Source organism: Arvicola amphibius, chromosome 2, assembly GCF_903992535.2.
Source record: "Arvicola amphibius chromosome 2, mArvAmp1.2, whole genome shotgun sequence".
NCBI lineage: Eukaryota > Metazoa > Chordata > Mammalia > Rodentia > Cricetidae > Arvicola > Arvicola amphibius.
In genome coordinates, this window is record NC_052048.2 from 177470503 (window position 1) to 177541996 (window position 71494).

The 71494-nt window shown below is 43.5% G+C and overlaps 1 protein-coding gene across 2 annotated transcripts; it reads left to right on the plus strand.

Annotated features, from left to right (window-relative positions):
* The first annotated feature begins 3743 nt into the window (after positions 1-3743).
* Positions 3744-56480, plus strand: Klhdc10 (kelch domain containing 10). Of its 2 annotated transcripts, XM_038319994.1 has the most exons (10): positions 3744-3975; positions 27977-28063; positions 41446-41667; positions 43751-43905; positions 46467-46615; positions 49159-49243; positions 49995-50061; positions 50652-50699; positions 52211-52350; positions 53264-56480. In XM_038319994.1, the coding sequence occupies exons 1-10, from the start codon at positions 3819-3821 to the stop codon at positions 53471-53473; spliced, it is 1320 nt and encodes a 439-aa protein (XP_038175922.1). In that variant the 5' UTR covers positions 3744-3818; the 3' UTR covers positions 53474-56480. The 2 variants fall into 2 exon arrangements, with proteins under 2 accessions (XP_038175922.1, XP_038175923.1); XM_038319995.2 differs by lacking the exon at positions 27977-28063 and having other exon boundaries at positions 3745-3975.
* Positions 56481-71494: the final 15014 nt, after the last annotated feature.

Below are 71494 nucleotides of genomic sequence, written 5' to 3' on the forward strand. Positions count from 1 at the left end.
CCCCTTGAGTGGCTGGAATTAAAGGTGTGTACTGCCATGTCCAGCCACTTTGTAATGTGTGCCTGTAGAGATGTCCGTGTGCCACAGATGTCCAGGGGGAACTGAACGACAGCCATCAGGAACTGCCTGATGTAGGTGCAATAACCACTCTTAACTGCTGAACCAAAGCTCTAGAAAGACATTTTTTAAAAATAAAAACTTAGTCCAGTTAGTGTACCCTGCAAGTGTGTGGGTGTGGGGCCCCACACTGGAGCATGGGTGACTAACAGTAGCCACACCCTTGAAAAAAAATGATAGTCTTCCAGCTGCGGTCAGTCGTCCCTAGTTCCTCAGCTGGACGGAGAGCTTGTGACCACTCCCCTCCTCCACATACCCATGCTGGAACGCTGATCAGCTTGCTCCCGTGCAGGCAACCATGGCCACTGTTAGTTCCAAGAGCAGCGAGCGGTGTTTCACAGTACTTCTTCCCATCTTTCCGTCCCTGCATCCTCTCTGCCGTTACCCACTGAGCCGTTCCTACCCTCACTGGCTCTTACTGTTTGTTTGTTTGTTCTTCTTCCCTTAAACCTATGACATAATCGTGTTGTGTTCTGAAGGTGCATTCTGTCATGTGATGCTAACAGTGGCTGGTGTTCGAGGGGACGACCTCTTAATTATTAAAGGTGGCAAAACGGTGGTATTCTACCATACCTTGTTTATATAGAATACTCCTGTAAAGAGACAATTTTTCAGCTGAGTGGTGGTGGTGCAAACCTTTAATCGGATCTCTGTGAATTCAAGGACAGCCTGGTCTATACAGCAAGTTCCAGGACAGCCAAGGCTAAGAAACCCTGCCTCAAAAAACAAAACAAAACAAAACAAAAAACCACACCACACAAAAAACACAACACACACACACAAAATCAAAAAAAAGAAAGAAAGAAAAAGAAAAAGAAAAGAAAATTTCTTTACAGTAGTATTGGATTATTCACTTGGCACAAATCTTTTTTTTTTTTTTTTCATAAAAAAGACCCATGTGTATGGGTCTTTTGTGTGCATGTATGTCTGTACACCTTATGTATGCATTGTGTCATGGAGGCTGGAAGAAGAAATTAGATTCAATGGGACTGGAGTTACAGATGTTTGTAAGCTGCCATGTAGGTACTGGGAATTAAATCCAACTCCTCTGGAAGAGCAACCAGTGCTCTTTTACTGCTGAGTTGTCTCTCCAGTGTGGTGGTACAATTCTTTGCAAAAATTAACACCAGAGCTGGCAAGATGGCTCAGAGGTTAAGAGTACTGGCTGCTTTTCCAGAGGTTCTGAGTTCAGTTCTTGGCAACCACATGAGGACTCACAACCATCTGTAGTGAGATCTGGTGCCCTCTTCTGGCAGGCAGGAATATGTGCAGACAGAACACTGTATACATAATAAATAAATAAGTAAATAAATAAATAAATATTTTTTTTTAAAGGAAAGGAAAGATGCCAGGTGGTGGTAGCGCACGTCTTTAATCCCAGCTCTCGGAAGGCAGAAACAGGCAGATCTCTGTGAGTAGGAGGCCAGCCTGGTCTACAGAATGGATTCCAGGACAGCCAGGGCTGTTACACAGAGAAACCCTGTCTTGAAATCCCCCCCTAAAAAAAGAAAAAAGGAGGTCGACAACTTAGCACTCCTTAATTTTGTTTTCATAGTTTAGAACCACAGACTTTGTTTTGTGGGGGATGGTTGAGGGAGTCTCATGTATCACAACCTGGCTTTAAACTCACTACACAGCCAAGGAACTTGAATTGATGAGCCTCTTGCTTCCATCAGTGAAGTGCTGGGCTGGAATTACAGGCAAGCACCATCACATTTGAGTTCTGTTTGGTCTTGCCCTTTCTTTTCTTTTTTTCTTTTCTTATTTAATGAAATTCTGTATGTCCAGGTGTTTCGCCTCATGTCTGTCTGTCTGTGCATCATTTGCATGTCTTGCACCCGGAGGAGGTCCAAAGAGAGTGTTTGGTTCTAGATTTGGAATTACAAAAGAATGTGAACTGCTATTTGGATACTAGGAATCTAACCCATGTCCTTTGGAAGACCAGCCAGTGCTATGCATTTATCCTTCTAGCCCCGTCCAGGTTTTTTTTTTTTTTTTTTTTTTTTTTTTTTTTTTTGAGACAGGAGTTTATTCAGCTAAGGTTGGCCTTGAACTTGCTATGTCTCTGAGGCTGGACTTGAACGCTTGATCTTCCTGCCACTGTTTCCTCAGTGCTGAGATTACAAGGGTACCACCATGCTAAGGTCCTTACCATGGTAAGGACCGCATCCAGGGCTTGGTGTCTGCTAGACAAGCACTTTAAGCAACCGAGCTATCTACATACCCTCGCCGCAGGTTTCCCTTTTCTTAAGATGTCAAATGTTTATATAAACTGCTTTGTAATGCATAATGGATAAAATGCTTCTTTTCCTACAGAAACCGGGTATGGGGATACAATAAATAGCACAAGGCTCGTGGTGAGATTTGCTCACTGGGATCAAAGGATGCTTCTCATTCCTTCACTTTCTCCTCCCCTACTCCCAATCCTTAAAAAAAAAAAAAAAAAAAAAAAAAAAAAAAAAAAAAAAAAATCTAACGTGTGAGGTTCTCCAGTATGAAACATCAAGGAGCGGCAGCAGTCCATCAGAGCAGATCTCAGAACCTTGAAAAGTTTTATTTCCCTTGAGAAATTTATATCCCTTTTCCTTATTTGGAAACAGCAGTGTGTTTCTGCATTTTCCCACGTCGCACTGCACCCTCCCCCCCCCCCCCCGCTCCTCCCCTCCCCCCGAAGTTCAAGCCACATTTTCTGTTCACTTTTGGAACAATGGGAATTTCTGAGATACACATTTGAATTTTTAAATCATATCGTCCGTTCCATTTGCTGTCATTTATTTAATTTTACATGTCTTTCGTTGTGTATTGTAAAAGGATAGAGGTTGGTTGTGTGGTCCCTCCCTCCCAGCAAAAACATTTACAAAGCCATCGGCCATCTATGAGACCGTCTTTTTCTTGGCCCAGCACACACAAGCCGTGTGTCATTTAAAGATCTTCACGGATGTATGTGGACGCGCCTGAAAGGTTTTCTCACCGGAGTTTTCATTTGTGTTTCTATGATTACTCTTAAGATTGAATGGTCATCGGTATTTGCTAACAAGGTTTAAAGCTATTTGCTCGGGCCGTGGCTTATATCGGGGAAGGGTCCTGCCAATGCCACTAAGAGACAAAAACAAATGATGAAACCCAGGAATATCTCATTTTTAGACTTCGTCTCTGACTCCGCCTCCCACCCCCACCCCGGTGAGCCCTTTGTGTGTGCCAACGATCCGCAGACAGGACCTCTGTCTTCAGAAGTGCAGACAGATGTACTGACACCAAAGACACACATTGTGTACATATGATACTTCTGAATACAGTGCTTATGGGACAGAGTTCTGGAGTAGCGACCATGCCCCGGGTAGCCGCCCTGTCTGGGAGTCTCTTCAGGCGTAGCCTTCCCACTCGGTTTTCGACTGGCTGGTCTGAGAACCCCGGAGAAGCGGGCAAGCTCCGGGAGGTCGATGCGCTCTATCATCGGCTGCTTTTGCCTCCCCCCTCCGCCCTCTTTTAGTTATAGCTATGGTTACCACGTCTCTCCCCGCCTCCCTTCACCTGCCAAGAAAGAGACTGCTCATTGGTTCTCCGTCACTAAGGTCGCCAGCCATTGGTTGCTGGCGAGTCCGGCGCTCCCCCGGCCCCTGTCTCCCTGGTCTCTTGAGGAGCCCGGGAAGGAGGCTCGGCTCGCGTTGCCGGGACCGGGCTGCGGCAATCGTTAACGGGCCATGTCGGCTGCCCAGGGCTGGGACCGAAATCGCCGGCGGGGAGGAGGCGCGGCCGGCGGGGCCGGCGGGGCTAGCGGGGCCGGCGCGGCCGGCGGGGGTCGGGGCACCGGCCAGCTCAACCGATTCGTGCAGCTCTCCGGACGGCCGCACCTGCCAGGTGAGTTGGGGCGGCTGCCGGCGTGAAGGTGGCGGCCGCCGGGCTCTGCTCCCCGAACACACAGCCGAGGACAGGGAGGCAGAGCGCCGGGAAGGTGGCGTTGAGGTCAGGAGGTGGACTGGAGCACGCCTGAAGAAAAGTCTCTGCTGTGTGGACAGCTCAGTGATGAGAGTTGTATTTTCCTCTCGAAGGAGAGGCCACTGTCTCTTTGACATTCCCAAATGTTTTGCTTGCCCGGTTCCTAATCTTTTCCCCTTCCGCAGTTTGATGTTGTGAAAGAAAAACATTGGTGTTTAGCTGTGGAAAATTATTTGGAAAAGAGTGCCAAATTAAGGAGAGGAGACAAGAGGAATGCTGGAGTGATTTTGTTTAAAAAAAAAATAAAGCCACCTAACTGTGTAAGAGTCGGGTATTTTGAAAAGGAATGAGCGTGTGAAAGTGTGTGTGTGTGTGTGTGTGTGCGCGCGCGCGCGCGTGCCCGCATGTGTGTGTCTCTGTGCGTGTGTGTATGTATGTGAATGTAAATGTTAACTGGGGAGTGTATGGGAAAGAAAACCAAAAAGATTAAGGGAAACGGTTGAATCATTAATATTTGGGGATGTTCAGAGACAGAATGGATAATGGTGTCTAGATTTCCGAAGGGGGAAAATGAAGATCAAGAATATAAAGAAAGAAATGATGCTGTGACCCCGGTGTCAGAACTGGAAATTGGAAAAATATACCTATTGCTATAATTCCATGTTTTGGTCTTTGAGTTCCCATGCCTTAAAAAGAAAAAGAAAAAGCCCAAAGTCAAAATATGTGTGTAAGCAGTTTTAAACGAATACATTTATAAATGAATTTTCAGTTTGTTAAAAGGAAGGTAGAAAATTAAATCCTGCACAGAATGCCAATCATTCTATTGGGCAGTTGTGTTTTCTTGCCATGAAGAGAACTGTCAGGAATGATGTATTAGACCTTCGCCATGTTTTTTTTGTGTTATGTGTGACTGGTGTTAAATTGATTGTATCAGTGATATATTTGTTTAGATCAGTTCTGAGAACCTGATCGCTTCTGAATTGTGTTTACTACTGTGTTCTTTTAGGCAGTTAAAAATCAGTTGATTAATTTGAAGATAACAAAGGGAATTTTGCTTACTCAATAAGATAATTACTAACATTTGTGATGTGGTTTTAATGTGTGCCAAAAATGTTCATGAATCTGTTTGTATGTGCTGCTAAAATAAGATTGAGACATTCGTAAATAGCCAGATATACAATTAATTGGATTTGAAATGACAATGTCAGACTGGGATCCTGAAATTACTAAATATGTGCTTTTTAAAAGAAAAAAGAAGAAACCGGAGACATCTTTTTTGTTATCTCCAGTTAACAACAGAACCATAGATTTTCGTGTGCTGCTAGCCTAGAAGATAAATCCCTTGGCAAGCACTATTCCCAGTTTGCCCTCTGCCACTGAAATCTTTAAGTCTTTGGTCATGGATTCATTATTATACCATGAACTTCATGTGGGCATTCTCAGGGTTCTGTAACCTGTTGGTGTAGTTCCTCACTGCTACCACATGAGGGTGGTGGAAGCCATGATTTCAAATAAGGGCCTGAAGTATGGTGCTATTTCTGCATTCCCTTAGCACACGAGGACAAGAGCAGCCATTTGTCCAGAGGTGAAGATAAAACGAGCTTAAACTGTGAAAACTGGAGAAGTGGAGTCGTCAGTCTTCATTCTGCTTCCTTCCTCCCTCCAGCTGGCACTCAGCTCCTCCTTCCTCCACAGGCATTCTCCATCTTTCCCTCGTTGTCAACACTGGAAAATTTCTGATCTCTTGATGATATATTTTGAAATTCTTTCATACTAATCTTTTGTTCTCCCAGGTATTACATATTAAATCTTTTAACTCTATTTTGAAATAATTTAAAAGGTTTTAAGTGGTAGGGAGGAATAGGAATGTATAGGTCTGTTTTATGGCTGACCCTGTAGGGCTAGCTACTTCTTTTCCCCATTTGATGTATTAGTCTCCCATCTCTTTTGACCTCTACTAGCTTCCACACACTGGAAGAGCCCTCTCTTCCTTTTAGCATCTCTGCCTTGTTCCCAGTCCCTCTGAAACAAAGCAGCATGACTTGGTGCTCTTTGTAGAACGCTTCCACTGTCTTTCAGAGATAGCATCGTTTGAAAACAATTTAAAGACAAGGTCTCACTATATATCTCGGCTGTTCTGGAACTTTCTGTGTAGACTAGGATGGCTTTGGACTCACAGAGATCCTCCAACCTCTACCTCCTGTGTGCTGGCATTAAAGGCATCCACTACTATGCCTGGCTTGGTGCTAGCATTTTTACCCATCTTATGGGAACCTGAAATCAGGGTGATCTCCTTAAGCTCCCCACCAGTTGTAATCAGCTACCTAGTCTTGTTTCTTTTGCTTCTGTGGTAACTGTCTTTCTGTCATTGTCCTTCAAGTTTACTGCAGCAGCTTCCTGAGTCGTCTTCCTCCTTCTGCTAGTACCTTCCATTCTTAGGGTACAAACTCTTTCATCACCTCTGCTTATAGCCTTTTTCTAGTTCTTTGTCCAGAACTGTCCATCCTTCTGCTTCAGCTTCTAGAGTAGCAGGATGCAGGCAGTGCCACTGTACCCAGTCTTCTGTTTCATTGTTTTCGTGTCCTAACCCTCCATTTTGTTCTCTGCCCTCTGCTCTTTTTCTCTCAGTACAGGAAGCCACTGTGCGTGTTCTCTCCCGCAGTAGCCTCTTATGCCCCAGTCTCTCAGTTAGCTTCTGTTTCATTGAATCTCAGTTGTATTTTTTCCCATAGAGGCCTTCTCTTACCTTCTCCTGGACCCTCTCCTAGTATTGTGCATTTCTCCTTAGGTATATATGCATTTCTCCTTAGGTATATAGTACATAGCATACCATATTCCTGTTTGTATACACACATACACACTCACGCACACATACACATATACCACAATGTAATGTCTTAACATTTTTTAAATGAAATTTAACTTCTTTATTTGTAAGATTTATTTATTATGTATGCAATGTTCCTTCTGCCTGTACACTTCCATGCCAGAAGAGGGCACCAGATCTCATTACAAATGTGGTTGCTGGGAATTGAACTAAGGCACCAGATCTCATTACAAATGTGGTTGCTGGGAATTGAACTCAAGACCTCTGGAAGAACAGCCAGTGTTCTTAACCTCTGAGCCATCTCTCCAGCCCCCAGTCTTAACATTTTTTAACTAAGAGCTGTAGAGAGAGCTCAGAGGTTAAGAGTATCAGTTGCTCTTTGAGAGATTCGGGGCTCGATTCCCAGCATCCACATAGTAACTGAAAACCAACCATCTTTAACTACAGTTCTAGTTTGTAGATGAAGCATTTAGAGATACAGCAAGGGGACTGTGAACAGAACACAAGTCAGTGTTATGTTTTAGCATGAGTTTAATGAAGTGTCTCTGTTAGCAGAGAAAGCAGTCAAACAGCATTGCTAACGTGGGGGCCAAGAGAGAAAGAAACACTTAACAGTTGCTAGTGCTGGGTCTAAAATAGTCCAGAAATCTTAATTTAAAGGTCTTAAATAAGAAATGTGGCTGGGTAGTGGCACACACTTTTAATCCTACGATTTGGGAGGCAGAGACAGGCTGATCTCTGTGATTCGAGGCCAGCTCTCTGAGATAGTAAGTTCCAGGACAGGCAAACCTACACAGAGAAACCCTGTCTCAAACAAACAAACAAACAAACAAACAAACAGAAATATGTAAGATTCAAATAGTAGAAATAGCATATGATAGCCACAGATGGTAGCACATGTCTGTGATCCCAGCCTCAGGAAGAAGCAGGAAGTCCTGGCCTCCTCCACTACAGAGCTGCATTTGAGTTGGAGGCCATCTTAAGCAACATAAAACCTGTCTCAAAAGCAAGAAAGCCAAACAAAACAACATTTATCAGAAGGCAAGTTTTCTGTCTTTGACCCTGCCTATTGGCTTCTCTCCCTCGTAACAAACAATGATGCATTTTCTTGGGATGTGTACCGTTTGCCTGGTCCGGGTGTGATGTATGTTTAAATATGCTAGATTGTAGTCTCTTACCGCAGTGACACAGTGAGATTCCCTGTTGTACGAGGGATTTTACATTTAGGATATTTATCTTGCAGGTTAATTCCAGAAGCACTGTTTAAACCTTGATAAACTGTCAAATCGCCCTTAACAGGGGAAGCGTCAGTTGGTGGCCTGCTGAGAGTGTTGGTGACTTCTTGATGTCTTCATAATAGGGTGCTTTATTAGGGCACAGCCCTCATTTTTCTAATGCTAGGGATGGAACTCATGGTTTGTGGGCAGTTTCCCTAGGCCAGAGATTGGGGTTTTTGTTTATTTGTTTTTGAGACTGGGTCTCTCTCACTCAGCACTGGCTGACCTGGAACTCCCTATGTAGACCAGTATAACCTTAAACTCAGAGACCTTCCTGCTTCTGCTTCCTGAGTGCTGGGACTAAAACCTTGTGCTTCCATGCCCTGCAAGCCTCCTGTGTTTTGAAAAAGGGTTTTATTATGTAGCCCAGGTTGGCCTGGAGTGTGTAGAAATCATCCTGCTTCTGCCTTTCAAATGCTAGGATTACAGGCATGTACCGTTATGCCTGGATCAACTTTTATTATTCTTATTTTTCAATGTGTATGAATGTTTTGCTTGCATGTATGTCTTGTGTACCATGAGTGTTCCGGGTGCCCTCAGAGGTCAGAAGACGACATCAGATACCCTGGAACTGGTATTACAGATGTTTGGTAGCTACCATGTGGGTGCTGAAAATTGAACCTGGTTCCTCAGGAAGAACAATGGGTGATGCTCTTAACTACTGAGTCATCTGTCTTTAGCACTAAACCACTTATTGCCAGCTTAATGGGAATATTTTCTTAAGCTTCTTTTCAGCAGATGAAAGAACCATATTTGTTTCATTTACTTACAGTCTCTGTATGGATTTTGCTCATTTTTCTTTTTGTTTCTTTTTTTTAAAGATTTATTTATTTGTTTATTATGTATACAACATTCTGCCTCCGTGTATGCCTGCGCGCCAGAAGAGGGCACCAGATCTCATTATAGATAGTTGTGAGCCACCATGTGGTTGCTGGGAATTGAACTCAGTACCTCTAGAAGAGCAACCAGTGCTCTTAACCACTGAGCCATCTCTCCAGCCCCCTTTTTTTGTGGGGGGGAGTTTCATGACAGGGTTTCTCTGTAGCTTTGGAGCCAGTCCTGGAACTTGCTCTTGTAGACCAGGCTGGCCTCGAACTCACAGAGATTTCGCCTGCTTCTGCCTCCCGAGTGCTGGGATTAAAGGCGTGCGCCACCACCGCTCAGCTCCTTATTTTTCCATAAACTATGAAATCAACTAATTCATACCCCCCAAATCTTATTTTGTGTTCTTGTTGAGTCAGGCTCTCACGTGTAACTGGTTGACTTTAACTTTACTATGAAGCTGAGGCTGGCTTTGAACTCGTGCTTTTTCTGCCTTCTTCCTGAGTACTAGGATTACAGATGTTCAGTACCATGCCTGATTTATTTCCTTTTTTTTTTTTTTTTTTTTTTTTGATATGAGAGTTTTACTATGTTGCCTAGGGTGATCTTGTTGCAAATTCTTGTGCTCAGGTGACCTTTTTGCTCAGCTCTTTGAGTCCTAGGTAATGGTGTGGGCTGGAGAGCTGCCTTGATGCTTCAGAGTGGGCACTACTTTTGTAGAGGACTGGTGTTCAGTTCCCAACACCACACAGTGGTGAACAGCTGCCCGCAACTCCAGCTTCAGGGGATTGGGCAGGTGTGTGTCCTCACACATGTATGTATAGACTTATGCACACGAGCTCCTGCACGTGCGTGCCTATATACACAACACACACACACACACACACACACACACACACCAAACAAATCCTTAAAAAATATGGGGCTGGAGAGACAGGGTCCTGGGTTCAATTCCCACCACCCACACGTCAGCTCACAACTGTCTGTAACTATAGTCCCATGGGCTCTGATGCCCTTTTGTGGTATGCAGACATACATACAGACAAAACACACACATAAATTAAATATTTAAAATAAATAAAAAAGAGATGGCTGTTATCTTTTAAGGGTAGATTGAGCTTCCTTCCTTCCTTCTTTCCTTTCCTTTCCTTTTTTTTTTTTCTTTGCTGTCCTGGATCTCACTCTGTAGACCAGACTGGCCTTGAATTCAGGTGTGCCTGCCTCTGCCTCCCAAGTGCTAGGATTAGAGGACGTTACATTCATTTCTTGTGCTCACATTTTCTGCCGCACTCCACCACGTTTGCCCAGTTTTATACGTGTATGAGCACGAGTGTGCCATGGCACCCAGCCAAGGGGAGAAGATGGCTTCAGACTTGGTGCTTTCCTTCCACCATGTATATTCCAGGGGTGGAACTTAGGTCCTCAGGCTTCAAGTGCCTTGAGTCAGCTAGGACCTTTTATGTCTCTTTTAAAAAGTTAGATATAGATACAGGAGAAAACATGTCTTACTTGAGCCCATTGCTTAACCCCTTTTTCCTTTTTTAAAAAAATATTTATTTTCTTAACTTATGAGTGTTCTGAGCTGGGTGGTGGTGGTGCATGTCTTTAGTCCCAGCATTCAGGAGGCAGAGGCACGGGGTCTTTGTGAGTTCCAGGCCAACCTGATCTACAAGGAGCTAGTTCCAGGACAGGCTCCAAAGCTAAATAGAAACCCTGTCTCGAAAAGCCAAAACAAACAAACATGAGTGTTCTATCTGCATGTACGCTAGCAAGCCAGAAGAGGGCATCACATCCCATTACAGATGGTTGTGAACCACCTTGTGGTTGCTGGGATTGAACTCAGGACCTCCGGAGGAGCAGTCATCTCCCTAGTTCATATTCCTTATTTTTATAAGATGTACTTAACTGTATTCATGTGGAACACATGCATACATGAAGATAAAACACACATGTACATAAAATAAAATAAAATAGGTTTTTGCTTATCTGAGTGTAGTCTATTTTACCTACGTGATCTCAGTTCTGTTGATTTTCTTGGTAATGACACAACTTTATTCTTTTTTTTTTTTTTTGGTTTTTCGAGACAGGGTTTCCCTGTAGTTTCTAGAGCCTGTCCTGGAACTAGCTATTGTAGACCAGGCTGGCCTCGAACTCAGAGATCCGCCTGCCTCTGCCTCCCGAGTGCTGGGATTAAAGGCGTGCGCCACCGCCGCCCGGCGCACAACTTTATTCTTTAGGGCTAAATAATACTCCAGTATATGTATGTGAGTGAGTTTGCAGGGCCTGTATGTATGAGGACTATCTTGATGTCATCCTCAGAACACTGTCCTCTCTTTGAGTTTCTTGTTGGCTGGAGCTCAAGTCAGCTACACTGTCTTGCTGTTGAGTCCCAGGTTACCTTGTGTCTTTGCCTCCCCAGCTCTAGGATTTACAAGCTACCAGCACACCTGACATTTTTACTTGGGTTCTAGATTGAATTCAGGTCCTCATGCTTGCCTTGCAAACGTTGGCCCGCTGAACTATCTCCTCAGCCCCTTCAGTCCTTGTTTTGGTTTTGGTTTTGTTTGTTTGTTTGTTTTTACTTTTGTTGTTATTGTTGTTGAGACAAGGTCTGTCTTGATGTGTAGGTCTGGCTGCCCTGGAACTTGCTATGTAGACCAGGCTGGTCTTGAACTCACAGAGATGCATCTGCCTCTGCCCCCTGAATGTTTTAAAGGCATGCACCTTTAAGGGTCTTATTGTGTAGACCTGGTTATCTCGAAACTCTCTACATAGATCAAATTGACCTAAAGGCATGAACTACCACCCCCTTCCCAAGACCGAGTTTCTCTGGCCTGGAACTCACAGAGATCCGCCTGTCTCTGCCTTCTGAGTGCTAGGATTAAAGATGTGCACCACCACTGCCTGGCTTGGTCTTTTATGATTTATGAAGCAAGTGTTCTTATCCACTGAGTCATCTCTCTGACTCTGACTTCACTTATTTATTTATTTGTGTGGGCACACAAATGCCGATGTGCACATGTAGAGGTCAAAGGACAACTCTTTGGGGAGTTAGTTCTCTTTCCACTACTTGGGTTCCAGGGATCAGACTCAGGTTGTCATGTTAGGCAGCAAACAAGCAACTTTACCAGCTGAGCCATCTCACCCCTATGTTTTATTTTCATTTTTCCCATATTAATTTACCAAACCATCTGTTGATAGGTACTTAGGTTGTTTGTAGCTTTTGACTGTTAAGCATAATGCTGCTATGTATATCTGTGTGCAGATGTCTGGATATGCCTTTCCCTTAGGTAAATGCCTGGAGTATAATTGTTGAATCATATAGTAACTCTGTGAAATATGTTTAGCCATTTGAGCAATTGCCAGACAGTTTTCAAAAGCAACTGGAATTTTACATTCCCACCAACGCTGTGTACATCTTCCCAAACACTTGTCATCTCACTGTTTTAATATGTTGAAGGAGAAGCTCATGTTCCTGTTTTTTAGACTAGGTCTTCATGTTGTTCTGGCTTGTCTCAGACTCCTGGGCTCCAGCAGCCTCACTAAGTAGCTGGGTTGTAGGTGTTGCACCTGCATACCTTCATGTGGTTTTTGATCTGTTTTTCCTTGATGCCTAACAATGCCTAACCCCCTTTTATGTGCTTGGTGACAATTGTGTCTGTTTCCCTGTAGGGAGTTGTATATCACATGCTTCATCTTGTTTTTAATTGAGTTGTCTTTTTATTGTTGTTTATAAGAGTTCCTTATATATTCTAGGTATAATTCCTTTGTTATTTGTGTGATTTAACATATGTGCATTTCCTCTCATTTTATGTTTTCTTGCAATAGTTGTATTGCTTGAAGTACAGTGGGGTTTTTTTTAATTTTGATAATGTCTAATTAGTTGCCCTTTTTCTTTTGTTGTTATTTGTTTTTGGTGTGCTCTGCAAGGATCCTTATGCTTTCTTCTGGTGTTCTGTGGTTTCGCCTTTGTCTCAGTGCTTGGTGGCAGGTCTTCCAAGCTCCTGTCCGGCCATCCCAGTGCCATTTGTTTCTAGCACTTTTCTTTCACTTTTGAATGGTCTTGTCACCCTTGTCAAAAATCAGTTGGCCGGGGTGAGGGGGGGTGGCGCACGCCTTTAATCCCAGCACTCGGGAGGCTGAGGCAGGCGGATCTCTGAGTTCAAGGCCAGCCTGGTCTACGAGAGCTAGTTCCAGGACAGGCTCTAGAAACTACAGGGAAACCTTGTCTTGAAAAAAAAAAAATCAGTTGGTGGCGAAGTGGGCTCATTCTGATATCTCCATTCTGTTCCATTGATCTGCCTGTCTTGTTCATATGCCAGCACCATACCACTTCATTTACTGGTGCTTTGAAATAAAGAATTATGAGTCTTCCTATTTTAGTCTTCTTTCAAAGGTTCATTTTGGCTATTCTGGGTCCCTTCCAGTTCCACAGACATTTGGGAATCAGTTTGTCTTTTAGCACAAAGCAATCAACTAAGATGGGTTAGTAGTTAAGAATACTCGCTGTGTAATCATGAAGAGCAGAGTTTAGATCCCAACACCCACACACTGAACCATGCCCCCTACACACATCCTTATCTCTGTTCTGACGGAGAAAAGGAGAATCCCTGTGCTTTGCCAATTTTTTAGCCCACTGAGGAAATGGAAGCCTTAGGTTGTTCTCTGACACACACAAATGTACACACACACAGAGAGACATAAAATACATGTAATTAAAGAAAAGCTATATTCTCTGTCATCTTCTATAGAGACCCAGATATTTCACGGCTCATAATAGAGTCTCATGTAACCGAGGCTAAAATCTCCCTCTGTAGCAGGATGATTTTGAACTTCTGACCTCGCCTCAACTTCACAAGTGACGGCATTGCAAGCACATTCCACCATGCCTGGCTTTTATGAAATGTGGATTGATTGTCAGTATTCATAGTTATTTTTGCAGGAAGATGAAACTCAAGGTTATTTTGTATTGAATAAATTATTATTATTATTTTGTTTTTGTTTTTCGAGACAGGGTTTATCTGTGTAGCTTTGGACCCTGTCCTGAAACTCGCTCTGTAGACCAGGCTGGCCTCAAACTCAAGGAGATCCACCTTCCTCTGCCTCCCAAGTGCTGGGATTAAGGCATGTGCCACCACCACCTTGCTCAGTCTTTTTTTTTCTAATCTACCTTATGTATCGAAGTAGAATTAATCTTGCTAAACCACAACTGTGTTTTTATTGCTTCCTAGATCATAGTTCTTCATTGACTTCCTGCCACATTTAGAATCCAGCCTGGACTTATGCTGTCTAAGATGTGATCATTAAATGAAGACGTAGGTAGTGAAATGAAAAGTATGATGAGCAGTAAGGAAATGAGATGGTCAAATAATTTGGAGTTGAATGATGCCTTTTCTTTGAGTTGCTTCCCTTTTTATCCACGTTAGCTTCTTGCCATATGGTTTCATCATCAACTGTCAACTCCGTTAGTTTGGATCAGATGTATAATTGATTAAATATGAACTATATATATCTTGGTGTCACATGAAACAAATTCTTTTAAAAATAGGCACACAAACCTCATGCAGGGCTATGGAGTTTCTAGTGTGCACTCTGAATTTGGTAATTTAAAAAGAAGCAAAATATATTTAGTTTTAAATACATATACTTTTTTTTGTTTTTGTTTTTGTTTTTCGAGACAGAGTTTCTCTGTGGCTTTGGAGCCTGTCCTGGAACTAGCTCTTATAGACCAAGCTGACCTTGAACTCACAGAGATCCGCCTGTCTCTGCCTCCCGAGTGCTGGGATTAAAGATGTGCGCCACCACTGCCCGGCCGTAAATACATATACATATTTAAACTACTCAGGAAAATAACTTCTTAAAGCTATATTTAGAAATTTAGGGATTTGAAACAGCCATGGTGGCGCACACCTTTAATTCCAGCACTTAGGAGGCACAGGCAAGTGGATCTCTGTGAGCTCAAGATCAGCCTGGTTTACATAGAGAGGTCCACATCAGCCAGAGAGACACATAGTAAGACCCTGTCAGGGGAAAAAAATAGGGGCCTAAATTATGATTTTAAGTGAAACGTATCTGCTCTTATAGGAAAAACACTTGAGTGCACGTGAAATGTTATGAAATGTCTTTTAATATTCTATTTTCTGGGAAAAGAATAGACTTACTTTCCTGAGATGGCCTCCAATTTGGTAGCTATCTAGGCAGACCTCTAACTCATGATCCTCCTGCCTCAGAGTCCTGTGTAACTTGGATTAGGGTTGTGCATAGTGTGCTATTCTTAAAAATCGGTAATTCTGGGTGTAGTTCTTCATACAGAAGTCATGCTAGGTATTATGCCTACTTTGGCCATATTCATGGTTCATACTTTTTCTTTTGAGACAGAATCTCATATAGTTCATGCTGTCATCGAATTCACTGTGTAGCTGAGAATGACCTTGAACTTCTGATTCTCCTCAGTTGTGTTAGTAACTTTTCTGTTGCTGTTCCTAGAGCCCATGGAAGTCAGAAGAGACTGTCAGATCCCTGAGAATTGGAGTTATGGATGGTTATGAGCCACATGGGTTCTGGGAACTGAACCTGGGTCCTCTGCAAGAGCAGCAATTGTTCTTAACTACTGAGCCATCTCTCCAGCCCCACCCATCCTTTTTTTTTTAAAACAGATTTTGCTGGAGATAAAAAGAATAGAGGTGACACTGAATTAAGAAATCAGGAGCTGAAGTTAGCTATAAAGTAGAGCGTTTGCTTAGTGTATGCAAGATCCTAGAACCAGAGTAACAAAATCAACCAAACAAAACCACCACCTCCAACAAAAAAGAAGCAAGCAAAATGGAGTTTGTAGCTGTATATATTTATTTTTATATTTCATTTTAGACATATTGTAGACAAATTTAGACTATAAATGAAGGCAGAGGTTTTGTTTTTAAATCTTCAAACACAGAAAACAACCTTATAAATTATAACAAAGGTTTTAGAATGAAATTTTTTTCTCTCCTTTGAAACATCATTGAATCATAAATGTTGAAGTTGAAAAGACCTTAGAAATCTTTGTTGTTGTTGTTTTGAGAGTGTTTCTCTGTGTAGTCCTGACTGTCCTAGAACTCACTCTATAGACCAGGCTGACCTCGAACTCAGAGATTCACCTGCTTCTGCCTCCCAAGTGCTGAGATTAAAGGCATACGCTACCACTGCCCAGCTAAGAATTACTTATTTTTATTTTATGTGTATGAATGTTTATTTGTCTGCATGTCTGTGCACCATATGCATGCAATGCCCACAAAGGCCAAAATTGGGCAATGGACCCCCCTCCCCCCACCGGAGCTGGAGTTACAGGTGGTTGTGAGCCATCATGTGGGAATTGAACCCAGGTCCTCTGCAAGAGCAACCAGTGCTCTCACCACTGAACCGTACTTCCAGCCCGAGTTTAATTTCCAGCATTACTGAGGGAAGGCTGGCAATCTGCTTTATTGTTTTTGTTTTTCTAGTCTAGTGTCTTGGTAACTGTTGCAGTGGGTGGTTATAAGGATCTTGAAATATTTGCAATTCTTCTAAGAATTGTATGATTTGGGGGCTTGCAAGACTATCCAGTATGCATGTTATATGAAGTATTTAAAGCTAATTCTTCCTATCAAAATATTAAACTGGGCCCAAAGGGTGGAGTTTTTTTTTCTTAAATTTGTGTGTTTTATGTGTGTTTTGCTTACATGTTTGTATGTATACCACATGTCTACTTGGTGCCCAAGGAGGCCAGAAGAGGGCCTCAGATTCCCTTGAACTGGAGTTAAAATATGACCCAGGTCTTCTGGAAGAGCAGTAAGTGGTTTTAATCACTGAGCCATGTCTCTAGCTCTGGGTAGAGTTTTTATGTTGAAGTCTTGGCAGAAATTCATAAACATTAAGAATATGATGATATTATTTTAAACAAGAATGTTCCCAGGAATTTTATGTTCATTAGATTCAGATGTAATATTTCAATCTAGCATATTTATGAATTATAATACTTTTTGATTAATATATGTAAATATGTAAATTTTAGCTAATCTCTCAAAGCTAGTCTAGCAAGCATCAGTCATTTACGTAGATGAGTGATTTCAGTGTCACGCCTGTTTGTGCCCTTTCTCTCCCCCAAAGACAAAAACCTCTCACTTAATGAGCCTACTTTTTTCAGAAAAGGGATATTTGAATAACAAAACCAAAATGACAAAGACCAGCTCAAGACTAGAAGCTGTTCTCCAGTATGCTGTGGTTACTTCATTTTTTTTGTTTGTTTCTTTTTCGAGACAGGGTTTCCCTGTAGCTTTGGAGCCTGACCTGGAACTAGCTCTTGTAGACCAGACTGGCCTCAAACTCGTGGAGATCCGCCTGCCTCTGCCTCCCGAGTGCTGGGATTAAAGGCGTGCGCCACCACTGCCCGGCGGTTACTTCATATTTATAGAAGAAAGTTCTATGATAGCCTGCCTTGTTCTCTAAAAACTAAGAATAACGTTGGAGGAAGAAGAAATGAAGGAAAGCCACTACAGCATGGCAAGAGAAAGAAAGGACCCCCAGCCTGTTCAGAAGGAACTGGGATATCAGACAGACAGTGGAGCCGGCCAGAGCTCGCCATTTCTGCCCACTTAGCTGTTTGTTCTCCTCCTAGTCCCCAAAAGTTGAGATGGTTTATAAGTGAACATGTATGGAAATACAGTGCTTAGTATAAATGTGTATAGTACAGTTAAGCTTGGGAGAGGTAGCGTGTCTGATGTCTCAGGGCAGATAGTTGCTTTGCTTTGGTATACTCTTACGATCTGTCTGCTGTTGGTATTATGGAAGTACAGCAGAGAAGTAGCCAGCAGCTCTTTATACCCTGGCTAGAAAGTCTATGAGAGGAGCGCCAGAGTGCAGGCTCGCAGCTGTTTGTCTGCTTTGAACAAGGCCTTAGGCAGCCTAGGGGGCTTCACACTCAAAATGCGTTGGGGACTGTCTTCCAGCTCTCATCTCACAGTTGTTCCTGATTAAGAGTTTGTGTTTTGTTTAACTCCTAAGACTTCGGTGTGATATAAAACATTACCATATTCTTATTTTTTTTTTTTTTTTGCTTCAGTTTTGGGTTTTCAAGACAGGGTTTTTCTGTGTAGCCCTGGCTGTTCTGAAATTCACTCTGTAGACAAGGCTGGCCTCAAACTCAAGAGATCCACCTGCCTCTGCCTCCTGAGTGCTGGGTTTAAGGCGTGTGCCACCACTGCCTGGCTTAACATTACCATATTCTGTTAGTTACAATGACCTACTCTGGTTTTGATTTTTAATGAGATTTGGCATTGTGGCAGTATAATGAAGATAATACCTGAATCTTGGAACAGTAACTCCTTTGGGGGATTAGAAGACTTTTTTTTAAAATTGAGAATCAGTATCCTTTCTAGTCTTCATTCAACAAGTATTAATTAAATGCCTTTGTTAGACATACTTGCTTAAGTGCTAAGTTGAATTATGATCAAGAGCATGATTGTATAGTAGTTAAGAAAGATTTAGATTCAAATGCATTGGTTTAGCAGGGTTTGGTGATGAATAATGCCTGTAATCCCAGAACTCTTGTGATGCTTAGGCAGAAAGAGTTTAAGGCCAGCCTGGGCTGTATAATAGCAGATTCCAGGTAAACTATAGCTTCATGCAGAAACCTGTCTTGACAAAAAACAAACAAACAAAAACATGATTTTAAATTCTAGATTTTTTTATCTGGAGTTTAAGTGCTCTGTACAGATTGCTTAGTCTCACTATTCTTAATGTCCCCATCTGTAAATTGGGAATCATGGTAGTATCAATCTCTTAGAGTTGTGCAGAGGCTCAATGAGTTCTTTTAGTAGTGCTAGTAATGTGTGCAGTTGTTTCCATGTATGTATGTGCAATGCTGTGGCCAGGCAAGCTAGAACATAGTACAAAATGACATTCATTATAAGTTATATTTTATTTACACTTTCTTTCAAAAAGTTTTTGAAATGGGACTGAAGCTTCTCCCTAAGGAGTACTTCATGAAAGAACAGCTAAGACATGGGTCAGATCTCTTCTCTCTCTCTCTCTCTCTCTCTCTCTCTCTCTCTCTCTCTCTCTCTCAATGTGCATGTTATCTCATTGTGTAGCCTTAGCTGGGTTGGAGCTTACTATGTAGACCAGGCTGGTCGTGAACTCACAGAGATCCGCCTGTCTCTGCCTCCCAAGTGCTGAGATTAAAGGTGTGCGCCATCACCACCTGGCCCATCAAATACTCTTTAATGGCTATTGTATTTTACAAATATGCTGGAGACGCACACAGTGCTGCCTGCCTTGGTCAAAGCCCTGGGCCCCAAGTCTGCACACTTTAGTGACTGGGCTGTTGATGGAGGAACCTTTCATCGTCCCTTTGTGTACTATGACCTCTGCATCATCTTCAGTGAAGCAGCGTCTATCATTTCTGTATGACTCTTGTCAAATTACAAAGTGTCCCTTGAGTCCCTTCACGGAGATGATGTACAGATTTTTTGATTCCTCTGTTGTCTTTACAGTTGATCACAGCTCTTTGGGGGAAACCCAGGGAAACGTGGAATTTCACACACTTCTTCAACATCTTGGACACCCAGAAAGCATCAGGATTCTTTATCCCAGTTCTATTTACATTTTAGATATATCATTTAAAAAGTATGTCCTACATCATAATTTTTTAGTTTGTTTTTTATAATTTTTACTTAGAGATAATGCTTGTTCACATGAAATTTTAAGAAATAACATGCAGCTGGGCATTGGTGGCACACACCTTTAATGCCAGTACTCGAGAGGCAGGCAGACCTCTGTGAGTTTGAGGCCAGCCAGGTCTACAGAGTGAGTTCCAGGACAGCCAAGGCTGTTAGATAAAACAATCAACAAACAAACAAACAAAAAAAGATTAAGCATCACAAATCCAAGCACCCCCCCATGTCAGCCTTGTCATCAGATACATTTTAAACTTGTTATTTCAACCGCTGGCCCCCTACCCCTAGGTTCATATCTATTTCATAATGCAAAATGCATTTAGCACATCTCCAAGAGTGCCCATAGTCCTACTGTTTTCAGCATTGCTAACAAACCCAAGTTCAAAGTCTTATGTGAGGGGCTGAAGAGATGACTCAGTAGTTACGAGCACATCCAGAGGACCCAGCACCTATATCAGGTGACAACTCACATCTACCTACAATGCCAGCCCCAAGGGATGCAATGTCTCTGACCTCTGCAGGCACCTATACTGACATGCACATATCCACATACAGGTACACATACCTACACATAATTTGAAATAATAAAAATCTTTAAAAAGACAAAAACAAGAGGAAAGTGGTGATTGAATGTCTTGTCGAGGCATTTGTAGAAACAGAAGTTGTGGAACTAACTACATGCCAGGAATCTTGCTGTCACCCAAACATCAATCTTTGGCTGTCCTTCTAAAAATTAAAATATATACAGTGTTTTGTGATGACTCCAAGGTCTGCCACTCCTTTGAGGAGTAGTCAGTCAAGTTCCACTTATGTAATTGTTGCCGTGGCCTCTTCACTGTCCTGGGCTGCTGACCCCAGAGAAACACTTGCCGAGGCACCCTGGTGTGGGACAGAGAGCTCTAGAGCTCTTTTCTCTAAGTATACTATCGAGCCTGTCTTAGGTGGGTCTGAGTGTGGCCCCAGCCGATGCCTGAGATGCCCTTAAGGCATTTTCCCTGTTGCCTTTTTGCAAGATGAACAACTTTTTAGAGGGGCTAGTATCTTCGGCAGCCCCAGCTTCATTGGTTTCAACTTACACATGGTTCTTTTTCTGGTGAAATTGCAAATTTTTCTATTTGTCGAATTTTTTTTCGATTTTGCTCAACTTTTATCCCCAGTGCTCACTGCAAACCCAGTTAAGAGCAGTCAGCAATGCCCATGCTATCATAGCCTGAAGGCTGGGCTGTCCTGAAAATTCTTCTACTAGATTTAGTCTACTACCCTTAAGCCATGGACAAAATACAGATAAATTCTTTGCCAGAGTGAGACACAAGTGGCCCCTAGTCCAATTTCAAGAGTCTTCATTTCTACTAGTTTGAAGCCCCTGGAGCACAGTCTCTATGCTACCCACTCTCGACCCCTAGTCTTCTGCCTCCCACCAGAACACCCATTTAGCCAGCGTACAGCAGTGCTAGGACCTCTGTAGCGTGCATTCTGAGTTCTTCTAAATCCCTCCTGCAAACCAGATACAAAGGCTTTGGAACCAAATGGTCAGGTTCAATCATGGCAACAGCCCTACTTTTCTGGAAGCAGCTTTCTTGGTGTGTGTTAATTTTTATTGCTGTGATGAACACCCAAGAGAAACAACTTAAAGGAGAAAGGTTATCTTGAGATAACTTAGAACTTGAGAGGTTTCTGTTTGCAGTCCTTGATTCCAGGGTTTCTGGGGCCATACTAAGATGGATATTGTTGTGGAAGCATTTGGAGTTGGCTGTTTACTCATGGTAGACAAGAGGCAAGAAGGGAGAATGCCTGTGTCTTAGTCACCGTTCTATTACTGTGAAAAGACCATGAAAAGACCAAGGCAGTTCTTAACTGAGGGCTTGCTTACAGTTTCAGAGGTTAGTCCATTATTATCATGATGGGGAGCACGCAGGGAGGAATGGAGCTGAGAGCTTTACATCCTGCTCCACAGGGAGAGAGAAAGATGCTGGAGCTGGATGGGCCTGGTGTGGGCTTTTGAAACCTCAAAGCCAGTGACACATCTCCCCCGACACCTCCTAATCCTCCCTAACAGTTCTTCAACTGGGAACAAGGCATGCTATGGGGGCCATTGTTCACACCACCACAGCCTGTTCACCACAGCTCTGTAGACAGGCTGGCCTCGAACTCACAGAGATCAGCCTGCCTCTGCCCAAAGTGCTGGAATTAAAAGGCGTGCATTACTACGCCTGGGAGTGTTTACATGACCAAGTTTCTATGTATGCTCACCAGTATTCAGTGCTACTACTTTTTAAATTGTCTCTGTTCTGATAGATGTATGATACACAGTTTCTGTTTTGTTTTGATTTTTTGAGACAGAGTTTGCATTTATTCCTGGCTGTCCTGGAACTTACTCTGTAGACCAGGCTGGCCTTAAACTCAGATTCCCCTGCCTCTGCCTTCCAAGTGCTGGAGCTTAAACGCATGGGCCACCACTGTCCAGAGATACATAGTTTATAAAAATATTTTTTAAAGATTTATTTATTTTTATGTGTATGGTTGTTTATCTGCTGTCTTCGTTAGGTTTCTGTTGATGAAACACTAAAGCCAAAAGCCACTTGGGGAGGAGAGGGTTATTTCCCATTTCCATAGCACAGCCATCAAATGCAGTCAGGCAGGAGCTGGTAAAGAGCTGGCTCAGTCTGCTTTCTTGCTTTTTTGTTTGTTTTGAGATAGGGTTTCTCTGTGTAGCCACAGCAGTCCTGGAATTCACTCTGTAGACCAGGCTAGCCTCAAACTCACTGAGATCTGCTTGCCTCTGCCTCCTGAGTGCTGGGATTAGAGGCATCTCTCTTTCTATCTCTCTCTCTCTCTCTCTCTCTCTCTCTCTCTCTCTCTCTCTCTCTCTCTCTCTCTCTCTCTCACACACACACACACACACACACACACACACACAGGCTTGTCTACAGCTGGGTCTTATAAAAGTGTTTTCTCAATTGAGGTTCTATCCTGTGGGTGCTGGTAACTGAAGGTGGGACGTGCTGCAAGAGCAGCAAGTGCCCTTAAACACTGAGCAATCCTCCCCACCTAGTCGTGTGTGTGTGTGTGTGTGTGTGTTTCTTTGTTTCTTTTGTTATTTGAGATGAGGGGTGACTATGTAACCTTGGCTGGCCTAGTACTCACTAAGTAGACCAGGCCTAGCCTCAGACTCAGAGATCTGCCTGTTGAGGGCTGGAATTAAAGGCATGCTTCACCATGCCTGACTTTTTATGTGTGTATTTTTGAGAGAGTCTTACTCTAGCTCAAGCTGATTGTAGTTCTAAATGTTAGTAAGGTTTGGGTTGTGTGTTATTTCCCAGCCAGCCAGTGCTCACTGACACTTGAGGCTTTGTTGCTTACTTTTTTCTTATGCCCTGTTTCTTATTTTCTGTTTATGTGTATAATTTTGAGTAATTCTATTACCAGACTTCTAAGGGAGCAATTTTTTGTGTGTATCTTTACACTTCCAAAAATGCCCCCTTCGTACATGAATAAGAGACAAGTATAGAATTCTAGGTTTAAAGGTGGAACTGGGGTGTATGCCTATAATCCCAGCCCTCAGGAGGCAGAGAAAGGAGAATCCTAACCAACTTAAAGTCTACCTGGTCACAGAGTGAGAATCCCATCTCAAAATACAAAACTACACCCCCCCCCCCCCCAATAATTCTTGGCAAAAGTATATACGTTTGTCCTGGGAACATGTGTTTAAAAGATAATTCTTGTTACCCTTAAGGCTTAATCAGTTTCCTTGTGACTTCTTAAAAATTAATGGATCATAGATGGTAGGGTTTATCTTTAAATTCTCACATTTATTTACTTATTATTTTTAGTTTGTTGAGACAGTGTCTGACTATGTAGTCCTGGCTGCTCTGGAACTTTCATTTAGACCAGGCCAGCCCAAAGCCCTGGTCAGCCTTCTGGTTCTGCTCTTGAGTGCTGGGATAAGATAACAGGCATGTCCCACCATATCTACCTACTCTGAGTTCTCACTGGAAATCCTTTAAGTGTTCTTCCTTATGCCAGTACCTGCTGCTTTGAATGCTGTACTGTTGTAGTAAGTTTGGGAATAGAATGTGTTAGTCTTCCAGTTTCTTTTCTAGATTGTTGTGGTGTTCTGAGCTCCTTCCATTTCCATATGAATCCTAAGATTCATTGGTTCATTTCTGTAAACAACAACAACAAAAACCCAGTACTTCAAATTTTGGTAGAGATAACTTACTTCTCTTTGGTATCTTAACCTTTTAAATCCTCTGACTTTTTTCATGTTTGGGTCTTGGTTTTGTGCTGGTTCATCCTGCTTTGAGAGTCTTTGCTAGCCTTCCTGTGATTGTCAGTGTATTGATTGTGGTAGGGATGAGAGAGGCTGAATGATGAGGCCGAGTATACCTGCTGTCTACTGTTCTCTAGTGCAGCAGCCTCCTCGTCTGCCGGGATGCTGAGATCACACAGATCTGCTGTCTCCATCCAAGTGCTCATTTGTTCCTCCCTGAGGAGCACATTCTTACTGCCTCCATTTCTGTCTGGAGCAGATACCTCTTCTTAAAAGGGAGACATAGCTGGGAGGGGTTGATCTGAACCTCTGTGCATCACCAACCAGCTATGCGGTCAGTTTACAGACCATCTGCTCTTTCTGCTGTCCCCCTGTGGCCTTTGTTCACGTGTTTAAACCAGTAAAGCCACCACTCAGCCACTCCTTTTCTTGGGTCTCTGGGACTGCTTTCTTAGTCTGTTCCCTAAGATTTTTCTTTCTTCTTTTCATCTCTCATTGATTCCTCATAGTTTCAATCTCTTAGGGCATTTTTAAAAATTTCTTTCTATTGTAGTGTTTTTGTTTATTTTGTTTTGTTTTTCAAGACAAGGTTTCTCCATGTGGCCCTGGCTATCTTGGAATTCACTCTATGGACCAGGCTGGCCTTGAACTCACTCCTGCCTCTGTCTCCCAAGTGCTAGGATTAAAGGCATGCGCTACCACATCCAGCTTCTATTGTTGATTTATAAAAAGATGACATTATTTATGATTTGAGTAGACAGTGAGTTAGCTGTGTCTTTCTAAGCCTTTATTTTTAGTCAGTGTCTATGGTGAAGTAAATATTATAAAAAACATTTAAGGTAGCAGATAAAAAATATTGATTTAATCATGGAGGACATTATATTTTTCTTGTGAAGATTCCTTTTAAAATAAACACTAATGGAGATCAGGAGTTTAATTTTCACCATAAACAGCTTAATGTTTCTGTCAACTTTAATGAAGAGGTTTAGGTCAGGAATTTATATAAAATTTAAAAAGTGCATGTTTTCTTAAAATAACAAAAGTGCACTTGTGCGTTACTGTTATGTTGTGATTGTTATACTACTGTGCACCCCCACCCCGTCTGCTCTCTGGGTGACTAAGAGCGTGTGGGTCCTGAAGTCAGCACCCACTTGGACTGAATGACTTCCATGGAGTTAGCATCAGCTCCTCCTGAAACAGAAACAATGTGTTGGTTGCTGTGAGAGAAACACGCCAAAGATGTCTAACAGAGGCTCTAATAAGACAGAATGGGGTGCGGCCTAGGGTCCAGCCCAGGGGCGTGTGCGTGCTGGTCAAGTGTACTCTGTACTGAGCTGCACTCCAGCCCTCCAGTCGCCTTTGGTGACAGCTCTGAGTCACTCATTTTTAGTGTCCTTTCAGTGTTATTCTAAAGTAGTTTTATAGGTCACGTGGCAGCCAGGTGTGGTGGGGCACACCTTTAACACAAGTAAGAAGAGGCAGCGGGGCTCTGTGAGTGAGTGTCAGACCTGCCAAGGCTGTACAGTGAGACCTATTTCAAAAATCTAAAAAAATTTTTCATATGACTATATTATTTCACATAAAAATATGCCATATAATTTTTGGCTAATGTAGAAGTAGTTACCCCAACCTCTGTCATAGCTACACTGTTAACAGTTTGGTGTGTTTCTTTCCAATATTTTTTAAATTATATTCAAAAATTAAAGTAATATGATATTTTTTTCCAGTCCCAAAGTAATGTGTACTCAGTGAGAAAGCTTGGAAAATAAAGAGTACAAAGGGGAAAAACTAAAATCACTCATAAATTCCATCCAAAGACAATCACGATTAAATTTTGTTGTATATATTTTTATATTTTTCATGAACATATTCTTTATTTACTAAAATTATGTACTGTACTACTACTTTGTAACTGGATTGTTTTCAATGTATTGTGAATGTTAATGTTAATAGTCTTATATAAGCTTTTAAGTGGTGTGTACCATATAATATAGCTAAGCATATTTAATATGTTTAGCTAACATACTAACTATATCGCTATTGTTGGACATTGAAAGTGTTTCTAATTTTTTTACTGTTATAAATATTACCATAGTTAATATCTTTGTGCATACATCTTTCCATGCATCTATGATTGCTTCTTTAGGAATAGATTCCTAGAAGTGGAATAGCTGGGTCAAAGGGTATGTACACTTTAACGCTTTTGATACATGAAAATGTCAAATTTAAGCTAACCACTGTTATATTCTGTCTTGTATTGCTATTCAATTGTTTTGTGTGTCTGTCTTATCTTTCTAATTGGAACATATGTGAGAGTAAGGGAAGTTGCTTAATATGTTGTTACCCTTTGGGAGTATGGCTTCCTGTGTTGGACTCATGAGTCATCAATGTATATCATTGTTGATTCAAAGCAGTGGTTCTCCAGGGTTTTGGATGTCATGGTCTGTATATTTAAAAATGTGTGTGTGTGTGTGTGTGTGTATTATATATATATTAGAATAAATGTAGACTTGCAAATTTTCTATTTTTTAGGCAGAGACATTTTAGAAATAAGACCAAATAAAAATTTCTATCATCATCCTCTTAGGAAATAAAGATTTTTTTAGCAATAAAAAAGGATAGAGCTCTGAAGAGAAATTTTAGCTCTTTGTTCATATGCTTATCATTTTATATTGGGCTGGAATTTTCACCTTAACCTAGAAGTGAACTAGAGACTAATATTTGGTTAACACAGACTTTTGAAGTATTAAAAGTAAAACCCCTTTGCAAGAATATAATTTCCCTATGTCTCTTTCTCCACAGTATTGTGAAGGTCATGCATTAAACAGAATTTGTGTTTCTCCATGTCAGTGTTTGAATTATCAAGTTAGACCTGCTGATGAGCACCTGAATATATTTCCAATCACTTAAAACAACACCCATTTTTCTTTCTAGGGGATTGGAGCCAGGGTAGGTGTGATGTAGTGGGAAGACGGGATGTTTAGGCCGGCTCCTCACCTTCCATCAGCCACTTTTCCTTCCGCTTCCTTCCTAACATGGTGACGGTGATCAGATCTGTGAGGGATTTTCTAGCCCTTGTTCCACTTACTTTACTGTGATGTGACTGTTGTTTCTACAAATCTTTGCTTACCTGACATGAGTTCTTCCAGGTAGAATGAGTCATTTCCTTCTTTTGCAGCTCTAGGTCCTAACACAGGCATTCAGGCATAGCAGTGCCTGATAGCGTGAGTGCTGAGCCAGTTCTGGATTGTTGAGGGAACGATGTGACATAATGTATGTGGGAGCGCTTCATAACCTTTATGTGTTATACAAACAATGGTGATTTTTGTTTTTGACAAGAGCTATTTTAATGGGGAGTCTCAAAACTTTGTGAAGAGAGAAAATTGCCCCGTGAACAGTTTTATAAGTGCATTATGTTTTCTATTTTGCAAGAAAACAAGTTTAATTGGGACTAGTGTGGAGCTAATTTCCTTCCTAGGAAGGCACATGTACTCCTTCTCCCTGTGTTGCATGGAGGTCCCAGATAGCAAATGTTTGTTTGACTTGGTTATCATCTAATTTCAATTTTAATGAGACCAGCGGCTTTCTTATTAAAAGCCAGTATCCATTGCTTCATAACTAGTAAAGAAAGGTACCAAGTCTTGAGCAGAGGAGCCTGTGTTGTGCCTGATGCTTTTGGGTAGAGCTGCTTTTGGCTTCATTGGCTTTAAAAGACTTCTTTCTAATCGTTTCTAAAACTCCTGGTAAATTTTTGCCACAAGATGGCATTGGTGATTATTTGAGTGTACATGCTATTGAAGCAGCTCTAAGAAGGTGTGCATGATCGCATTGTGTGGGGAACAAGAGTGGAAGACTTGCATCGCTGCTTATGTACTGTTGCATTTTAACTCCAGAGTTAAATGATACTTAAGTCACTTTCCTTCTGTATTCAAGTATTGTTTTGTTTCCTGTTTTTCTGTCTTTATAATACAGTAACTATGTATTATTTGCCATGTGTTGTATGTGTCTGACTTACTGCTGATAATTGTGGTGACAGGTAAGAAGAAAATACGATGGGACCCAGTTAGGAGACGCTTCATTCAGTCCTGTCCCATCATAAGGATCCCTAACAGGTTCTTGAGAGGTGGGTGATAACTAGCAAGAGGTCTGTGCTTCCTGTGGGTTGAAGGGAATTTTGAATGGATTTTCTAAATTCAAAACTGTTTTCTTTAAGATGTCTAACAGTCAACATTGAGTATAGGCCTCAGTTTTAAACTTATATTTTATACTGACCACTGTTGGATTTGTAATGACAAGTTTGGGGAAAGTTAGACTCTATTAATGTGTCCTCGTTGGTAGATCAGATTACTTTACGAATACCACTGGCAATCCATATAGCCTTCAAGTGTAGGATGTGATTCAAAGAAAGAAATAAAAGATGATGTGATAGTCTAAACAAAAAAAAAACCTTTGTATTAAATATCATAAATAAAAAGCTGCGGAAAGCATTTATAACAGGTCTTTAATATGAATATAAAGAGATCCTAGAAACAAGTAATCTGTATTTACTAGAAAAATAAGTAAACGCATATAAATAGCCAATACATAAAGAAATGATAGTTGAGGAGCCCAAAATGGCTCAGGGGGTAAAAGTGCTTGCTGCCAAGCCTGTTGACGTGAGCCCACATAGTAGGAAGGGAGAAATTGCCCTGACTTCCACACATGTGCTGTGGCACAATGTATATGCATACACACACAACACATACAATTTATAAATAAATAATACATAAAATGTTAAAAAAATATGCCAGTAAATATAAACCTCATTTAGTTCACTACTGTGAAATAAACAATAATTAAAATAATATTTTTACTTATTAGATGGGAAGATTAAAACTACCCATGTTGGCAAGGGTGTGGGAAAAGAAAGTTTAAATGTTAACCTTTTATGCAGACCTTTTGTATGTAACTGACAAAATGTATCAATTTTAAAGCTGTGGCGCTTTGACTGGGCAGCTCTTCCTGTTAGAAAGATCACATTGTTTCTACTTCCCACTTTCCCGTCAGCTCTAGACGCTACTGAGTGAGAAATTGCTCAGAAGAGCACTGAAAACTCTAGCTTACTGTTTTTTTAGCTATAGAAAATAATCAGACAAGCATGCTTGATGTTGTAATTTAGACCTTACTAAATTACTTACAGTTTATTTCATCTCATTTTAACTGAAGAGATTTGGTTAAAAACCTAAGCTGGGTGTAGCTGCAATACACCTTTAAGGCAGATTAGTGAGTTCCAAGCCAGCTTGGTCTACATAGCAAATTCCAGACCAGCCAGGATTACACAGGGAGACCCTTTCTCAAATAATAAACGACAACAAAAAATTACATAAGGGAAAATTCTACAGCCACTATAGATGTTTCTATATCTAGTGTATACCATATTTTTAGCAGCCAAACCCTAGAGCATGAAAAAAACTAAAACCAGTACTAAATAGATCAAGATAAGAAATTCAGTGATAGCCACCTTTCACCATCCCAAAAGAAAAATAATTAGGATATAGAGTTTAATGAGAAAACAGTTGTGTGAGGCTGGAGAGATGGCTCAAAGGTCAGTTGCCAGCACTCAAGGAGGCTCCGAGCACATGCACCATTGCAGAGGAGCTCATGCTCTCTTTGGCTCTGCCAGCATCAGGTCCTCGTCTGCTGCACACGCTTGCAGCCAGACTCAAGCACACTTAAACCATCTTTAAAAATTGTCTAAAATTTTATAAAAATATAAAATGACCAGAAAAGCCCTTGGTTATTTCTGCATGGTAGGTTTTTTGGTTTTTACATAGCCTCCATTAAAAAAAATTAATCACAGGGAAAAACACTGCACAGGTAAGTTTTATACCACTGGATGTTTGTAAGTCCTAAATTCAGAATTGTTGAGAAAGTTGGGGATAGATAATTCTGAAAAGAGGGGCAGGCTTAGCATTGGGGGTATAAATATCACCACAAACCTCCATTGAAGCAGTGGCCTTGTCTGTCTTCTCCCCTTTGACCAGTTTGAGTGTTTGATGCCCTTGGCCACCTGCGTTTTCTCTCCTTTGGGTCATAACACTATATAATCCTAGATGTTTCCTTCTTACTTTGTCCATTTTGTCCCCTTCCCTAGTTTCTGATTCCCACCCATTAAAGGTGGGAATTCAGTGTCTGTGTTTCCATGATCTCTGAGTGTTCCATCAGCTTTCTTAGGGTTAACTCTCTGTTCATCATTCATCCCTTCATTTGGTATTTCTGGATTGTTTCCAATGTAGCAGTTACTGTACTTCCTAGACTGATAATGCAGATCTTAGAGAACCAGGTAGACAGACAGTTGCAGAGTAATTGGGATGAAATTATTTGTGATAAGTGTCCTAATAAGGTGGTATGGCATGGGGCACACCAAAGAGGTTTCTTATCAGCAATTGGAAAAGAGGACGACAAAATAGTGTCATTTGATTTTTTTTTTTTTTTTTTTTTAGAAAAGTTGCTTAAAACTGAGTGGGTTTTTGCAAGGGAAGGGTAGAACCGTAGGCCGCAGGTAGCTTGAACATGGTGTTTATGCAGACCCAGGCATGGTACTCTCAAAGATTTATAGCAAGTTTTGCATAGTGGCAGTAAGAAGCTGGAAAGGGCCAACCAAATAGGAGCACTGCTGAAGGATAATTTTCAGGGTCAGACTTGGTTTTGTAGCTAGTAAAGGGATCATGATTACAGTTACCAAGGTGAAGAAAGCTGGTCTGAAATGAAGGCAGCTGTAGTAGGAATTAGAGGGGGTAGGTAATCCGAACTGTGCCTACGCTAAATTATGAGACTTGATCCCTAATCGAAAAATAGGAGGGAAAAACAAGCAATGACTTCCAGGGACTGGAGAGATGACTCACTGGCTGCTTTTGCAGATGATACCCTCTTTTGGCCTCTGTGGGCATCAGGCACACACCCAAGGCATATGCATAGTGAAGGGAAAATACTCATACACACAGAATAAAAATATTTTAAAACATGGTTTTCAGATTTTCTATGTGACTTGTACTACTATTCTCTAGGGCATGGCATGGATAATCACAGGGCAGGTTTTAGGAATAGGTGATACACTCCATTCATTAATCTGCAATCCAGTAGTTGATTATCCCTTAACTAAGAAATATTTACAGAAAAACCTCTATTCTTTCTTTCTTTTTTTGAGACAGTTTGTCTTGTGTAGTAATGACTGTCCTGGAACTAGCTTTGTAGATCAGGCTGGTCTCGAACTGATGGAAATACTCCTGCCTCTGCCTCTCTAGTGCTGGGATTAAAGGTGTGGACCACCACCTGGCTAAGTCTCTGATTCTGATTCTTTAACACTAAATTTAAGTTATTTCCCGGAAAACTTGGAAGGTCTGTCGCCTCTCTGTTCTGAAGTCACCTTTCGTGTGCTGCCCGTATCAGCACGGATCACACAGATCATCATCTGTTCACTTGTGTGTGCTCCCTGAGCTCAGGCTGTAAGCTCTGCAAAAACGGGGCAGTAGGACAGCTGCTCTGACTTCTTCATCTCCATTTGGTAGCACAGTGCATGTGAGCGGGTAGACTGAGATCTAATTATAAAACTGTTGTCAGGGAAGAGCATGGGCGTAGATTTTAGTATGTCCTCAGCTGTTCTCAGTCGTAGTGGTAAGTTAATGAGTTGTTGAGAACATGAACATACTTGTTCAGTGTCATTAGGTGTTTTCTTAAAAAACAACAACAACTTTATTTATACTTTAGTAATTGCCTTTCGAAACACTTTCAAGTCTTCATTTTGGAAACCCTTTACCTTGACTAAAAACAGTTTCATGGGTCTGTTTTCTGTAGCTAGATTCTACATCTTCTCAAAAGAGATTTCTGCTAGTTAACAGTGTGGTGTGGTAAAAATAGTTCTGATATAATAAACACTGTTTCCATCATGAAGTAGTAAACTGAAAGCATCCACTTACCATCCTCAGTTCTCCAATACCATTGAAGTTGAAAAAAATTGATAGATGATGTTGTTACATCATAATTGTATTGAAAATAAAAGAAAAAGGAAGTTTGGAGTCAAGATACCTGTATCTGAATCCAGGCTCTGCCATTTGCCAACTGTGTGACCTTGGGCAAAGAATCGCTTCTTTCTTTATTTGCCTCAGTTTCCTTAATTTGTAAAGTTAGAATGGTGATAATAGTACCTTTTTACAGAGAGAAATATCAAGAGAGAATGTTTGCAAAGTTTCTAATTATGTCTAGGAATGTTTAGTTAATGTTAGCTGCTAGTTTTTAGTATTGTAATAATACCAGGAATTTTGAGGAATTTCAGGGTAATTAAAAACAAGCGAATGGTGGGGGGTGGAGTCTAGTGGTAGAGCACTTGCCTACATGAATTCAGTTCTCAATACTGCAAAACTAATTAAAAACGAGGCATGGAGGCAGAGGCAGGCGGATCTCTGTGAGTTCAGGCCAGCTAGGACTGTTACATAGAGGAACCCTGTCTGGGGGGGGGGGGGAAGAAAAGTAGGTTTGGTATCACACACTTGTATCTTAGAATGTGGAAGGTAGAGGGAGAAGGATCTGGAGTTCAGGTCAACATCAGCTATGTAGTAAGTTCCAGAATAGCCTGGGCTACATGAGGCTGCCTTAAAAAATGGAATTATATCGAATGAGAAACCAACACTGTATATGATGTAGTACAAAACCGAGTGTTCTTGATATATGATAGATATCAGAGGCTAATTTTATTTATTTTAATTGGAGGGGGACAAGGTCTCATTATATAGTACTAGCTCACTTGTAATTTACTGTCTAGACCAGGCTGGCCTTGAACTCACAGAGATCTTCCTGCCTCTGCCTCGAGTGCTAGGATTAAAAATGTGGCCCCCCCATCACTGGCTCAAGGCCATTTCAACATTTCGTGTTTTTTTTTTAAGACACAATCTACCCCCCCCCCCCCGCCCACCTACCTTCTATCTAATCCCTTGCTGCCCTGGAACCAGGCTAGCTCTGAATTCATAGATCATCTGTCTCTGCCTTCTGGGTGCTGTAATTAAAGGCATGAGCCACTATGCCTGGTTTGCCTTTTTTTTAAACTAGTGTTTATTTTTTATATTTAAGACAGGGTTCTTACTAAGTGGCCCTGGCTTGACTGAGACTTGATGGCATCAACTCACAAAGATTGCTAGATTAAAAATGTGTACATCATTCCTGGTCTTGAGGAAACACTGTGGAACGTTAGAGGCTCTCATCATGAGCGGCACCCTCACAGAGTGACAGTCAATTGTTTGCTCAGCAGGACTCAAGACTGACCCTGAGTTTCTAACCTGCATCATGACTGAGAAAGATGATTGCATTCAGTGTTCTCAGGGGAAATTATTTTGTAGATAGATTCTGTTTGGGGGGAGGTCAAAATAAATAAGAGATCTGAAAATTTATGCCGTATACTCATGTTGGGAAATATAGTTTTAGAAATAGATACTTCTGGTAATGTGGAAAAATCCCAAACGAGGAAGATTTGAATATATGAAGTAGTGTTGTGGAGACTCCAGTGAAACTTGTCCATGAAGCTAAGTATAATTGCAAAGATTTCTAATAGTATAGAGGATTTGTGTAAATATGTGAGTATACATATATATTACATTCTATAACATTAAGCAAGTTGGAAGTAGCACTAAAGATCTCACAATTTTTTTTTTGTTGTTGTTGTTTTGTTTTAAAATATACATGTCAGGCTAGGTGGTGGTGGCACATGGTAGTCCCAGCATTTGGAAAGCAAAGGCAGGCAGATCTATGTGAATTCAAGGACAGCCTGGTCTACAGAGTGAGTTCCAGGATAGCCAAAGCTACAGAGAAATCCTGTCTCCAAAAAAAAAAAAAAAAAAAAAAAAAACAAAAAGAAAGAAAGAAAGAAAAGAAAAACCAAACTAAAACAAACTCTTAAGTCTTATTGCGGACTAAGAGGATGGCTGGTGACTAAAGTGCTTGCTGTGCGCGCCTGCGAACCAGTGTGGATCCGCCACAGTCCAGGGAAGCGCCGGGCATAGCAGCCTGCCAAGAATTCCAGTTCTGGGAAGGCCGAGACATGGGGGCCCGGCAGCAAGCTGACTAGCTAGTGTAAGCTCTATCAAAGTTAAATTGAGAGACCTTTCCTCAGTCAACAGGATGACTCCCAGATCAGCCTTGGGCCTCCATGCATACATACCTATGCTCACACACACATGTACACATACACAGATGCATGCTCACCACACATATATACCCAAGCAAAAAGAAATCTTACTAGTATATGAAGATTTAATAATATTGAAATATATAGGTGAAAACTGAGCATCTTTACTGCAAACTTATACAATGAATTTATAGAAGTTAGTTTTTAAAAAAGACATCTCAGCTGGGTGATGGTGGCACATGCCTTTAATTCTAGCACCTGGGAGGCAGAGGCAGGCAGATCTCTTAGTTGGAGGCCATTCTGGTCTACAGAGTGAGTTCCAGGACAGCCAGGGGTACACAGAGAAATCCTGTCTCAAAAAAACAAACAAAAGACATCTCACTAGAAGAATGTGTGAAAGTCTGGAATAGGCATTTACTGAAAAGAAAATTCCAAATGGCCAATTAACATAAAGAGCACTCAACTTGGTTGGGCATGGGGGCACACGCCTTTAATTTCAGCACTTGGGAGGCAGATGCAGAGATCTCTGTGAGCTCGAGACATGCTTGTTCTACAGAGCGAGTTCCAGGACAGCTACACAGAGAAACCCTGTCTGAGAAAGAAAGGAAGGAAGGAAGGAAGGAAGGAAGGAAGGAAGGAAGGAAGGAAGGAAGGAAGGAAGGAGAAAGAGAGAGAGAGAAGAAAGGAAGAGAGAGAGAGAGAGAGAGAGAAAAGAACTCAACTAGATAAGCAGTGAGAGAAATGTGAGCACAGCATGAGATATGTTTGTAGACTGAAAGGAATTATTCAAATGACATCAGTGACTGCCAAGTATTGGTAGGCGTGTGGGGCTGAGAGAGTCTCATATGCTGCTGGTGGCTGTGGAAATGGTTCTAACCATTGACATTGTTTAGCCTTATCTAATAAAGATTTCCTGTAAGACTCAGAAATTCTATTTCTGGATTTATAGCCAACAGCAATATGACTTCCTGTACACCTGAAACCATGTATGGAAATGTTTATGTCAATATTATGAGCCATAGATTGAAATCTAAGTGTCCATTCATAGAACTAAACAGAATAAGTAAGTTGTGCTGTATACGCACACAGAAATGCTGTTTAACAATGGAAATGAGCAGACTGTGCACCATCTTCACAATATAACATGAGGGACGCCTCAGAACGATGGTACATAAGAACCCAAAAGAATATGTACTACATCATTTTGTTAGACACTTCAAATAGTATTTGGGGATGCATACCTAGGCATGATAACATATAATAAGGCTATAAAGAGACTGCTAGTTTTATGATTGAGAGAAAAATTAATGGGGTTGGAGAGATGGCTTAGAGGTTAAAAGCATTTGTTGCTCTTGCTGAGGACCCAGGTTTGATTCCCAGCACCGGCGTGGCAGTTCCCAACCATCTGTAACTCCAGTTCCTCCTGGCCTCCACAGGCACAGATGTGCTCATGATGCCTATACATGCATATACGTCACATAATCTAAAAAAAAAAAAATTACTTCTAGAAGTGATGAAGTGAGTTGAAGGCTGTTGTGGTTAAGAGGGGAAGAAAGCTTCTGGGAGTTGGCAGTGCTTACACTTACAGGTTAGAAGAAAAAGTGTGACTTTCCCCTGCTATAAAGATATAAGATTGCTCACACTGTGGCCTTCTATCTGTACTTTCTGTATGTAACATCTCATTACAAATTTTATTTTAAAAATATATCCTTTTTTAAAAAAAGAAAAAAATATATACCCTTTTCTGATAGGGAAAAAGTTCATTCACTCATTCATTCATTCATTCATTCATTTATTTATTGAGGCAGGGTTTCTCTGTAATAACTCTGGCTGTCTTGGAACTACTCTGTAAACCAGGCTGGCCTTGAACTCACAAAGATCTGCCTACCTCGCCTCCCAAGTTCTGAGATTAAAGGCGTGTGCCACCACCGCATGGCTGGAATAAAATTCTTAACATGTAGAAATATTTTACTAATAGACCATTAACAAGAAACCAGGAGAAAATGTCATATTTAGTGGTGAACTCTGACTGCTGTCCTCACTGAATTAAATTAAACAAGACTAATCTGTTCAGTATCATCTCTACCATGGTTGTGTTCAGTTTCAGCTAAAACTTGAGTAGGATAAACAAAAACAACAACAAATTATTTGCTGGGATGCTGGAGAGATGGCTCAGTGATTAAGAGTGACCATTTGATAAAGACCCTAGTTGGGTTCCCAGCGCCCACATGGCAGCTCACAACTGTCTGTATCTCCAGTTCCAGAGGATCTGATGCCCTTTTCTGATCTCCTTGGGCACTAGGTATGCACATTGTATATATGCTTACATTCAGGCACTCATACACAGAGAAAATCTTTTTTAAAAATGTTTTGCTGGACTATAGTCTTGTGAGGCAGAGGAAGATCAATAGTTTGAGACTTGTATGGATGTGATGGTGCATGCCTTTAATCCTTGCACTGAAGAGGCATAGACAGACAGGCTTCTATGAGTTCAAGGTCAGCCTGGTCAACATAGGAAATTTCAGGCCAGCCAATGCCATATAGTGAGATCCTGTCCCAACAAACAGAGTTCAAGGCTGGCCCAGACTATGTACCCAGACCCTGTCTCAATAAAAGAAGCTAGAAAGGCCACAGTGTCGGGAGGGACATATAGCTTGGTAGCGTACTTGCCTGTCATGCATGAAGTCCTGAGTTTCATCCCCCAGACTGCAAAATTGGGCATGGTGACCCATAACCTATAGTCCCAGCAGTCTGGAAGCAGAGGTAGGAGGATCAGGAGCTCAAATTATCTTTGGTTTGTAGAGAACTTGAGGTAATCCTGGGCTACCTAAGACCTTTGTCTCAAAGAAAGAAAAAAATATACACTTTCATACACATATTTAGGAGTATAAATTGGTCCAGTTTAGCTATTGGAGGAACAACATGGCTCTACAATAGTTTTCTCTATAAACATTTGGAACATGTGTTCCTTTGACCCAAAAGTTCTATTTCTAGAAATATTCATATATTTTCATATGAACATGTAGAAGAAACTTTATTCCAGTATTTTTTGTTATAATCAGAGCATTGGGAATGACCTAATCATCAGTTGTATAATCTCAGACAGCTACTTGGTTTCTGCTACAAATTCAAACACTCCCTAGTCACCATGGCTCCTGTGTACTCTGTTAGAGTTCATGGTTGATCCGGGAAATCCAGGTCAGTGGTCTCACAGGCACGCGTCTCTTCTGGTTGTTAGATCACCTTAGCACATAGGTTCATTTTCCATTTTTTACTTCTACATTTGCCTTTGTATTAAAAGTTTTTACATTTGTGAGTGTGTGCATGTGTGCATGCGTGTGTGAGATCAGAATACAGCTTCCAGGAGTTAGTTCTCTTCTCCATGTACATCTGAGGAGGTGGATGCTAGTCTTCAGGCTTAGGGGTAAGCACCTTTACTGCTGAGCTCACTGTGAAATCCTGCTCTCATGTTTTCTAGTGAGAACTCTGGAACCAGGTAACCCAAACCTGGGGATGATTAGCCAAAAACTTGATTGAAGATTCAGAGACTTTAGACTAAAACCCAATCTCATTTTGTCAAAGTCGAGGAGCCTGTGCTATAAGCCGTCTGATAAAAATTAATGCTTGGTTCCTGTGGCACTGCCCTGACAAACTCCTGTGATTTATTAAAAATGAAATGGGTTTCTGATATGTGAGTTAAATCTGTGGGAAGGAGTGAGTTACTCAGTACAGCTGCAGAGGCTCCTTGACAGAATGTCAGCATTTATCAAGCACTGATCAGATGCTCTTGACCCGGTCATTTCATTTGAATAGATCATGAGGTCAATAGAAGTTAGCTGTTAGATTAGCCCAGCACTATCTGATAGAAATATGAGCTATGAACTTAAGTTTTATAGCAGCCACATGAAAAACAAGGCATGATGTAAATATTTTTATTTAATCCATATCATCTTAACATAACATTACCATCTATGTTAATAGAACTAGTTAATTTTACATTCTTTTTAGGGATCCCAGTTTGGCCCAGCCACATTTCAGGTGTGGTCAGGAACTACTGTGCTGTGCAGGGCAGAGCTGGACTGTAAGCCCCAGAGACAGTGTCTCTGGCCCAGCACCTGTCACAAGAACACTGCACAGCTTTTGTCCAGTAATGTTTGAACTTAGAGTGGATGAATGGATACATTTTATGTCAAATCATCTTTTCATTTTGCCTCAGTGTTTGCTCCAAATGAGTTATGTTTGTCACAATGATGTTTTTGGTAAACTTGGAACACATTCTGTGCTTTGTGTCTACTGAGAGAGTCCTAGGATGTTACTGTATTCTTTTTACATTTGCCTAAAATGTAAAAACCTAAGAGTTATCTAATGGCTTCTGGAAATGAAAAAATAATAGCATTCTAGAGATTCTTAGTTCCCTTCTATTGAGCGTAGCAACTGTTTAAGTTTATCTTGCTAATTCCTAGATGTATTTATAACTTGCAATGATCATTCCACAGCCCAACACCTGTCGCCTAGATCACACTCTTCCCCTCTCTTCCTTTGCTGTTGGGAATTGAAGCCAGGGCCATGCACATGCTAAGCGCCTGATCTTCTGTTGAGCTCCATGCCATGTATCTTGGAAAAACCATGTCAGAGTCCACAGAACTGGACATTGTTTTGATTGTCCTTGCCACTGTTTACTCTGGCCTAAAGTTAAACTCAGGGAAGCTTTTGGACGGGTGTGTTTTCCCAGCAGTGTCAGGTGTTGTGGGTGGTGCAGGATAAGTGAGCGCTGTTTGCCTTTGAGGCACTTTTACTGTGTTTGCATTAGAAAAACAAACCTGAGGTGAGTGGAGACGAGTAACTAGTTCCTTCTCTACGTTGGTCAGTGTTTTCTGTGAGCCTTACTTAGGCTTGGTCATAGAAAAGTGAGTGCACATACATTTCTCTTCCCTCCAATAGCTCACCGCCACCTGGAAAGATACATGCATAAACCAGTGAACATTTAAAAACAGCAAATCGGTGGGGTACAGTGATACTATCCCCAGCGCGATGTGAGGGTTCAGTGAAGGTCAGTGGCTTGCACAAGGTACTGGTTGAAAGAACCTAGATTCAACCTAGATGTCATGGGAGCCCTTGCTCACTCACTCTCCTGTGTTTCCAGTGTACCAGAAGGAAACTCAATTCTTCACTCACGTTAAATCACAGCTCATTTGTAAATTTGCTAGCTGATTCTAGGTGCCTGGTATTACACTCATATTTATGAAGTTACACTGCTTCCATCTGATAACTGTTCAGTGTGCCCTAACATTTGAGCAGGAGGCTGCTGAACCTGAAGAGCCCAAAAAAAGGCTACATGCAGTAGACTTGGAAGTGTTTCTTCTGTTGGACACTTAAAGGGTAGGTGGGCTAGGCCAAGGTCAAAGGAAGGACTCTAGGCCTGCTGACCGCGAGGCTAACTCAGCGTAGAGAGTAAGTGGAGGGCTCTGAGATGCTTGGCCCAGGCCCTTAAGAAACCGGCAGTGACTTGCACACAGACTGACATGGGCCAGAGTAACTAAGAGATTCAGTGTTGCTTTGTTTTTCGGTTGCTCTAGTTTTGTGCATATTTTTTCAAGTCTTGTTCTAAAGTATACCCTAGAGGGTGGGATTTTTGCTTAAAAAAAACATGAACGGCCTTATTAGGTTGGTAATAGATACTTATTAGTAAAGCATATTTATTGGGGTCTAGCAGTGTCCTAAGGATTAATGAACTAATTAGTATCAGTAGCACATGAAAATAGAGATGTTTTTAGGGTTATAACAAATATAGTTTCATCTTAGTCCGTATCATATTTTATCTTGTTTGGTTCTATAACTGTTCAAGGATTTCTGTAGACTGGTATAAGAAGTCATGAGGATAATAGAAATATAAAGTAGTGGGCTTTTTTTTCCCATCCTTTAAAATGATCTCAAAATACTTTTAAATGAACCAGTCTATGTGTACATAATTTAATCATTTATTTATTGTATACTGGGGATTGAGTCAAGGGCCTTGACTATGCTAGGCAAGTACTCTACTCACTTGAGCTACACCACCAATCTTTTCTTTCTTTCTTTCTTTCTTTCTTTCTTTCTTTCTTTCTTTCTGTCTGTCTGTCTGTCTGTCTGTCTGTCTGTCTGTCTGTCTGTCTGTCTGTCTTTCTCTCTCTCCTCTCTTTCTTTCTTCCTTCCTTCCTTCCTTCCTTCCTTCCTTCCTTCCTTCCTTCCTTCCTTTCTTTCTTCCCCTCCCTCCCTCCCTCCCTCTCTTCCTCCCTCTCTCCCTCCCTCCCCCCCCCACTCTCTTTCTTCCTTTTTTAAAATTTTGAGCAGACCAGGTTATCTCTAAATTGCCTAGGCTGGTCCTTAACTTACATGCTGAGCCCAGGCAGACATTGAAATTATGCTTTTCCTGGTTCAGCCCCCTGAGTAGCTTAGATTACAATGAAAACAGGCTTATGCCGCAAGGCCTGGCTAGTTAATGCAACTGAAGCTTTAGAAAGACTGTGGCTGTAGCTCAGTGGTGGAGTGCTTGCCAGTCGTGAACAAGGCAGCTTTCATTTCTGGTACCATAAAGAACAGAAATCTTTAAATCTAGAACTTGCCTCCCTCCTGTTTGCCAAGCTTTGCTTTTTTTGTGGTCCTGGGGTCCTATCCAGGATCTTTACCAAGCCTTGGAGTCTCAGAGGTCAGGACTTAGTTCCATTTTGAATTTTTGACCATTTTGAATTAAACGTTTTTTCATAAATAGCTTTTCTTAGTAATAACTTTAAACAGAATATAAGTTTTTTGGATAAATGCAAGGTTTTCTTTGAAAAGTTTTGGAGTGGTATTCAGAGAATTAATTTTGCTCTGATCACATGAGGACCAGTTTTCTTTTTAAATGTATGCTTACGTGTTTGTGTTTATTTAGGCATGACTCATTCATGTGTGTGGTTGCTTTCTCCAGTAGTCACAGTTTAATCCAGATTGCTTGTGCTCTCCCCTAAATAGTAAGGAAATCTGTCCTCTGCCCTCTCAGCCTCTGAAGTAGTAGGCCTCTCCTCTTCCTTTTCTTGAATTCCACATTGTCAGCCATTTCCTTGAGTTTACCATGCTGTGTCACCTCTCTTGGGGAAAAATCTCTCTTAGTCTTTGAAATTTAGAAATCATGAAATAAAAGTGGAGACTAGCTCCTTAAATCCTAAAGTCATAGTCTGTATGAGTGTATAAAATAACCCAAATGAATGACATTTTGTGTTAAGAATCCCTCCTGACTCCCGTTTAAAGTTCAATCGGTTGTTTTTTTAAATAAAATTTTGTTTATGCTCTTCATCTGTGGGCCATTTTTGGAAAACCATCCTCTTCTTCCATAGGCCACAGACCTCCCCCAGCACGCAGTGGACATCGTTGTGTGGCAGATAATACCAATCTCTATGTGTTTGGAGGGTATAACCCAGACTATGATGAATCAGGAGGGCCGGATAATGAAGACTATCCTCTCTTCAGGGAGCTTTGGAGGTATCATTTTGCAACAGGCGTGTGGCACCAGATGGGCACAGATGGCTACATGCCCCGGGAATTGGCATCTATGTCACGTAAGTGCCAGCAGTTCTGATATTCTGACTTTGTGAGCCAATTGAAATATCAGGTTTAGTGTCACTTGTTCCTGTTAGTAATTTATACTACTGTAGCATGATTAAGTGTTGTCACCGAATAGGCATTTCACTTTGATGATAATATAGTTTGGTGGCTTTGAATCCCTGAGTTCCTGGGTTTGAATCTAACTGTAAGTACTGGATTGCCAGATGAGTTTTAACTTTATTTTAAAGTAAGATTAGTGATGTCTCAGAGGGTTCGGTATAAAGTATTACATATGTTAGGAAAAATGTAGTCAAAATAAAACAATGGAGTTACAACTATGATAGTTAATAGCTGTTAAGTGAAGGACTTCACTTCCTTACAGCGTCACTATGGTAAGTTTCTACAGTGATTTCCATTGTACTAATGAAGAACCCAAGGTTTCGTAGAGGCCCCGAGAATAATGGCTAAGAGTGCATGCTCTGAAGCCAGAGTGGCTGGGATTGAATCCCAGATCTTTTTAGGAAACCATCAGCAAGTTATTTAAACTGTTCTTACCAGATGTGGTAGTTCATGCCTATAATCCTAACACTCGAGAGGCTGAGTTCAAGACTAGCCTGGGTTAAGTAGCAAGACCTTATCTCCTGAAGACAAATAAACAGAGGAATTACAACACAAATATTTGCTATTTCTGTTTGTGCTTATCATCTCTAAAAATGAGGTTGGGCTTATTTGCTTAATGGTAGAATGTACCAAGCTATGGATTCAAACAGCACAGAGAGGGAGACAGAGGAAAGAGAGAAGAAAATAACATTTACAGTTCCTACCTAATAGGGTTGTTGTGAAAATTAATTTAGGGAGGTTAACTAGTTTTCCTGAAGTCGCACCAAAATTAAGTCCAATTCTTTTTTTTTTTAATATTTTATTTATTTATTATGTATACAACATTCCTTCCATGTATGCTTGCATGCCAGAAGAGGGCACCAGATCTCATTAAAGATGGCTGTGAGCCACCATGTGGTTGCTGGGAATTGAACTCAGGACCTCTGGAAGAACAGTCAGTGCTCTTAACCTCTGAGCCATCTCTCCAGCCCAAGTCCAATTCTTAACAGCACTACAGTGCAGTCTGTTAACCGCTAGGTGCAGACTGTTAACCGCTAGGTGCAGACTGTTAACCGCTAGGTGCAGACTGTTAACCGCTAGCGGACTGTTAACCGCTGCGGTGCAGTGCAGACTGTTAACCGCTGCGGTGAGGTGCGGACTGTTAACCGCTAGGTGCGGACTGTTAGCCGCTAGGTGCGGACTGTTAACCGCTAGGTGCCGACTGTTTTTGTTTTTTTTTCTTTTTTTGGGTTTTTCGAGACAGGGTTTCTCTGTAGCTTTTTTAGAGCCTGTCCTGGAACTAGCTCTTGTAGACCAGGCTGGTCTCGAACTCACAGAGATCTGCCTGCCTCTGCCTCCCGAGTGCTGGGATTAAAGGCGTGCGCCACCACCGCCCGGCTAGGTGCGGACTGTTAACCGCTGCGGTGTATGAAGTTGGGGAACTACTAAAATGAGAGGGGCAGAAGGAAGGAGGGAAGAAAAAAGGGAAGATTGTGTAAATTATGGCAAATAAAAATAGACGAAGATAGAATACCAAACTTGTCTGCAGGATATTGGTGTTTCTTTTTATCTGGTGGAGGATTAAACTGACAGAAACCATAGTTTAAAATATAAAGATTATTCCTCTGACAGAAAATGGCCCTTTGATTCCTTCATCTGAGTCTTACAGGTTCTTTTCCAGGGCAAAGATGATAGATCGTTTTCCTCTGGCTGGCTGTGTTTTGTCTTGAACAACAGTGGTATTCTGTAGTTCATAGGCTTGATATTGCTCTACACTGTTTTATTTCATGAAATTCTCTAGTGCATTTTGGCTATGTATCATACATCTAACAGTGACCATGTGAGATAATCCTTCAGTACACTATGAATTAAGCCATTTTCTGAAGAATCCTTAAGATCATTAAAGTAGACATGTTTGAGCTTTTCAAATGGTCTGGGTTCGTGGGCAGACACTGTAGGAGGCAGTTGCATAAGTGGAATGTGTGTCTTCCTCCCCAGTTGTGCTGCATGGAAACAATCTGTTAGTGTTTGGCGGTACAGGCATCCCATTTGGGGAGAGCAACGGCAATGACGTCCACGTCTGTAACGTGAAGTACAAGAGATGGGCGCTACTCAGCTGTCGGGGGAAGAGACCCAGCCGCATATATGGACAGGTACTAATCTGTGGCTAATTAATGGCGAATGTGCTTATTTTCATATTTTCCAGTCTAGCAGCAGTGTCAGAATACAGTGCTACATTGGTTTTAATGGAGATTGAAAGTCAATTCATAAATCTTACCATTCCCCTCTCTCGATTTCACTGTTCTTTGCTGAGAGAAAGATGAGAGAGAGAGAGAGAGAGAGAGAGAGAGAGAGAGAGAGAGAGAGAGAGAGAGAGAGAGAGAGAGAGAGAATTTTTTATGCGTTTGCTAGGGGACAGCCTCAGGTATTGTTCCTTAGGAACTATGTTCACCTTTTGTCTCTCCTGTCTCTTGCTGATGAGGCTGCACAGCCTGGCGGGTGAGCCCCGGGACCGGCCTGACCTTGCCTCCCCAGCGCTGCTTTTATGTTCTGTCTGTTGTTTTACATGCTGTGGGGATTGAACTCAGGTCCTTACGCTTTTGCACAGCAGCATTTTACCCACCAAGCCATCTTCCCAGTGCCCTTATTTGCTTCTAATCCAATTTTAAGGTTAGGAGATATATCTGTGTAGAAATGTCTTTAACTACACCAACCCCTAGTGCAAGACTGAGCTTTAGCATGGTCTGCGTCTGCTCTGATTCTACCAAGAACTTTATTTCCTAAGAAGCGTATGTAGCTCATCAAGAGACTCAACACAGAGCTGAACTAAAACATGTAGAGACTTCATAGTCAGTTTAGCCTTTGCTGTTGGTTTGTATTGTTTGCTTGGTTTAGTTTTTTGAGACCGATTTCTCTGTGTAGCTGTGGCTGTCCTGGAACTCATCTGTAGACCAGGCTGGCCTCAACTCAGAGATCCACCTCCCTCTGCCTTCCAAGTGCTGGGACAAAAGGTGTGTGCCAACACCGCCTGGCTTAATCTTTGATTTGTAAAGTTATATCCAGAAAGATAGTGGGTTACCCACCCAAACAGACTTTTGAGAACATTGGCTAAACTTGGAGTAACCACCATTTGATATCAGGCTCAACTGTCTTGCACACAGTCGTGATTAAATACTTCTGACCTCTAACTCCAAAGGAACGCTTTCTAGTCCACTCTATCAATCCGCGGGCCACTCAAGCACCAAGAAGTGACAGTGGCAGTGATTGGAGAGGAGTCTGATGGAAATGGCAGCACGAGGCACCATGTTTCTAGGGCAGTTTCCAGTTGTTGCTGCTTCTTGGGAGTGTTTTTATTTAGACTGCTTCGGAAGACAGATGGCTTTTAGTGGAAGTGCTCCTGTCCGCTGTCCCTACGTTCTTGACTCTAAGACAGTCACCTAACAGACACCTTTCTAGGTAGAACCAGCAAAGCTTTACTTTGTAAAGGCAAAAGTAAGATAGCCCCTAGCTTTTAGGAAAAGGTGTAGTCATTCATTCATAGACAAGGTTTCACATGCAGCATAGACTTTCCTTGGCCTCATGCATAGTTGGGGTTACAGGCAAATGTCAGATTACCTGCTTTAGGGGATGATTTTTTTAGTCTTTAAATTTTTATTAATTATTATTATTATAATTAATGTGTGTATGTGTAAGAGTGTGCATAAACACACGTGCCACAGCTCCAGGGTACAGGTCAGAAAACTGGGTTCTGGGTGTGAATCAGAGTCAGGCTTGCATGGCTAGCACTTTTACCCACTGGGTCATCTTGCCAGCCCTTTAACTTTTAATTTTTGAGATTTTTGGTGGGGTCTTTTGGTTTTGAATTTTTTTTGTTTTGTTTTAAGGTCTCATTTTGTAGCTCAGGTTTGTCTGGAAGTCACTATGGAGCCTCTAGTCTAGCCTCAGACTTTTTTCTGATCTTGCCTCAAGCTCCTGAGTACTAGGATTATAAACAAGTACCTTCATACCTGAGACAAAGTCTGATACTTTATTTTATTTTTAGATTTAGTTTGTGTGTATGCGTGTTTTGTCTGCATGTGTGTGTGCTCTGTCTATGCTTAGTGCCCATGAAGGTCAGAAGAGGGTGTTGGATCTCCTGGAACTGGAATTACAGCATGGTTTGAACAACCATGTAGGTACCGGGAACTGAACTCAAGTGCTCTTAACTGCTGAGCCACTGCTCTGGCTCTGATATTTTAGTTTTATTTATGTGGTGTGGTGCACAGGTGCCCGGAGAGCTGACGTTACAGGTGGGTGGGAGCTGCCCACAAGGGTGCAGGGACTGACTCCAGTTCTTTGGGAGAACAGAAAGGGTTAAAAAGAAGAGAAACTGGGCAATAGTGGCATATGCCTTTAATCCCAGTACTCGGGAGGTGGAGGCAGGCGGATCTCTGTGAGTTCTAGGCCACTCGGGTCTTCAGAGCAAGTTCCAGGACAGCAGCACTACACAGAAAAAACAAAACCAAAAACAAAGCAGTACAAACAAAAAAAGAAAACCAGAACAAAAAATGAGAGAGAGAGAGAGAGAGAGAGAGAGAGAGAGAGAGAGAGAGAGAGAGAGAGAGAGAGAGAGAGAGAGAGAGAGAGAGAGAATTTGCTAACCATGATTGGGGGCATTGTAATTGTGCTCTGTAATAGTGTTAAGGAGTCATTCCTATTTGCCGTCTTTCTACAGGCCATGGCCCTCATCAATGGTTCCCTTTATGTCTTTGGGGGAACAACTGGCTACATCTACAGCACAGACCTGCACAAGTTAGATCTCAATACCATGGTGTGGACACAACTCAAACCAAACAACTTGTCCTGTGATCTGCCGGAGGAAAGGTGAGGTGGTGGGGCTGAGCACTCTGGTCTTTCCCGCTCAGATTTGAGCTCTTTCAGCACCTTGACAGCATGAAGACAAAGCTCCCTAGAGAAAGTAGCTAACTGGCACATGGATGCAGATCAGTGGTAAAGAAGGGGCTATTAGTGAGAATATAGTGTTTTCCTCTAATTGTGGAATTTTTAAAATCTTTTTTCTCTTGTACTTTTTAATCTTTCAGTAGTAAGAAGCTAATAGTGTGTTGAAAGTCAGTGAGGGTCCGTGACTGTTGATCAGAAGGAAGGACAGATGGGACGATAAGCTGACGGATGGAGCATGGGTGGGATGGCCGTTCATTCCTTTGTCTCTGAAGCTTCCCAGCAGCATTATATCGCTCTCCTGTTGTTTTCTACCAAAGGCCCCAGATCTTTCATGGTTCTTTCCATAGGAATAGTTACCTCTTAGAATTTAATTTAACGGCCGGGCAGTGGTGGCACACGCCTTTAATCCCAGCACTTGGGAGGGAGAGGCAGGCAGATCTCTGTGAGTTCAAGGCCAGCCTGGTCTACAGAGTGAGTTCCAGGACAGTCTCCAAAGCTACAGAGAAACCCTGTCTTGAAGAAAAAAAATAAAAAAGAATGCAACATATTTGCATCATTAAACAAATATAACACATCTTTAACTAATATTCTACAACAGGATTCAATTCTCTCTTCTGGTGTGCAGAGTACATGCAGACAAAGCACCCATATATATGAAATACGAAAACAAATAAACCTTTTTTTTAAGAATTCCAATTCTAAGAGAGCCTGTATTATTCAGAGTTCTTTAGAGGAACAGAAATAATAGAATAATAAAGGATTATTAGAATGGCTTACAAGCTATGGTCCAGCTAGTCCAACGATAGCTATCTGCCAATGCCAAGTCTACGAATCCAGTAGTTGTTCAGGCCACAAGGCTGGATGTCTTAGCTGGTCTTCAGTATACACCAGAATCCTGAAGAAGTGGACTCTCATGCCAGTGAAATAGGCTTTCCAGTAAGAGCAAGCAGGCAAAGAGAGAGCAAGCTTCCTTCTTCCGTGTCATTTATATAGGCTGCCAGCAGAAGGTGAGGCTCAGATTAAAGGTAGATCTTCCCACCTCAAAAGATCTGGATTAAAGTTGTGTCTTCCCACTTCAAATGCTTTATTTAAGAAAAAAATCCTGGCTGGAGAGATGGCTCAGCCTCTTCCAGAGGTCCTGAGTTCAATTCCCAGCACCCACATGGTGGCTCATAATCATCGCTAATGAGATCTGGCACACTCTTCTGGTTCTGGCGTGTACATGCCAGCAGAACATGTATGCTTAATAAATAAAAAACATCTCTTTAAAAGAAAGAAAGAAAGAAAGAAAGAAGAAGAACAAGAAAGAAAGAAAGAAAGAAAAGAAAGAAAGAAAAGAAGAAGAAAGAAAGAAAGAAAGAAAGAACAAGAAGAAACGAAAGAAAGAAAGAAAGAAAGAAAGAAAGAAAGAAAATCCCCTGCTGGGCACTGGTGGCACACACCTTTAATCCCAGCACCTAAGCAGAGGCAGGTGGGAGTTTGAGACCAGCCTGGTCGACAAAGTGAGTTCCAGGTCTGCAAGGGCTACACAGAGAAGCCCTATCTCGAAAAAAACCGAAAGGGGGAAAAAAGTTTACCTAGCCACTTGGTTTTAGTTAATTCCAGATACAGTCAAGCTGACTAACAAGAATAGCCATCACAGAGCATTTTTCTTGGAGGGGAAGAAGTTTCACTTGTAGCTCAGTTGCCTAGATGGAAGTTCTAGAGGGTGTACACGCAATTTCCTGCAAAATAATAAGTATCTTAAGAACTCAGTGTGGGATTCTAATTAAATACAGGTGGGTCATTTATTAGGTGATAGTTTCTCCATTTACAGAGTTATCACAGAAAGATTATAGATAATCTAGAAAATACAAATTGGGGGAGGGGTGAAGCTTGGTCCTGTCCCAGCTGAATGTGCCAGGCTTTGTTAACTCCCCATGGGAGGCCTTACCCTTTCTGAGGAGTTGATGGTGCTGGGTTGGGGAATTGTGGGGGAGAGGAGGATGAGGAAGGGAGGGAGAGAGAACCGTGGTTGGTACATAAAATGAATTTAAAAATTAAATAAAAAACAAAACAAACTAACAAAAAAGAATACAAATCAGCAAAATGAAGAAAGGAAAGATAAGATAAAAGTAAATTTGGAGGTAGCTGTGGTTACCCTCTGAGATGGGACACCCTTGCGTTTGTGTGTGTGCATGCTGAAAGTTTGAAACCTGTCTGCAGTCTGTTGAACGTGGAGCTCATTTCCTTTCCAGTTAATGGTGTGAATAGAACTTTGGGATGGATTAACTGTCTTTATTTCTTATTGACTGTATACTAATGCATTTTATGCATGGTATATAATTCATTTAACTAGGTCACTACTAGTTAACACTCAGCTCATTGCTAATAATTAAATGATGGTAATATTTAGTTAAGAAAAACCTCACAGCTAAACCTTACAGAGGTCATTTTCACCCAGTTTTATTTTTTGGTATTTTCAGGTACAGACATGAAATTGCTCATGATGGGCAGAGGATTTACATCTTGGGAGGAGGGACTTCCTGGACAGCCTATTCCTTAAACAAGGTACTTTTTTTTCTTCTTAAAGAAGTAAAAAATAGTGGGAGACAATGGACCGAAGCCTATATCTTACTAATCAGGATGATTCTGTTAGTTATTTGAATTTTCAAGCAGCTTCATCAACAGTTGTTTTGTGATTGGTGTTCTCTGTGACAGAAGGTTGAACTCAGTGCTCCTGATACGCATTGCAGCTGATAGTCACCTTCATCGCTGCTCAAAGTCTTTGTGAGCATGTGGTGGGGGAGGACGAGGACTAGAGAATGTTAGTTCGCCAGGCTTCTCAGAATGTCATATCCCCCTTGTCAGTGCACGGCATCCGCAAAGGACGGCACGCTTAGGGCTGACACCAATGACTGCAGAGAGCCCAGCTCCTCAGGGGTTTAAGTCATCCGTCCCCGTGGCATTTTGAAAATGTCACAGTTAGAATCCCAGAGGCGACCTAAGTCAGGTGACAGAGCTTCTGGCCGCCTCAGATCTTTAAGGTGTTTGTTGATTTTGTCTTATTCTCTTACCAGTGTTGCTTTGTTTCTGGCCACAAGAATGTCTCACACTCATTGTAGAGATAGGAAAGGAGGTAGACAGCACCCAGCACTGAGAGGCAGGCAGTGCTCATTCTAGCTTCTTCTTTTCACTCTTTTTAAAACTGCTCAAAAAATGTTTATTTTAAAAATCGGATGTCATGGTAAGTAAGATCACAGTTATTTACTTGTACATATATATATATATATATATATTTTTTTTTTTTTTTTCTTCCAAGATCCACGCATACAACCTTGAAACAAATGCATGGGAGGAGATCGCAACAAAACCTCATGAAAAAATAGGTAAATTAAAAGTATTGATTCATGTTTTTAGCTAATGTATTTTATACTTGTTTTGGGGGAGGTAAAGATAATTTTCTTAAGTGATATAGCACATAAAATAGTTATAAAAATGGTGTTAGAAGTTATTATTCTTCAGCTCAATTATTATTCTCCCTTAGCAACTGAACATAGAGTTTTTAACATGGATAACTGAGTTATGTGGCCCAAGTGAAAAAAAAAAAAAAACACACGAGAAATAAGAACTGGGGTTTAGGGGCTGGAGAGATGCTCAGTGAGTGGTTAAGAGCTCACGCTGCTCTTCTGGAAGACCCAAGTTCTGTTTCCAACAGCAGGAATTCACAACCTCTTGTAACTCCAGCTTGCATTGTGAGTTTCTCTGTGGATCTTTGAGGCATACATATGTGGTATATACACATAATCATATGAGAATGATAAAAAGAATCGATCATCGGAACCTCACACCTGCCCATCTGAGTCATTGTCACGTCCCTTCTCCTTTCTGACTTTCTCTGACTTCTCATCAGGAAGGGTTGGAGGGCTAGCTGTTGTTCTCTTGAATAATGGGATTCCTGTATTTATGTGTTCGACAGGTTTTCCTGCAGCCCGAAGATGTCACAGTTGTGTTCAAATAAAAAATGGTATGGAGTCTAAATAAAATTTTGATTCATTTCTGTAATCTTACCTGCTGAGAATGACTGATTTCCTGGTTAGCTCCTCTAAAGGGGTGCATAATTTTGGACTGCACTGATTTCTTGTAATTTAAACTTATAGGGAACTCTAGAGAGTTGTGTCTCTTGGCAGTTTTCAAAATGTAGGCTAGTTCTGTGTCTGTGCTCTCTCTGTTAAAAGAACTCTGAAGTAGATGGTAAATAAGCTTTTATTGTACCACTGGCTCTCTCAGAGTGATTTATGGGTCTAGCACTGTGAGCGCTTGCATAGTTAAGACCTCAGTGCGCATTGGGCTCAGATTGTAATAACTTCTCCAGACTAGTATAGCATAAAGTTTATTCTGTTCTCTATCTGATGACAGAACTCAACATTCATTCCTTGGTCTTCCTATATATAGCAAAGTCCTTATATGATTTCAGAAAGTAGCAGCTACTTTAAGCATGGTAACAGTTCTTCTTTGGCAAATATTCCTGGCTTTTAATGTACAGGACATTTTATAGCTGCTCTACCTCCTTGAGTGCCCTCACTCTCCTCCCCACCTCTGGGAAGGGCACATGCAGAAGCTGATAGCCTGTGTCCCTTTGCACCCAGTTCAGATTTAAGTAGTACTTACCTGCCATTTTATGTATATGCAGGGACTTGTTAAAAACTACGCTTCTGCTTTTTGGGTAAGATTTATAGGTAGTGACACTGTTCTGCTTTGCCTCTGAGAATGAAGCTGTGCTTTAACGTTTCTCTTGACTCCTAGCCAAAAAAGTTTCTGGCATATTTTATAGTTTAATTAAGTATTGGCCTAAACTTGGTCCAGACTTGAATTAGCCATTTATTCATTTGCTTCCTGGGAGCCATGCATCATACAGTTGGAACTTCTAGGCCTTTAAAAGGTTACATGGCCCTTGCTACAAGTAGATCAATAGTTAAAACTAACCCACCCAGAACTGTGCAGATCAAATGAGCTGGTTTTTTTTTTTGAGGAAGGACCTATTTTGTGGCCCCAGATTGCATATTGCAGTGAGCATTCCTCCTAGGTGAGAGTTCTATGGGGAGGATATTTGTCGCTAGGAATTTTGAAAAGAAGAGTTTGAAAACCTGAGTTGTAGCTGTGTTTTGTTTTTGATTAGTGTCTTGCCTAGTGGGATTTTTAGCTTCTCTAGGAAGTGGGGATGCAGTAGCTAGCCTGCCCCTCCCAGGGCATCCTCCTGGGGCTGCATAGCCACTCTCTTTCAGAGTGTGAGCTTTCTCCAGACCTTAGTTTATTTCCAGCCTCCTGTTCATTCACTTTCTGTGCCTGGAACCTAGAAATATTTAAATTTGAGAACTCTGACATGAGCCTCCTTAGAGGCTGGCATCCTCAGTCCCAGTGAAATGTCCCAGTTCTGTTGAGGAATGGCCCACCTGTCAGCTAACCACATGTTCTCCCGTAAGACTTGCTGTAGCTGTGGTTCCTTTGTGTACTATTGCCTTTCTCCTTTCTCGACAGATGTTTTCATTTGTGGGGGCTATAATGGAGAAGTGATCCTGGGAGACATCTGGAAGCTGAATCTGCAGACTTTTCAGTGGGTGAAGCTCCCTGCTACCATGCCAGAGCCTGTTTACTTCCACTGTGCAGCTGTCACTCCCGTGAGTTTTGTTTTAAGTCATTCGTACACGGTAGATGGTAAGGAGTACTAGCAAGGAGAAAAGATGCTGATACTTACAAACTTTGGGCTAAGAAAAGGAGAGAAAAATACTGTCACAACCAAGTTTAAAAGAGCACTGAAAACGTAAAGGAAATTTAGTATGTGGTATTTGAGGTCCTGACAGTCAATTTTTAGGTGTTTCCTAAGAAGGCAGAGTAATGTGATTATTTAGTACCATATTATTGAAGATACTGTAAGAACCTTTATTTTCATTTTTGTATTACCAGCATTTGATAGTCTGGATACTCAAATACTCTAAATTTAATTGTTAATAAAAAAGTTGTTTGTAGTTTAAATTAACACACACACACACAGAGAGCCAGGGGTGATGGCACACACTTTTAATCCCAGCACTCAGGAGGCAGAGATAGACGAATCTCTGTGAGTTTGAGGCTAGCCTGATCTACAAAACGTGTTTCAGGACAATTAGGGCTGCACAGAGAAACCCTGTCTCAAAAAACCCAAAAGAAAACAAAAACACAATATGAATGAATTAAAAAACAAACAAAATCATAGAACTGGACGTGGTAATTCCACCATGCAGGAAGCAGATCATTTGAGCTTAAAGAGTTTGATTCCAGCTATTTTCTTTAACAACCCACTCACTACAGAAGCACTTCTGCATGGGGTCAGATCCGTGAGAGATTCCGTGTCAGTGGTGCTGGCTGTTGAGCCCAGGACCTGGCAGTTATACAAGTGCTGTACCTGATTGCACGTCTATCCCGAGGGATTGTGTTATTTCATCTTACCTTTATCAAGTCTATGTTGCTCCCTCACTTTGCTGAAGTCTCCACCTTGGTAACTCTTTCTCTTCCATTTGAATGTGTCTTCTTCTAACTGCCATTTGTTCATAGGCTGGTTGCATGTACATTCACGGAGGAGTCGTGAACATCCATGAAAACAAACGGACTGGGTCATTGTTTAAGATCTGGCTGGTGGTACCCAGCCTGCTGGAACTGGCATGGGAGAAGCTGCTCGCGGCCTTCCCCAACCTAGCAAACCTCTCCCGAACACAGCTTCTGCACCTTGGACTAACACAGGAACTCATCGAGCGCTTGAAATGAGGATTTCCGGCCTCTTCATTGATACTGGAAATGTTAATTTAAAGAGACTCCTTTATTTATGGGCAGTGTAGAGTGTGCTACAGAGAGGATTGGTTCCCCTGATCAAGGCCTTATTCAGAAAATACATCAGATGCCTTTCTGTGAAGGTTAAGTCTATGGACATCTCACTCTCATGTGCTTTCTTCTTTGCCCCCCGCCCCAGTGTGCACCCCATACACGCACCCCTCTCTCTTGACGGAGCCGAGGGAATATCTAAAGTACCTTAACGAGGTTAGGAATCAAGAGAGAGAAATTGTTTTTTGTTGCTGTTTTTTTTTCAATTTTATTTTATTTTAAAGAAATTCTAAACATATTGAGCATGTCAGCTTATACCACAGATTAAAGCATTATCATCAACAAACACCAAGTTTAAAAAGCCAGCAACCAACAATGGTCTGGGAGATAGAACAAGAAGACTGACCTGGAACATCTTGCAGGTTGTTCTTAAATTTGGATGTTGAATTAGTGTTTCTGTGATGTGTCTGAGTGGCTGGACTCAGGCAGCAGTGGTTGATGACTTGGCACAAAGATATCTAACCTTGACGAAAGGAGACAGTTCAACAGTATTTGATTAGTGAGCCCCTCGACCCTTGTGATGCCCCAGTGGTTAGCAGCGGCCTGCTGAGATTTAGCGCTGTCTGTGACTGTCGTGTTCTGTTGTTGTCTTTCAAATTAAATGTATGGCGTCAAGTTCTTTCCAGGCAGTTTTGAACTTCCCCTGCGCTTATTAATGGCTTTAAATATGTCTTTAGCCCCTTCATGGGGAATTGTAGATTCTAAGTGCGTGGTGTAAATGTCAAAGGACAGTAGAGTAGAGCATAGCACCTGCACCCTTCAAACTTTTAGCTTAGCTTCTGCTTGGGGCGATGGGCTTTGACTATCATAGCAGGTATTTCCTTTTCAGAACTCGTTTCTTTGTAGTCTCTGGACCTTATTCCTGCATTTTCTCAGGCAGTTGGTTCTGGATTCCCTCCTGAGCTTGGTGCCTCTTTTGCTGTCTGCTTCAGTATACAGGATGCTGTAATTGCCTAGTAACTAGATAAAAGGTCTTAAGGAAGAGGCACAGCTTACCCTTCCTCAAGAAGCAAGTGCCATTTGAAGACCATCAGGAGGAAGGAATGAGACAGGGTCATTTGCTTTTGTGTGTGTCTAAGAGATTTTAGTTCTGGTCTGTTTTGTTTCCTTAAATCTAAGAAGAAAAGAGACTTAAGTTTTACTCATTTCATCCTCAGACTGCTAGAAGAGTTGAGGGAGTCACTTGTGTGAGCCTGTGGGTACTCATAGGTGTAGGCAATGCTGGAGGCCTGCAGGAGGGCGGACCAGACCTTCCTGCAGGCCCCTTAAGGAGGAGACACATGCAGGAGATTTTGAACACATTTTTCCTTTAAGTGCCTCTTTTTTACCTAGCTTTAACATTATTCTTCTTTTTCTTTTAGCCCAGAAGAGATCTCTGTAGTTTGTGTGGATTTAAAGTCACTTTGAGTTAAAATTAAAAAGTTCTGCCCAGTGTGCAGTTCTTGGTAGGTCTTTTGACTTCTCCTTGCAACAGGCCTTATGCTCCATCCATGTGGGTTGTTATTGGAGCCTTTGCCCACCATCTGTAAGAAGCACTTATCTGTGAGTTTGAGTCATTTCTAAGGAGTAAGGAAATGGAGCTGCTCTTCTAGGGTTCCCATCCCCCAAATCTCGCCATTCCCTATTGGTGTGGCTTTGGCTTCTTACCAGCAGAAGTCAGCCTGAGCCACTTTGTGAGTTCAAAACTGTGTGACTCCAGGCCAGATCTCTGGACCATGGCAAACTACATCCCAAGCTAATAAGCCATGTTTTCTAGGGTGACAGAAGGGTTTTTGTCATTGGTTTATACAGGGACCAAAGACTGAGTGTTCAGCCTCTGCTTTGACTCCTGTGGTCCTTGGAATACAAGAAGGCCTCTTGTTCTGTTACACAGAAAGTTAGAAAGAGGGGTCCCATTCAAGCCACACTTGCTGGCTCCTTTTTAAGCCTTTTGTAGGCAGTCTTCTTAGAGATAGATGTTAGGCCTGACATGAACGACCGTGTGTGTCTTCTAAGTACACGTGTGGTCTAGAGTGTCTGGGAATAGAGCACTAGTGCAAGTGCGGGCAGCTGGGAGTGCTGTGAGCTGCTCATGTGCACATGTTCTGGATGCCAAACTGTAGGTTAGGACTCAGAGGAAGGTGACTGGGTGTCCTCTGATGGTCACCAGCATTTTAGTTTCTCTATAACCAGCACTTACTTGTATTCCCAACGGCATCACCTGAGTGGGAAAGGTAACGATGCCTGCTGCTCCTCTGCCTCTTTTGAGGTATGCCCCGCCATCTTCCTGCAGACCCGGAAACGGAAGTGCAATATGTAGAAACACGGTCTGCACAGATTGTGTAGACGCCATGACTATAAAGTAGCTACACTACTTTCTGTACCTGTCCTGGGCACGTCAGTTTATCCCTTTAGAGTAAAATTATACCAAGGATTTTCAGTGTGATCATAAACCAACTTCTTGGTAAAGCTGGATTTTTTCCAAGTCCATGCTTTCTTATTCTAGTTCATAAAAAAAAACTACTGTTCCTTGGTTCGTAAGGGTTGAGATTTTTTTTCCGTTCCTGTTTGTGCTCTCTCCTATTTGCCCAGGAATAAGGAAGTTCACTTGAAAGGGTTGCCCAAGTGAAGAATTAAAACCTAACACTAGTACAGTTCTTCTACATGTACATTAATTTATCTGAGAATATAATACCTTATTAAATGATGCTTCCATCACTATAAGGTATTTCCCACTTCACAGAAAAACTGCAAACCAGTATGTAATAATTAAACTTTCCCTGCTTTTCAGGGCAGACAAACCCTTTCCACTGACAGGAGTACTCTTTCAGGGCCTAATGACTTGATATAAAAACTTGCTTTATAGCATTCATGTCTAGCACAGAGCTAGATTTAAAAACTATATATATATATATATATATATATATATATATATAATGAAAATATTAACATTTCTAGATTTAAAAGTATGACAGTGACCTTTGGCTATCCACAGTAGCGAGATGAAAGCACAGACAGTGAAATCCATAGATAATCAGTGTTTCAACTTTTCTGTTAACAATTTTTTTTTCAAGACAGGGTTTCTCTGTAGCTTTGGAACCTGTCCTGGAACTCGCTCTGTAGACCAGGCTGGTCTTGAACTCTGTCTCCTTAGAGCTGGGATTAAAGGCATGTGCCACCACTGCCCAGCTAAACAACTGATTTACTTACATATCTTTCCCCTTCCTGTCCCTCTCCCACAGACATCTCCTTTTCAAGGAACTAGTAGTTAGGAAAGAAAGAGAAGTTCAGAGAGGGGCTAGCAGCCAGCCACCACAGCAGTGGTCCCATTAGCTTTAGAGGTGTTGAACACTGACAGGAAGTCGCAGTGGTCACCTGAGGTGAGATGGTGCCCTTGAGCAGGGTCTGCTGCTGAGTTCTCTACTGCCTCCTGACCAGAGAACTCTTCAGTCCTGTGGGAAGAAAAGGCTGTGTCTCACAGAAACAGGAAACCCCATCATTTGAACACATCTCATTAACTTGACAAAGTTTGCTTTTCCGTTTCTTCCTTTGGAGTCACCTTCTCCAGTCTGATAGCCTGGTGTCCTCTTGGACTGGGTTGGGTTTTGTCTCTTCTAGAATCAGCCTGGTTTTCTGTGGTCTTAGTGATGCTTACAGTGGCCCTCCTACCACTCTGATGTAGCACAAAAATCCATTTTCCCTTCTGTTCTTTCTTGTGTTCTGGTGTTGGCTTCAGGGGGAATGAGGGTTTATTGTCATAGCCCTGCATTTCAAGAACTGGTTATCATAGTTGTAAATTCCATTGGTTCCCAGGTCTCTTAGAACTCTGGAAGCATTGGCAAGGCCCAAAGCAGGCTCGGTGGGGTTTTGGAACCTTCATGTGTAGTCACCCTTCAAACTCGGTGAGATTTGGAAGAAAAATCTCCCCCTGTCTCATGTCATAAACAGAAGTCTGAGCTGTGCTTCAAAAGTAGTGCCATCTTCTTGGTGTGCTTCCCACGTTGTTAATTTGTTTGAACTTTTGAGAAGTTTTTTAAAGGCCCCACTTAGTCTGCATAGGCTGAGTCAGGCAGTTTTCAGAGAAAAGGCCAATTTCACTACGTAGTAGTAGTTGCTGTCGTACTAGTTACACGTCAGGAATAGACAGAGGCAGCATAAAGCACGCTGACTGGTGCAGAGGGATCAGGGAGAGTGCAGGCATCTCCCTGGAGAGACTGGAAGGACAGGCTGGAGAGAGGACGGCCTTCCGTTGCAGCTGCTCTGAGGCTGGGCCAGGCTTGGCTCTTCCTGCAGGCTGCGAGGCCATACACAGTGCTTGCCTTATTTTAAAGCTATTTGCCACAGTCCTGTTAAATAGTGTGGATGTCCTTTTGCAGTCTGGTGTGCATGCCATGTGATCAGGACAGCTTTTCCACCTCCCCTGGTTTCCTACAAGCAAGTAAATCTCCCCTGAAATGTCCATTCTGTACTTATGTACCTTGTCAGTGTTTGCTGTCAGTTTTCTAAAACAATCTGATCAATAAATCTCTAAACATATGTGGTCCAAGTAGCCATGGATTGTCTGTAGTAATTTGTGCACATGTGAACTCCCCTGTTGACACAGCACTCCGTCCCCACCAGAGTCAGCTTTGCCCTGTCACACCTGTGACGGGTTCTGTCTGCTCCCTTTCCAGAACTTCTGGACTCACGGGAACCCTCTCAGTAGAGCTTGCTCTCTGTAAGGGAGCACCTGTGGGGCAAACCCCCTCCCTGTGCCCTTTCATAGACCCCACAGCTGAGCGTCTACTGCTGAGCAGGTTTGTGGTGTCGAGGCTTCCCTGAAGGGTTAGAGAAGATGCAGGGAAGTCTGGGGGATGTGAACTCTATGAACAGTCATAGAACTTCACAATCCAAAGAAAAGGCTGGAGTGGGAGTCCTGTCCTGGCGTTCTCTAAACTTTGGAACTACAATTATTACCCTACCTCACCTTCTGACCTTTCTCCAGAGTAGACAAGGACATTCCATTCACATTGGGTCACTTTAAGGCCTGCCTTCTAGGATTGGACACACTCATTTCTATTTACATTGACTTTTTTTGGTTTTTTGAGACAGGGTTTCTCTATAGCTTTGGGGGGCCTGTCCTGGAACTAGCTCTTGTAGACCAATCTGGCCTTGAACTCACAGAGATCCACCTGTCTCTGCCTCCCGAGTGCTGGGATTAAAGGCATGGGCCACCACCACCCCAGCTCCATTGACTTTTTCTAAGGACAGATTTTTTGGCTGTTACAATGTAAATCTCCAAAGAGGAGAAGGGGTTTGTGCTCCTTCCTCCACCATAGAGACAGTCCTTAAAATGTCCTGTGCCGGTCGATCTTTCCTTCTTCGGCTTGTTTTCCTCCTAAAGTGTGTCCCCCTCAGACCTACCAAAAATCTGAAGTAAGTCCCTTTAACTGTCATACGTTTGACCTGCCAGGACTTTGAAATAGACTCTTGCTTAGAGAAAGAAAAAGAGGCATGGTGGCACACACCTTCAATCCCAGCACTCTGGAGACATAGGCAGATCTCTATGAGTTTGAGGACAACCTGGTCTACATAGTGAATTCCAGAATAGCTAGGAAGACATAGAGACCCTGTCTCAAAACAGATAAACAAAAAGCAAAAAAAGAGACCAGTCCCCCAGAGCTGAAGTTCCAGGTGGTTATGAATGGAACTCCTCAAGACTGCGAGCCACCCTTCAGTCTCGAGGAGTCTCTTGCTTGCATTTGACTGGGCTCCTAAGCAAGGCTTCTAGCTCCATTTTTGGCCTAGGGGAGGGGTTGCAGTATCTCGGTGGGTTTGCACAATTCAGCTTTTCTGGTCACATTCATAAAATCCTAGTTCGTTAGAAACTCTTGCGGAGCTCTTAGTGTCACCACATTACCTGTGGTTAATCTGTGGCGCTGTGTGCATGCTGCCTTCAGACAGAAGTCCGTAACTGTGCTCTCACCCATAAGACCTCTGCGGGGATTTAAATAAAAAGAACCACACATGCACCAACCACAGATTAGCAGTGTTAGAAAGAGAGGAGGGGTTGGGATTGGGCTCGCTCTGCTCCTGCCTCCTGCATGTAACACTTTTTCTTGGGTCACTCAAAGGAAGTGGGTTTCCAAGGTCCCTTATAGGTCAGGCACCTGTGAGTGGGATGCTGGCCAAAGACTACAACTCTATAACTGGCCTTGGGTGGCCACTACCCCTCGGTCCGATGCTCCAGTTGTTGGCCCGCTGCGCTTGGAGTTTGTAGGCGAGTGCCACCTTTGTGCCGTGACCACTGTGTGATCCAGGTTTGGACAGAAAGGCTGTTAAGAGGAGCCGGAAGTCCAGAGCCAGCCCCAAAGCTAACCTGTAAGCCCTGGTCTATAGCCATGCAGTGCTGACAGCTGACTCAGCCGGGAAGAGCGTGGCAGCATGGGGTTTGAACTACAATGTACACACGGGTAAAAGGAGAGACGCACCTCCCAGGGTTAGCCTCTGCGCACAGTCATTAAATGAGATCTAAACCCCCAAACTTCAGTTCTGATTCAGCTGTCCCACCACAGCTCACGGTCTTCCTTGTCCCTGTTCTAACTGTCCCGCTGAGACCTGCAGAGCCAAGGCCAGAATGAATGAACATGCTTGTCTTTGCCCGGTCACCCTGACATTAGGATGACAGTCTGATCAGACAGGCTTATCAGTTCCCTCTCAAGAACCACTGAAATAATAGTCAAATGCTTTAGTGTCACTTCCCCTAAAGTGGGGTTAATAGTGTCTCCTGATGCCGTAGTGAGGGTGGAGTGAGTGTGTAAAGGGCTCCGAGAGCACACTAGTGCATAGCTGCTGGTCATTGCTGCTCTCTGGAGCACGGAGGTCTCAAACTGAGACTGTCATTTAGGTGACATTTTAGTTAGCGATGAAAAGGATAGTATCTAAAACAAATAACAACAGTAACTAAGCATCATAGCCTAAACTGCTTAGCACTGTAGCACTAAACTAGAGTGGGGGCTGGGGATACAGCAGGGACGTGGGGAGCTGCCTAGCATGGGGCCTGTGAGCCTGGGGCTTGATCCTCAGCATCCCCCTTGCCTTAAAGCAAACAAGCACCTTGTTCTGGATACTGCAGATGGATCTTTTCTTGCTAAGTCTGTAATTTGAGGGACTCAGAGGGTGTGGCTGTTCGGTTCCTCACTAGCTCAGATACAGCCTGGTGTTTGGAAACCTTTTCATTTAAGAGCCAGTCCTGGAGGGGAAGAAATGAAGGAGGTATATTTTAAAAAACAAAAACACAGACAACCCACTCTGTTGTGTTAAGTGTGTGGTTTTATTATCTTGTCCAAAACTTACTCCCTGCTATCTTGTCCCTTCATAGTCTCAAGAAAGAACATTATTATGCCACACTTTCTTTTTCTCCTTAGCCAGGCAAAAGGAGGAGGAGGCCTTACAATGCCGAGGAGATCCTACAGGTTCCCATCCTGCTCCCCTAAGGTCCTGACACCCTAGACTCAGGTACAGAAGTGGGGCTTCTCAGCTCAGGAAGCCGCCGGGCAGGAAGTCCTGCTCAGTATGGCTCTTTGACTAGTGAAGGGACAGAGACAGCTGCACACTTGGGCCACTTACTATTCTGGTAACCCACACCAAGCCAGGATCTATGCAGCAGCTGTACGTGTGACATAAAGCAGGCATGAGGGCGTGTCTCCTCAGAAGGGACAGGCAGATCAGTTATCTTTCTTGAACCCTCTAACTAAAGCTGCCAGGAGTCTGGAGCTGAGAAGGCTCTGGTCTTTACTGCAAATTTCCAAAAGTTCTTCGACCCCTTTGTAAGAGAGCAAATTTATTTACAGTCAGGTGGCTGAGGGAGGCCCTTATCCCTTATTGACTTCAAGAACTCCATCGTCCAACAAGCAAACTCACATTCAGGATCAAAGGTGTCAGCCACTGCTCCTTGCCCACCCTGTGCTGCCTGGAACCCTTAGGAGTGATGAGCATGGGGCCAGTACACCACGGGTCCAAGACTGCACCGGCAACTTTCCCTCCTTGGTGGCAGAGCCGTATCTGCTGTCACGCCAGCATTTCTCCGTACACTTTCTGCATAGCTAATTGCCGTGGAGCGTGCCTGGTGGTGCGCACGTGCTTTTCATCCCAGCATTTGAGAGGCCCAGGCAGGTGGATCTCTGAGTTTGAGGCTAGCCTAGTCTACATAGTGAGTTCCGGGACAGCTGGGGCGTCTCAAAACCAAACGAAACAAAAACATATTGGAATATAAGCTCGAAGGGCTTAGCCTTATTTCACTGGAGGATAGAAGAGCTTATAAAGCAAGGAAGGGACCCTTCCCCAGATGGGCGTGGCTCCGCGGAGCCGCAATGCAGCACGGTGAAGCCTGGGGCTGGGCCAAGAAGCCGTGCTAGAGGAGGACCCCAGGTCCCCCAGGTGTCACTGCCAGTCGTTTGTGCCGGCAAAGCTCCCAATGTGCACACTGCCGCCGAGTCAGGTCAGGGTTTTCGGAAGGTAAGATGGCCTCGTGATTCACCGAGAAGCTGCCCGGGGTGTTTTCTCTGCCGCCCTCTGGCGGGCAGCTCAGAGCCAGGCCGTGTGGCCACCGAGGCTTGCAGCGACCTGTGTCCCACGTTGACTGCATCCAGTGGGCAGGCAACCGGCCTTGCATCCGGCAGGTTGCACCCAGAGGCTGGGGTCCTACCCAGCAAACAAGTTAGAGGAGAGTAACCAGGTACTGAGGACAGTGTAAGTTGGCAGTGTAATGATGTCCTCAGAGGATCACCAAGAGCTAGTTTTCCGGGGACAGCACCCACCTTCTGGTGCGTCCTGAACGGGGAGGAAGACTGCAACAGAAGCCGGAAGAACTGCGGGTGGAAAGTGAGGGAGAACCCCTCCGGCAGTGCTCGGGACGCTCTGATACATAATGGGGGGTCTCGCTCTAAGGCAGTTAGATGGGAAATTTTAAGTTCGAGGTCACGTCAGGGACCCTTCTTGGTACACAGGTTGAGGCCACTTCAGCTGGGGCACTCAGAGTACACAGAGCAAGGCCTGGACTTCAGCTCCCATCTCTTTATCCAGGGGTGGACACTTGCATAATGACAACCCGAGGAACATGGCAACCACCCTGGGGCAGCACCCTCAGAGGATGCCCTGGATGCCAAGCCCTGGCCTGGGAGACACAGGAAGATCCGCGTGGAACTCAAGCTGGGGTAGCATGGGTCTAGGACCTTTCCCGCTAGGCTTTGCGCGGAAGGAGCCTCCCTCCCTCCACAGCCCCCATGAGGTATTTCAGTGCAGTGCTGCTGAGGGGCCCAGGGCTGCGGGGGAGAGCCACTCCGAACCGGAATGATCTGGTTTAAGGCGAGCTGATTCTCCCTCCCGCTCCCACTCCCTGCTTCCACTCCCCGCTTAGCCCTCCCTTTTCCTTCTGCTACAAGCTGCTTTATGCCGCAGTCCCCTGACCAAGGTAAACAGGAGGGAGGAAATAAAAAGCTCTGTTTCCATGGTAACTTAGAGGGGCGGTCGATATGGCTCTCTTGGAAGGGCTTGTATGACTTTAGGGAAAAAAGAGGCCCCACTGGAAAAGCAACAGGGAGGAAAGACCCTAGCTGTGTTCATAATGGCGGTCGTTCTGGAAGGTGATGTGGGCCCGGAGCAGGGGAGGTGAGGAGCATGACCCTCAGTGAAGTGGCAGATAGGATAAGGGACCTGAGACACAGTTGCACCCCAGGGATTGGATTCACATCAGAAATGCCTCTATCAACTCAGAAAGTATCTAAGAGGGGCCAGAGCTGCCAGGGCCTGCCTAGACCCTCACACCTTGCTGGCCAATTCCAGAAACCTTCGTGGCAGCTCAGCTAAGAGGCAGCCAGAGTGTGAGACCCAAAGACAGGTTCTGTCTGAAAGAGCCCCCTGCCCAGTTCATTCTCCACTGAGAGGAAGGCTACAGCATCCTTCTCCAGACTGGTCCAGCTCCTCAGTGTGGCATCAGATGAGAACAACAGAAAACTCCAGCATGGAGTGACGCGTGGGGGCCACCCCTTCCTGAAGGACAAGGACTGTCCTGTCACTCTCCAGATGACTGAAGTCCTCGTTGTTCAAAAATTACCACACCTCGAGGCTTCTCTGAGGAGCAAGCTGAGAGAGTCAGAAACCTCTCCTGGCTGGCTTCCTCAGGCGCTCCTTCTAGGTTTGGGGAAGGTGAGCAGCTTGTCAGAAGCAGTCCTCTGAGTAGCTGGGGCTAGGGGAAGAGCAGAAACAGAAGCTGTGGGTTGTGGTTGAAGTCTCTGGGTTTCCTACCCCAGAGAGGCAGCAGTAGAGATACCTGTGGGATCTGTGTGACATGTCTCCGTCTCCCCAGGTCTTTTTACTTTCCGTGAGCCAGCGGGAGCATGTGATCTGCCTGGGTGATAGATCTCAGACTAGAACAAGGCCACAAACAGCCACGTTTTCCTTTAACGGCACTCAGAAAGACCACGCCTCAGCTCTGTCCCTGGTTTGCAGGTTTCACCGCTGCAAACCTTTAGTCCAGCCACAGTGCCCTTGCCTTGCTCTTTGGATGATCAGGCATGCACAAGGGCTCACTCTGTCTGCAATGTTCTTCCTCCTGTATCCTGTGGTTCTGTCCTCCATCTCTAGATCTCTGTTCAAACGCCATCTCAACGAGGCAGAGTCAAAGCTAGGGGGCTACTAGGGAGACCCCAGGCCTTCACCCTGACCCCTCGACAAATACACAGCCTCCCCTCCACTGGCCCTGCCTTCTCTCCATCTCCCTTCATGTTCATATTGCTTACTGCCTAACCGCTAGCTCCATTGTCACGAGGACAGGAATGGACTCTGCCTTGTTCTCGTGCTTTCTGTATTCCGCAGAGCTTGGAACATGGTAGACCTTCAGTAAACCCTTTGAGAAGGCTGGAGGGTTGGGGGCCTAGGTGCAGAAGGTGGCGTCCTCCCTCTACAAGCTACAGAGCAATGTAACACACACCCAGTAAGATCCGGATTCAATGTGTCACTGCTACATAGAAAAGAAGCTTTAGCAGGAAGAGGGAATGCTGCGCTGTTAGAGGCTTAGTCACCACAGCCAGGCTGTGGGAATCCTGGACAACAACGTCTAAAGCAGGACTGGAGTGAGTGGAGTCACCCTGGGGTCCAGGGTCCTGCCCACTTGTATAGGAGGGGGGAAACAACAGCCCAAGTGTACTCCCTGCCTTTGGGGGCGGGTCCTGGGGGGGGTTGTTCAGGGTCAGTTGCTATGGCTCTATCCTCTCAGCCTTGAGCTCAGGTAATGTGCCAAGTAAGACCCAGCCCTGTGCACTGGGAGGAGATAATGGGGTTGGGGGGGGGGGCAAGAAGAAGGCCCTGTAAGAACTGCATTTCTCTCAGATAGGGAGCCTTGCAACTGAGGGTCTGATTGCCCCTCGGCTTCCCCCCGCCACCCCACCAAGACAGGGTTTCTCTATGTAGCCCAGGCTGGCCTGAAACTAGCTCTTGTAGACCAGGCTGGCCTCGAACTCACAGAGATTTGATTGCCTCTGCCTCCCGAGTGCCGGCATTAAAGGCGTGCACCACCACTGCCCGGCCGCCCCTCTGCTTCTCAAGGCTACTAACAGGCTCGGCTGCATGTGATCACAGTGGCAAGTTTCAACAATTTCTTTAGTCAACACCCCCCGCACTTGCAGTGTGAGTCACCTTCAATTTCCTGCCTGCCTCTTCCCTGATTGACCTGATAAATCCAGGACAGCGTTTATTGCTTTTGGCAAAACACTGCCATTAAGATTTACAGAGCCAAAAGCTATACAATGTAATCTTCAGAGTAATTTACACAGTGAGTCTCAAAAGATGAAAAGTTAGCGTTTCAGAGGTAATTTCATAAAAAGGATTATCAGATTAATCACTGTGTCGATTTAATAGTGGTGTCTAAAATAATTAATTAGCTAGCTTGAAGTCAGCAATGCAAAAAGGACCCCAGAAGGAATACAAATGGCCATGTCAGATATAAGTATGTTTGCGGCAATAGATCTGCAGAAAAATTCTTGCTAAAATTACCTCAGAAGAGTGTCTGATAAGATAAGAAAATGAAGTATGGCATGTGCCTGTCATCCTAGCACTGGGGAGGTGGAAGCAGAAGGACAAGGGGTTGGGGTTTCAAGGCAGCTTGGACTTTACAGTGAATGCAAGGCCAACCTGGGCTACACAGTGAGACCCCGTTTCCAATAACAATAAACAAACCAAAAGCAGGTAGAATTCCAAGTCTCGAGGACAGCCTTGGGATGTGACTGCTAGATGCTTGTCCTCATCCGCCGAGCAACGGCGTGTTGAATTGCCTTGTGACCCATGGAAAATGTGTCCAACCAAGCCACATCTGAGTGCTGACAGGTCGCCGTGATGGAAGATCCAGGTGTGAATTGCAGCCGGCTCGCGAAATTACCAGTGAGTGTTCCAAGTGGAATGGAGTCAGCACCAGCCGGGCTGGTCGTAAACACAGCCCTTATGGTGCCCGCGCCTGCTCAGCTCTGACTCATCGGCACGTGTCACGGAAATGCTCTGCGTGTTCTTAGTATTATCATCAGCCAAAGAGCGCCATCATCATCTTCTCTGCCATCCCCCCCCCACACACACACACAAAAAAAACAACAACAAAAACGTTTGAGTCCTAACCAACCTACAACACCACTGAATGTGAGCAGGCCTGGAGCCCAGGCGCCTCCTTCAGGGAGGATGCTGGCCTCTCAGTATCTCTTCGACACGCCTCAGATAGGCCTCCCCAGCCAGAGTAGCCTGCAGTGCTCCCAGGAAAACCCAAGGCCAGCTCCTACAGAAAGGGCCCTGAGAGCACACCCAGCCAACAGCAGGAGACTTTCCCCCAGCAGGAGGAACCTGAGGGGGCAGCCAGGCTAGGGCAGTCAGTCAAGGAGCTCAAAGTCACAGAGAAGCCTTCGGTGGGGAGGCTGAGTTCAGGCGTCTTCCTCCCCAGCCTCCTGGGGAAGGGGACAGGGCATTACCTCACAGTTTTTCTGAGAGCAGAGCCCAGCCACCCTGCTGAGTCCTCCAGGCCTCTATTTCTTTACTACTCTTTCCTGAGGACATATACCAAGTAGGGCAGGGGCTAGTCCATCCCACCGTGTGGGGAGCTGCCTGTCCCCCAGCGGACTTGCCCTCCCAGGTCTAGCTAGGCACTTGGGCTCTCTTTCCATGACCCCTAGAAAAAGTGAAGGTCTGTTCATACCACCAACGGTGTCTTGGGGGCAGAGGGCTAGAGAGATGGCATAGCAGTTAAGAGCACTGGCTGTTCTTCCAGAGGACCCAGGTTCAATTCCCAGCACCCACATGACAGCTAACAACTGTCTGTAACTCCAGTGTCTGGGAAATCTGATACCTTCACACCAATCCACATAAAATAAAGTTATTAAATAAATTTTTTTTTAAAAAAAAAAAGCTCTCTTGGTACCCCACTGGGTGTGGTACCTGCTGGGCAGGTTGCCTCCTCTCCATCTTCCTTCCCGAGATAAGGTTCAGAGTCTTCCTCTGGAGAGCAAGGTGGATTCTGGAGAGTTAGAGCTAAGTCCTACGGGATAAGAAGAGAAACTTCTGGAAATAGAAAAAGACAAGATCTCCTGAGTAAATTCAGAGCATGGGGAGATTGGGAGAGGGTTGAAAGGAAGGGGAGAGGCAAGGAACGGAGCAGAGAAAAATGCAGAGCTCAATAAAAATCAATTAAAAAAAGAGAGAGGGACTGGAGAGATGTGTCAGTGGTTAAGAGCACTGGCTGCTCTCCCAGAGGACCCGGGTTCAATTCCCAGTACCCACATGGCAGCTCACAACTGTCTGTAACTCCATTCTAGCTTATCCAGCTCCCTCACATGGATAAACCTGCAGGCATAACACCAATGCACATAAAATAAAAATAAATAAATTAAAAAAAAAGACAAACTTCTCATCTAGCAATGTACTTCCTGCTTTTGGACCTAGAAAAGAAGAAGAGGGGAGGTGGACTAGGATGGGACTGGAAGCAGGAAGGTAGTGTTATTGTTCCTCTTCTTTGTCCTCCTCCTTCTGGCTTTTGAGACAGAATCTTGCCTGTTGCTCAAGGGAGCTGTGACCGGCTGATCTGCCCCTCAGCCTCCCAATGCTGCATCATGCACTATACCCTGCCTGGCTCCCAGTGATAGTTTAGATATAATTTGCTTTAGAGCTTAACTTTTATGGCCATGGGAAGTAATTTTGGGGGCGGGTGTTGAGACAGGGTTTCTATGGGTAGCCCTTGCTGTCCTGGAACTAGTTCTGTAGACCATACTGGTTTTGAATTTACCAAAGTCCACCTACCTCTGCCTCCCGAGTGCTGGGATTAAAGGCGTGTGTCACCACCTCCCGGTGGGAGGTAATTTTTTGTGACCTTTAATCCCAAAGTGGGGTTGTGGTTCACTCTTCCCTTGGCAGGTCTGGGTGGTGCCATCCATTTCCTGCCCACTCTTGCAAGGCTATGTAAGGACAGCTGGTGACCTCCTCTTAGTGTGAAGTTACTGAATTCTTCAGAAGTTTACCGACTGATGTGTGTACATCTCAAGAGGCCAGCTGGAGCCAAACAGTATGTCCTCTTCCTTTCTGCGGAACTGGTATTGAATGTATGGCCTTTTGCATGCTAGGCAGATACTGTAAGACTGGTCCCCACCCCCAGTCCCAGGAGGGCTCTCCTGGATTGCATTCATTCTTTAGTTCATTGTGCTGGGGATAGACCCCAGGCCCAGGCACATGCTGAACAAATACTCCACCACGGAACTCCAACACCTAGCCAGATTTCAATCTGGTGAAGTCAGGACTGGAAGCAGACTCGGATGGGTTAGGCTGTCTGCTTGGTGCCCTGAACCTTGTGGCTGAGAAGGCTTGTCCAGCCACCAGTTACTTCGATTCTCCCACAGAGCACAGAGAGTGTTACCAGTCCCTACACAGAAGATTGGTGATAGTCTCTTTAAGACTGTGTAGATTAAGGGTAAAGTTGAAAGGCAATGAAGACCTTGGTCCTGGGCAACCCGTCTTGGGGGATCCCTTCCGTATGTAGGGAGCTGTCGGTCTACTTCTTTTTTTTTTTTTAAAGATTTATTTATTTATTATGTATACAACATTCTGCCTCCATGTATGCCTGCATGCCAGAGGAGGGCACTAGATCCCAGTACAGATGGTTGTGAGCCACCATGTGGTTGCTGGGAATTGAACTCAGGACCTCCAGAAGAGCAGCCAGTGCTCTTAACCGCTGAGCCATCTCTCCAGCCCCGGTCTACTTCTTATTAAAACCTGAAAGCCCTCCACAAGTCACCTAGGGCCTGTTTAACTTTGAAGACTTGTCCCTTCCAAACTCCTGCTGCATGGGGACCACAGCTGACCTGCAGCACTGGGTGGGGCTTTTCTTACAGGACACTTCTGTTGGCTGGAGGAAGGGGGAGTTGGGGAGAGCGGCTGTGGGGCCTAGGTAAGATGCTCACTAGTGCCCTGTGCACCACGAAGATGTCGGGATAGGGGTTCTGCCCATCGCAGCCACCAGCAGCTACACTCTCTTCTGCTCTGGTCTGCCAGGAAGTACCTGGTACAACGTCACGATTATTGAGCAAAGGCAGTGGACGCCAGGCCTGTCACCCCTTTCGGGGGGTGTGGCCACGGGAAGAGACCCCACCCTAACTGCCTCATGCCCACCAGGCTCCAGGAGTTTCTCTAGGCCCTGTGTAATGTCACCATTTTCTTTCAGCAACTGGTTTAGCATAGGCTGCACATACAAACCCCACATTAGGGACTGGGAATGTGGCTCAGTGGTACATTGCATACTTAGCCTGCATGAGATCCTGGTTTTGACCCACTGGCACCGGAACAAACAAACAAGTAAAGAACCACAGGGAACACTAGAGAGTAAAAAGGAAACAGCAAAGTGTTTGCTCTTGTGGATATTCTTAAGGTGGTTGGAAAAGGATCTGCCCACAAGATAGCCAAGAATAGAGAAACATGGTACGAGTTGGAGAGATGGCTCAGCGGTTAAGAGTACTGGCAGTTCTTCTGGAGGTCCTGAGTTCAATTCCCCACATGGTGGCTTGCAACCATCTGTAATGAGATCTGGTGCCCTCTTCTGGCCTGTATGATTCATTTATGTATGCAGACAGAGCACTATATAATAAAGCAATAAATCTTTTTTAAAAAAGAAAAAAGAAACATGGTGAAGGATTTATGTACAAACCCACAGGCTTTTAAGGATGCAGAACAGTGGGAACTATTCTGAAGAAAAAAGATTCTAGTGTTAGTGTGTATGTGTGTCCGCTGCTGCTGAGGTGCCCCCCCCCCCCCGCAAGTGTATTCCAGCAAACAGAAACCCCTCCCAGTCCGGTCCTGGGGGATTTGTGTGAACTCAGCTGGCTGTGGCCAAGTAGTGTAGGCCTTAGCGTACATCTTGTAACACAGTGCTGCCGGGAAGGCCCTCACCCCAGAGGTGTTCCACCGACCAACCAGGGTGGGCTCGAACCTGTGAATCCATAAGGTCTCTAGCTGACTTGGCTGTAAGTGGAGCCGCCATGTGCCCTTGGGGATTGTAACCAGAGCTCTCAACCCATCGAAGATGCCAGCCGAAGCCGTCCACCCCATATCCCACACTAAACACCCCTCACCACACATGTACCGCAAACCCTAAACCCGCCCACCTCCACAAACCACATGTGACACACCACGCCCCTTACACACTACACAAATACCACAGACCCCACCCCAGCCCACAAACCACAGATATTTCATACTACCCCCACAAACCACACACACCTCATTCCATTCTTGTATACCACATAGGCATCATATACCACCCCTTACAAAGGCCCCATATTACTTCCCTAGCTACACACACAGTCCACCCCAACCCCGCCCCCAACATGGAAACACATTACATGTACCATATACAGTCCCATATCGTAACACATGCAAATTCACTACACCCACATACCCACACAGGACCCATTTAATCTGGGTTTGGGTATGAATCTGATGGGGACTTAGAATCTGCGACTTGGGGCAGCCATGTCAGTGAGCTATTGAGCAGGCGAGAGGTCCTGATGGGGCTCACTGCATGTCCCTGCCATTAGAGGCAAGCTGCGTCATCACCTCACTTGGGCATGGCTGTGCCCAAGAGCAGAGTCCTCTGGCTGAGCCGTCACCAACAGTCTCGTACCGGCCCTCCTACCTCACTGCTGAGATTTATTGATCTCATTTTCAGATAGGGAAAACGGCTACAGGTAAGCAAAGTGATGAGCCAGAGATAAAGCAGCCAGGGCTCTGGGCAGCTTAAGTGTTCAATAAATCCGCTGCCTGAATCGCAGGCCAGGATGGACACGGGGAATGTAGGCAGCCATATTCCTCCAACGCTGGTCAGGCAGCAGGACTTGGGGGCCTGGGCAAGACAGCAAGATGGCAGTGACTGTTTGTTCCCTTTGCTGGGCCAGCCAAGAGAGAGGTACCCCACCCCAATTTCCTGAGTCTCTGACTCCTCTACTCCTCTGTCCAGCTGCTCTGGTAGGAGGTCACCGCAGGGCACAGTGAATTCTCTGGCCCCTTGGAGCTGCTTGTGCAGCTGCAAAGGTTCCATCTAGATGGGGAGAGCAGAGTAGCCGCCAGCATCCAAAGGGCAGCCAGGGGCTAGGGAGGTGGCTCAGTCAGTGAGGGGCTTACAAGGACCTGAGTTTGATACCCAGGGCCCATATAAAAACAAAGAAACAAGAAACAAGAACAACGAAGTGAACTGGCATGTTCTTAAAATCCCAGCCCTGTGGAGACAGGCAGGCAGATGCCCGAGGTGGATGGGCCCATCAGCTGAGGCTACCGGTAGGGTTCCAGGCCAGTGGGGGACCCTGCCGCAGTTCTAAGCCTCTGTACTGCCACCCTGTCTCATGCCACTTCTTCCCGGGCTCTCTGGAGCTCAGCGGG

Excerpts from the sequence above, each read along its gene's own strand:
- Klhdc10 (XM_038319994.1), top strand. The coding sequence starts at position 3,819 with ATGTCGGCTGCCCAGGGCTGGGACCGAAATCGCCGGCGGGGAGGAGGC. Across the intron at positions 28,064-41,445 it reads CCCTAACAGGTTCTTGAGAG|GCCACAGACCTCCCCCAGCA; the intron begins GTGGGTGATAAC and ends CTTCTTCCATAG. Across the intron at positions 52,351-53,263 it reads ACTGTGCAGCTGTCACTCCC|GCTGGTTGCATGTACATTCA; the intron begins GTGAGTTTTGTT and ends ATTTGTTCATAG.